Source organism: Lytechinus variegatus, chromosome 17 (genome assembly GCF_018143015.1).
Source record: "Lytechinus variegatus isolate NC3 chromosome 17, Lvar_3.0, whole genome shotgun sequence".
NCBI lineage: Eukaryota > Metazoa > Echinodermata > Echinoidea > Temnopleuroida > Toxopneustidae > Lytechinus > Lytechinus variegatus.
Window position 1 is genome coordinate 28525251 of NC_054756.1, and position 64455 is coordinate 28589705.

Genomic DNA, 64455 nt, shown 5'->3' on the forward strand with positions numbered 1-64455 from the left:
AACCTTACAACAAACTGACTAGGAGTCTCTCCTACCTCGGGATTAGAAAATCTGAACTTCTTACGGAAATCATCTGCCGTGAGTTCAAATCTCTTCAACAAAGCATCCTTCAGTGTTGCATAATTTTTTGCCTGATCAGCTGACAACCTTGAGTACACATCTAACGACTTACCACGAAGTAAAGCACTAAGACTTATGGCCCAGCTAGTCTGCGGCCAACCCTGATTTTCAGCATAGCGTTCAAATCTATTAAGATACGCATCCATACTATCCTTTCCTTCCGTGAAAGGAGGGAGTTTAGGGGAAGGGGCCAAAGAACGACGGTCACCGTCACTACTTCCTACTTCGGAACTACTCTGGATACGAGCTAATTCAAGTTTCTTATCTAATAACATTCCCTCTTGTTTTTGTAACTCTAGCTGTTGTTGCCTATCTTCCCTAGCTGCATGTCGCTCATCTCGAGCTAATTTTTCTCTCTGTTCTACAAATGACAAAAGGTCTTGACCTGTAAACCCTAACTCTCTCCCAAACTCAAACAAATTTGAATCCATGGTTGATCCTAAACTGTTAGAAATAGATATGTTAGGTTAACAGACTCTTTGTTTAGAATTTGCCTTCTCTTACCAATATCCAAATGTCACTTGCTTGTGCCAGAAGCTTGCAACCACAGTGCGAGAGTTCCCGTCTCCTCGAACCGTCACAAATGTTACTGATCTGAAATACCTAATCAGAAGGACAAAACAAATAAACACATCTCATGAACATACATGTTACACTCGCTAATTCCAACATCAATAAGCCTTGAAAATTTATAGGAATATTAGAGTTAACTATTTCCCTTCAACATGAGTAATCCTTGACTTTAACTAGGAATTTTACAGCTAAGTACCTCCCGGACAAGCCCCCAAATGTCACGAGCGAAACTGCTCTAATTAACTTATTAATCTACAGGCTACTTAACCACCCTGAATAAAAGACCAAAGGATATTCAAGATATAAATGAAGTGATCAATTTAATGTCACAAAATATAATTAGTCGTTTACATTGAATCGTTGAGAACATAAGTATAATTGCAAACAGATATTCAATAAATCATTTCATATAGAGAAGGAGTATAATCATCATTGACTGTCCCAAGTTTATGGGAAGAGATTGATCTGGAAATAGGCCTTTAAATTATGTTACCGAAAATCTTGGAAAGTTTATCGATTGCTTGATCAAACCTTCAATCGGGTAAATGCGGAGTTCGAAAACAGAAGAGATCGACAAACCACGACGACTACGAAGATTGGACGATTATGACGAGGAACAAGTATGCCGATGATCGACGACGACGACGAAGAACACGACTGACGTCATCAGCAAAGACACGTGTCCTTGAAGAACGAAGAACAAGAGTTGAGTTGAAGCTCTAACTTGGAAGAATTACGGTCGAGTCCGACGAACAGTAGCTTCGGCTGACTGAAGTGAGTCATTCCCCTCGAATGACATTGTGACTCATGACCTGGACATAGAGGGTAGGTGCTACCCTGACCTACATTGACTCCACATTGACTCTGATCTGGGCTGACCCTAGGTTGACAGCCGTCTAAAATAGGAATAGACCAAATACTTAACAGCAAAGGCCCTAACAATATTCTATTCACAAAGATATCAGCTTATCAAAATTAGCTTTCATATTTATTATCAAAGTAAATGAATAACAAGCTTCTATTAGCATGAGCTTTCTGATAGTCAAGAAAATACATAACAGTTGAGAAATCTAATACAATTATTTCTCTCTGAAACGTAGATCAATTATATAATTGACTTTAACAGACTTCAAAAATACAACTTTGTTCATTTTAGTAAGGATAATTATATTCACATTGAAGACTGGAGTAAGATGTCATTTGGTGACAAAATGAGCAGAATATATATATATGTAAATCTGTCTTTCTTTCTGAAAACAGACATGCCATATTAAGCATAAGAATTGTATTAATATTAAAACGTATGAACCAAACATTACTTACAATTCGGCATCGAGTAGAAAGGAACCTCCCTGCACTGGGTAGGGTGGCACACGCCCTTTTCCTTGGTTAGGAAACACCCCAAATTGGACCTTCTTCTCCGAAATCAAAAGTGAGAGTGAGCTGGCTTGGCTTTTCTTGCCAGCACACCAAACAGAAATATGAAACACAAAGAGTCTGTAATCCTATACACCTGTTAAACTATAGTCTACTTATTATGACAACCCAGACTGTTAAAATACCAGACAACCTATCATGCCTACAGTTTAGTTACTAAGGTATGCAGTCCACATCTGTACATGGAGTTTAATAAAAGAGTTTAACAAAACATGGACTTTAACAAAAGGGTTATCTAATTTTGAATAAGATCCTACAAATGTCAACCCACTTTCAATAATAAAAACTAAGTGAAAAAGTGCTGGAGATGTCTGATGTAAACTTTTGTTCAGATTCAGCTATGTCCTCAGATCCAGCTGGCACAAAAAGGGTAAAATTTGTGCTTACTAAGTGTTGAAAATTTCAATTTGGGTGGCAAATTTGTTTAAAAATGCTTGAATGTATCTGTTTTATCTTAATTGACTAAAAGTGCAAGGGAAATGTAGGAAAAAATGTATCGCAGAGTAAGTTTGATTTCGCCCTTTCCCCTTGACACTGTGTGAAAACGAGCATTTCTGCGAAAAAACAGATTTCTGCGAGCTTTACAAAAATGGACGATGCTTACTCAAGTGTAACATTCTGTCAAAACTTTTACTTTCATTAGATAGATGAGACCCAAACCCAAGATTATGTGTGAAAAAATTACCCACATGTTGCATATTTTTTAATTCCCAGAGCATTTTCAAAGTGTAAACTTTTTTTTGATACGCACTGTATAAATTGTTTTTATAAACACGAGTTTATGCTCTTTAGTTGAATAGGAATTGCAGGTCACAATAATTAGTTTATTTAGATTATTCTAATTTGAATTGAGACAGAATGTTTCAAAAGTTGTTGATGATCCTGGTTTATTGATCTTGTTTTGACAGCTTGTGAGCCTCGATAATGGCAATATTGATATACATAATAAATTCATTTTGATTGAAATGTACAATCCTATCTTATAGTTTAATTCTTGGGTGGTCAAACAGCCTGATTAGATTAAAAAGTCAAGTTCACATCAAACACAATGTTACAATATCAAAGAGCTGAAAGTCGACTTGAAAGTCGATGAAATTAAATCTTCACTTAAAGGACGAGATGTCTTTGTAAATTTACCCACAGGATATGGAAAAAATATAATCTTTCATGCGATTCCACTTTGCGTCGATTATCGATCTCCGCGGTGCAGTGAGTGAGTGCTGTCAAGAAATGGAAGATACTCGTTAGTACAAGATGCATCCATCCATATTGGTTAGATCACTCTGCAGTGCTGTGTCAACCGTCGAGATGTAGAACAGGAAAGAATTCAGCATAAATTCCGTCAACCATATGCAAAAGATAGCCATTTATTAAATTCTTCTGCGTGAGAGTAATTCTTTGCAATAGAACGGGTAGACTACGACAGTGTAACGTTCAATTGGGATGGAGGTTATATACAGAACGACAATAACATTTAGATATTGATTGTAGATAGTTGTTATTCTTATAATTATTATTTACAATCAATATTTAAATCATATCATTTAATAAAAATATTTTCAATCTATGAATTTTTCTTCAAAACGGCACTTCGTAACATAGCTCATCGAAGCTACGTCATATTGAAACGGTTCAACGGTCAGACCTACTGTCATAACCTTTATACGCAGTAGGTGTATTGAGGTATGCAACTAGTCTGCATGTATAATAGGGTCGCAAGTTCTAATATTAAATATGAAGGGAATTACCTTCTTGTGTATTATCTTCTCCAAGCACAGTCCCATATGCTTGTCAAGGCTCCGTGATGAAATGACAATATCAACATCATAAAAAATATCACAACGGAGTCCTCTAGGCGACATAGCACCTATCATTTGTATCACTTTATACAACATACAAATACCAGGTTGCTTTCGCTCATTTATCGGTTCAAATGACTGTATTTGCTATTTCCAGAACTGTCACACTGCTGTACGTAAACGAAGCCTCAGACCATAATGATAAAGCAGTTCACAAAATAAACTGTTCTTATTTTGCGTTTTTATTGATTATTACACGGCATAACTTTCCAGGCCACTGTCTTGACGGTTACATGCAAGCAAGGTTACATGAAATGATAGGTAATCTTCATTGATGACAATTCATTATAAGTTAAAAATCGTCCATCTCGTTGGCAGGCGCGCCGGAACACTTTCAGTTTTGGGGGGGCAAAATCCCGAAGGGGGCACAATATTTTTGACAGCGTAAGGTACCGAAGCGATCGAGGGGGAGAGGGCGTGGGACCCCCCCCCCTTAATTATTGTCTAACAATTTAAAACTTTTCTGAAAATTTAAAACATTACTCGATTTATGTGTTTCCTTTGGCATGTTTTGTATGGCTGGGAAGCACTTTTGGATGACCCCTTCAAAGTCTTCTTTTTTCTTTACATATTTTCTGGGGAAAATGTGACCATAACTATAGGAAATGATGAATATCAAATTCCAGGAAATATTCATTTGTAAATAATCATGAACTAACAAACTACGGCAGTTCATAATGTACATTATGTAACATTATTTAGAAGAAAACAATTACATTCCAACAGCGGATGTGGTTGACGGTACACCATGTGGAATTTTCGAAAAAAAAGGGGATAGAGGAAGGAGTGAAATTGATAGAAGGAAGTAGACAGTTGATAGTCGAGTAATTTTTGTTCAAACGAGCGTAGTCCTGATATGGACAGTAAACCAGAAAAGGTTGAAGAAGAGGCTTGATTAGTTGAGAGATGAGTACTCCTGCTCTGCACTCCATTCGCCGACTCAAGCTAGCATCTTCTCATTTATCCAATAAGCAACTACTCAATCCTCTATAACTCTTTAAACTTTTCAGTTTAACAGCTATTTCCAGATTCCATATGTTGCTCGAGTAACTAGCGTTCACGCGCGTTGGTGATATCGGGTCCGGGGAGCGTTTCATGAAAGGACTTGTAGGACGTTTTATCCGACAAGTCATGTTTTATCCGACAGTTCCTATGGTAACAATGCTTCTCAACCAATCAGAATACAGGAAAGTTGTCAGATCTTACAACTTGTCGGATGAAAATATTGATGAAACATCACCCCGGTCTGAGCGTTTCTGGGCGACCGCGCGTTTGTTAGCCGACACAGCCAGCATGCAATTTTTTTAGTCTGAAATGTATTCATTAATAGGCCCCCATAGCGGAGACCATTGAAAGACCACTGAAAGACTTAAAATTGGTGAGGTCTTACAGCGGTTTTCAAGATCAATGAAATTTGTCATCTCTGTGGAATGGCTCAGAAAGACCCCTCAAAAAACTCTGAAAGACTGATGGATATTTCTTGTCGTACTGGTCTTAGACTAGTCCTCTCGAGATCTTTCAATGGTCTTTCAGAGATCTTTTATGCAATAAGTGATCTTTCTGAATTCTTTCCATGGACTTTGCCTGGTCTTTCAATGGTCTTTCAATGATCTTTCAATAATCTCTCATGAGTCTTACAGTGTACAGTGATCTCCGCAAAAATCTTGAGAGACTGCCGAAAGATCAATGAAAGACTAAGAAGACCTTTAAAAGTTCATCGAAAGACCGCTGAAAGACTGCTGAAAGACCACTGAAAGACAATTTTCCTGTTAGACCGTTGTAAGACTGTTTTGAACCGTTTCAAAAAGTTTTGGAGCCCATGAAGTCCACGAAGACCACTGAAATATTGGTCAGGACTCGTGTAAGACCTCAAAGACCATTGTAGGTTCATTGGGAGACCTCTGAAAGATCAACCAAAATTCATGGTCTTTCAAATGTCTTCCAGTGGTCTTGTTCTCTGTGGAATGGGGGTTTAAAAGGTTAAATGTTATCACACTGTAATAAGATGGAAAAAGGGGCTTATCAAAAGTAAGTTTCAGAGAGGGACATGTTCGTCAAAAGACGCAAGGCTTACTAAGATGTGTAATTGCCCCGTAAGGGGCGAAATTTTTTCATTTTGACAAAAGAAATGACAATTCTTAGGCAGAAAAGTACCTTCATCGTTTACTTTTGTCCTTAAATAATATAATTTTTCTACTTTTAGTGGGGCACATTGGGGGGGGGGGGCAAAATCTCGTTTTGCCCCCCAAAAATTTTCTTTGGGGGGCAAGTGCCCCCCTGCCCCCCCGCTTCCGGCGCCCTTGCTCGTTGGGTGGGAGCTAGTTTTTGTCATTGACTTTCACTGAACAGTGGCGTGCCGTGGGTCATGGCATTGGGGTGGGGGCACCAGCAGACCTAAAACTGACATGCATATCACCAATCAAACAACGCGAGCGCGAAGCGCGAGATGGACATTTTTTATATTCAGACCTAAAAAAGAACATTTTGAGGACTTTTTAAAGGATTCCTTAAAGGAGACACCCGAAGAATCCAAAGTATTTTATAATGCCTTTTTGTGGTCATCATTGTAAAGGGGAAGTATTACTAATCAGATATATTACTTCACTTTTCAAAATAGTGATTAGAGTTTGCAGAAATCAGCTCTCAAAAATGATTTATTTTCATGCCATATTTCTGCCTTCCATCGGTCCTCTTGCGAGCTCCAGCTGAGTGACGTCACACAATGAGCGTGAGCAGCTGAGCTGACAACAGCCCATTGAAGACGATCTTTCCAATCAGCGTTTTTTTGCTCTTAGAATTGTTTTTTCCTCACAAGATTGGTCTTGTTATATAGATAAAGGATTGAATTTACTGAACAGTGAAATAAAGTGCACATTTAACGTATTTTGGTAACCGATATTTAGCTTAGAAAAAATGATTTTTTTTCAAGAAATATATTTGAATAAACAAAGCATATTTTCACTTAGAAATCACACTTGCGACAAATTAATATTATAATCAATATAAAGCATAGACATTCTTCGTCACGACTGAAAAAAAATTATGAAATTTCATTACGTAATAAAGTCAGGAACCACAAAATAACACGGCAATATCCATCGCGAAATGATTGAAATTGCAGTTGAATTGCCGAAACATGATTAGCCCACAGCGGCGAGCGGACTTTGTTTCATATATCTTAAAAGCCCACCGTAAGGAAGGGAATGGTCTGTGGCCAAACGTGTTGGCCATCGTTTTGTCGTGTGCGAGGACCCTGGTTCAAAACTCGGATTAAATTGGGTTTTTTTTTATTCCTTCTCGTCCCTACCCAGCTTTTTTTCTCTTTTTTTTTCTTGTGAAATCCTATTCAGACCTGTATTTATCAAATCTTACTTAATTGCTGCTTTTGATTTTCAAGTTCTTGATTCGATTCTACTCTTATTTGGGATGGGAGGGGTACAGGATGAGTTAAAAGTCAAGTCCACATCAACTAAAAATTATTTGAATAGAGTAATTTCCCTTGCTGTTTTTACTCAAAACAGTCACAAAACAATGATATGCAAATTAGTGTTGTCACTCACATCACATTCGTTTCTAATTTTTTTGTGGCATTTTGTTTTTTAATTCTTTGCAGATTTGAGTATAGGAATTTCTTCATCCGAACACAATAGGTTACATTTACGGAACTGTAACTCTAAATGTTATTTGGAGGAATTAAAATCCCTCCGAAAATTTTTCAGAAAATAATTAGAAAAAATTAAATATCTAATCTACATGTCATGTAAATATATCAAACAACAAAATACAAAAGAACTTAGTGCATGTGACATAATCGGTTAGTGTAATTTGCACATCGACACAGATGAGCATATCATTGTTTTATAAATTAGGCAAAATTTCTCAATGTTAGAATAGTAATTATATAAATTTGAATCAAAGTTTTTATGAAATTTCCTGCAATATCTTATTTTTCTTTAAATTCAAATGATTTTTTGATTGTGTGGACTTCTCCTTTACTCTTAATGTAGGGAATGCATAGCAATATTTATCCAGAAACAAAATTGTCTTAGAATATGCAAATCTGTAATTGGGCACATGTTCACTTTTCTTTCATCCAGGCCACTTCCTCACACCCACCAGGCTTACAGTCTTAGAACAAAAAAATGATGAACCATCACACAACAGCACACAACATTCAGTGCTTCACAATAAATATTTCACTTCTGTTCATACATGTACATGCAATAAATATTGTGGAAAACAAATAAAAGGCGTACCCATATTCAAATACCGTTTAAAAGGACAAATATATTATACCTTTCGAGAAAAATCAGCACGTTAGATATCTGATAACAAAACACAATTATGGGGCACTGCAAGAAACTTATGTTCCATTGCAAATCAAGCGTAAGTCTTAAATTCAAATTCAAGCGTAATAAGGTCGAGTTGCAACCCGGGGGGGGGGGGGGGCACTCGACCAAAAAAGCGGTGGGGGTGTGCCGCGGGCGAGACAAAAAACGGGGGCCTTGGAGCGGGCTTATTGTAAAAAGGAGGGTCATCGGAACGGGCTTCGGAACGACAAATGTTTGTGAAAACGGGGGTCCTTGGAACGGATCGCCAGCGTGAGAGCGCGTATGCATCCCTACGGAACAGTCATGCGTGCATGATGCAGCTAGCGCGGCCTCCGCCGGGGAGCTCTGCGGCCGCTTTTCACCAAAATTGCAGCTCATTCAACGCTATCGGAGCCGCGTAACGAAAAATATGCGAAGCTTTGGAGCGGATTTCTCTCTTCTTTTTTCTCGATAAGAAGAAAATGCTATGCCTTGGAGCGGCATTCTTCTTTTTCTCAACAATTCAAAAATGCTATGCCTTGGAACGGAAATTTGAGTGTAAAAATGGGGGTCCCCCTCCGCGGCACATACCCACTATGCATTATATACTGAGTGCCCCCCCCCCGGGGAGTTGCAATAGCAGTTCAACTACACATGTTTGTCTTTAATCAAAGGACTTACCCTTGATTTGGGACGTGTGATTGATTAGAAAATTTCTTGCAAAATGCCCTAATAACATTAAAATTGTTTTTTCGTTTTAAGTTGTGTGTTCTTATTTTCGACAAGCTGTATTCCTGTCCAAGTCAATTTTTTTAGTTCTCTCCAAAACTGTGCTCAAAATTGTTTCCAAGATCGATAAAGATCAATTTTCTGTTGCATCATTATCAGTCCAAAACTTGCACCGTAGCTCCTGGAAAGAGTGAAGAAAAAAATGGCTATATCCAAATCAGTAAGAGGACATGATGGAATCTCCCAGATTGAAGTAGCGAGCAGAGACCAGAAGTCACCAAAGTCAGCAAGTGTGCAGATCTGTGTGTAGAAGAGAGAAAAAAATAAAGAAATAATTTAAATAATCAAATCAAAGTATGAATTTCATTATCTTGATGATTGATGACGTGCGGTGGCATGTAATTCCCGGTCAACAACAAATAATAGTAGGTTTAGACACCTGAAAAATTCCACTCAGAACACTGGTGCTCTACCTCAACGCTCAAGTGATGTTTGTGTAGGCCCCACTCTACTTACCGCTTAGCGGTAGTGAATCACTTGAGGTACGGTACTCTGTGTCATTACAAAGAGTGCATTTATCTTCATTGTTTTATGTTGAAGGCACTACGCATTCATTATGTAGAAGCACTCTAATCAGAAAGAAACACCAGACTCTAGTTTTGGCCAGGAATCAGCATGATCAGGGTAACCACTGCTGAAAATTTGTCTTGCTTCATGACATCGGCATTATGGTGATATAATTCTGTGTATCTGGATGTATACGATACAGGGCCCTCCTGAGCATAAACGCATTGGGTACTAGACCTGTGTATAATAAAAACTTAAACATTTGGCCTTATCGTGAAAACATTCGGCCTTATCGTGAAATTTGGTGTTTGTGCGCTCGTTGTGTACAAAGTCAATGGGAGTGGATCACCGCCGTTGACGAAATAAACGGCAGTGAATGGACTGGTGACAAAAACTACGATAATGCCAAACATTCCTCTGAAACAGCATACTTTCAGCCATGGTCCATGCCAGTGCTCCTAAATAATTTAATCGCCTGAGGCTGAGTCCTGACCAGTTTATTTAGAGAAATCTGACTGAAGTCTTTGTGAAGAAAAATCTGCTGGAATTGTGCAAAAACATTATTTCTAAAATAAAGACTTTTTAATTTTAATAGTAGTCATGCCAAAATGCATGATTCTAAAATTATATCAGATCTGTATCTGACCTGAATGCATCGTCAGAACAAGTACAGACTACAGTTTCCAAACATGCTTACCTTGACTTTTGACTGGATCAAACAGCGTAACCTGCATCGGCAGCAAGTGAATGGGACCGTACAGCTTGGAGTTTTTCAATATTCAGAGCAACACAACGAAGACTGTCGAGTGGACAAAATCGGTCTTTCCAGTTCACAATTCAATAAAAAATGGACAAAGTAACACAGTTCTGGGCTCTGGTTCTCTTATAGTCTGAAGATGTCGAAATCGGATATCACAACACATGAAGAAAACGGTAAATTCGAAGAAAAATAGAGACCAGGAAGGTGCATCAGTGTATTATGCACAGAGAGATAGTGTGAAGTCGATCATGTGACGTCATTATTCTCGACTGTTTTCGATCGCGTGAATGTCTGCCTGGGGGCGGCTTGGGGGGCTGAGAAGGGTCTCTATTAATTTCATTTCTTGCATTTCCACGACATCTGTAAGACTTTTTAGTGACATATTTGTGTATAAAAAGACAAGACCTTTCCATTCATATATAATTTGTCTATAATCATCACTTTCGTGAATTTTCTTTGTGTGTATACTTTAAAGAGCATTCATATCTCACCATAGTCATTTAATGCGGGTGCCGTGCGATGGCTGATTTTTTTTTTTAGAATAAACACCTAAAACCACCTAAGCACATGAATCACTTTGGGTAGTCATTGTAATCATGAACATGATACGTATCTCACTAATCAAATATTGCGAGCGCGAAGCGCGAGCTATTTTTTTTTGAAATTCAGACCTTTAAGAGGGATATTCTAAGACCTGTTTGTTGGAACTCATTAAGACCATTCGTATTGCACTAGATAAATGTTGCCAGCGCGAAGCGCCAGCTGCAAATTGTTGATATTAAGAACAGAAAAAGGGAAATTTCAGGACTGTTTTTTTAAAGGAGTTCATGAAGAGCAGATATATTTCACCAATCTACTTCATACGAACGGCATGGACTGGAAATGTTTTATATTCAGACCTTAAAAGGGGCAATCACTTTTAAAGTAGTCATGAAAAGAAGCATATACTACATAAAATAACAACAACGTGAAGAGCGAGGAAATAATTATATTTGGTGCATATCGACTTGAAAACGGGGTATTTAAGTAACGTTTAATCCCCTTCAACAAGATTATTCATTTCATTGAACAGACATTGCGAGCACCAGGGAGTGATGAACACATAAGCCCTAAGCTAATTATGGTTCATGAAGTTATTAAACAATGTATATATATAATATAACTCAGAGTATAATATAGTACACAAAAAGTTCTTCTTCTCCCATAACGTTTCTCTTTCTTTCCCTCTCTTTTTCTTCTTATCCCTTGTTTCTTTTGCCAGTGGATGAGTTAGGGGGAGGGAAGATACGTGCCCCATTGCCCTCCCTATAGTTACACCACTGTCACTGACAATATCTTTCACTTTATTTACAGACACACCATTATTTAACATTAAACATTTTAGTACTCTTTAACAAAATTAAATTGAAATACACAGTGTCATTTCCTTGACAAAGTGATATATTTACAATGGCATATATTTATCATTAATCATCGCTGGTACGTATGTGCCAGCCTGAAAAGCGAAACATTATAAAGGCAATTATTTGCTTCATTCAAAATGTTACTTTGTTTCCCTATCTCCAAATAGTGGAGCCTCTGTGAGCTGAGCTCTGGTGAAGAGCCCTCGCACCGCAGTGCGGAATTCAGGGTAGCGAACAGTATAGATGATAGGGTTGGCGCATGAGTTGCAGAACCCTAGGGTTGCAAGAGCGCGGTTAAACGGGCTATAAGGGTATGAATCTCGAACGATTCCTAGAGCAAAAGCAAGATAGAGTGTCTTAGAAGGTCCCCAGCAGATCAGAAAGATCAAAACTACGATGAATAGTGTTTGCAGGACGCGTTTCTTGGCGATGAGATGTCGGGTTGAAGGATTGGATCTGTCAAGCTGTTTCGCTTCACCTAGTTGCAGACGTGCCTGGCGATGCAATGCATGTGCTGTAAGGACTTGAAAGGTTATTGTCAGGATGGCTGGAAAGAGGAACTCAATCAGAAAGAGGAACACACCCATGGCATGCCTGGCCCTGGCAAGCTGGAACATTTTAGGGTATATGAATCTACAATGCGCCACAGATGGGTCAACTGTCGAGATGAAAAACGAGAGCGAATTTGACATGAAAGCGGTGAACCAGAGGCAGATTATGGCAATTGAGATTCGTCTTGGAGCTAGAAGTTCTTTGCAACGGAATGGGTACACCACGGCAATATAGCGTTCAATGGGTATGAAGGTGAGTGTAAAAATAGATGCAGAAACCGACACCCACATGAACATTGATGTGTACACTACCTTGCAGTAAAAATTGCCGAGTGCAGTCGAAGGCACTCGATTTGTTGGTGGCAGAGGCACCATAAAGATCGACGTGATAAGATCGGCAACTGCCAGGGCGCCAACCAGTGTGTCCGTGGATCTACTCTTCTTTCGTCTTTGGAAAATGATTATGATGACAAGAGAGTTGCCAACGATACCAAAAAGTGCAGTTATCATCTGTAAAATGACCCACCAGGACCAGGTTATCGGTTGCCAAAGCCAGGACATCGAAGCAGGCGATACGACATTCTTATCCCCATTCTCTTCCGTGGATTCAATAAGAGAATAATCCTGAGACTCATTCGTTGAATCCTGAACCGATCCTTCAATGGTTTGCTCTGTCCAAATCCGAGTATAAGTGTCCACAGAAGTGTTTTGCATCCAATCTATCCATTCCTGCCCAACGTCACTGTCAGAAAACGTTTGTCCGACGTAGCTCTTTAAAAAGAGGAGCAGAATAAAGCAAATAATTTCTCCCATCTTTCACCTGCTTCTGCACTGATATTTATAAGAGCAAATGGTGGCAGTTCAAAGAAATTGCCTTACAGAACAGTTTATTCACCAGTTTGCAATCATCAAAGTTTGCTCTCAAGACATGACCTGAAACCTTATGAAATACGTTGCTTTGCAATAACTTCGAATGGCTTCGTCTTGGGTTTAGAGTAACTCAATGAGATGTCTTGATGACACGCACAGAGATATAATCTTGAACACGAAACCTTTACGCACTCGCTATTTCTTCCTTTCTTTTCTCAGTTATTCACTACAGAAATCAATACATCACTACTTTAAGAAGAAGGAAAAAACACGCAAAAGGATCGAAGAAACTTATATATCTATTTCCATGTCCATTCATCTATTTTAAAGGAAATAAGATTTTGACTTTTTACAACCGTTCTGATTTTCGTCATTTTATGTCTCATTCATTCTTTATCAATCAACCGCTTTATTTACTGGCCTTGTATGGTAGAACAAACGGCAATACATGTATATTGTCTCGTTTTTGCCCTTTATTTTCATTATGTTTCTTTTTCCAACTGATCATCTTATTTCATAGATAAGGGTTTTTTTTTCAAAAAGGCTGTATCATTATATTCTTAGTACGCCTTCACCCACTCAGCTACACACATTGATTTATAGTGGCATATCGACATACTAATGATCAGGATGAATATCAAATATAACCTATTTTTTAATTCAATCTCAAATTATGAGGCTATCCCGTTATTTCCGCATTATAATTGAAATATCAAGGATAAACAAAATCAAGATTATACTTCATAAAGTAACTGTTAGTAACTTTATTACATACTTTCCTATTATTACTCCTCCGGGATATTTTTTTTTCACTTTTCTTTAAAAGTTTTGTTTATTAGAACTACAGTTCTCTCTTACTCTATCTCTGTCTCTCATTTTCCCCCATTTTTGTTTCGCTCTATCTTTCCCATTTCGCCAATATATTTCATATTCTTTTCACCGGCTTTCAAATAATTATACAAATAAGGAATGAGGAAAAAAAAGAGATAAAAATGATTTCTTGATATTTTAAAAACGTTTATTGATCGAATGTACTTTTCCTAGTAGATGCGCTTAAAAATCGATTTTAATTCATACCAACTCCCTCAAATAAAAAAGACAAATTTCTCCACTTTCTCATTCCCGCTGTTATCGTGGTTATACTATCCTGCAATCGGTAATTTCAAGGTTAATTGAATATCTTGCAAGGGTTAATGTCATTGATATTGCATAAAATTCCCCTCGGAAAATGCAAAGAATTGCAAATCTTTTGAACAGTTCTCACGCCTGCCCAACCGGATGTAATTTTTTTTCATATAATTTTTTTCTACAGTACCTGCAATATTCATTAAAATCTGAATAAAATGGTGGGGTAATTTCCCTTTTAATCCATTGACAGGGCTGCATTCGAAATATATAAAGTGAAAAAAAAACCCACAACATTTTAATGACAATACAATTCATCTACGCTGAAGTTTATGTATGAAAGAGAATCGTGCTATTCCCAAAATAGTGCCTTGTGAATAATAAACGAAGGAAGAGCGATTTCCCGTTTAACCTTTTTGGTATCCTAGAATCAATATGAATGCTAACGAGTGTTTGTGGTGGAAACTTTCGTAAAATATGGTTTTACTGATTTCTGCAATAGTCTCCTTTCAGGATTACCTAATAAACAAATCAAAAAACTGCAAACCATTCAAAATTCAGCTGCGAGATTAGTAACACGAACACGCAAGTATGAAGCAATTACTCCAGTTCTCAGAGAATTACATTGGCTCCCTGTCCGTTCCCGGATTGTATTCAAGCTTCTAGTTTTTGCACACAACTGTTTTTATGAAATTGCCCCGTCCTATTTACTCGATTTACATGTAGTATCATATATCCAGCCATCCCGAAATCTTAGATCAAGCTCAAAAGCATTATTTGTTGTTCCCTCTGTCTTTACAAAGTCATATTGTGAGCGTGCTTTTACTCATGCCTCTGCTGTCCTCTGGAATGCTTTACCTAATTCAATGAGATATCAAAGTGATTTATGTACATTCAGGAGATCCCTCAAAACATATCTTTTCAATGCATAAAATACCAACTTTGAACTAATGATCCAATCTAAATATCTTGATTACTTTATTCTTACCTTTCACTATTTCTTCTTTAAACGCATAGGGACATGCTACATGTACATGTATGTGTGATGCGCTATACAAGAATTGAGCATTATTATTATTATTATTACTGCATACACGCCATCTGAATGTTCGAATCAACGCGACTCATATCGTTGGATATGTTGACAATAGAGCAAGGGGTAAGCTATATAGTGCTTCATTTTGTGGGAATAATCATTTTTTACGTGTCTTTAGCTAGCATTATCATTTGCAGTCAGGCTGGTGCCAAGAAAATAAAATGCATATCTCATTAAACACAATTAAGTATTAGTCTATTTTTCACCAGTTTGTCAGTATCAAACAGCTCTTTGTCATGTTTATTATGACTGTTTATAGCTGCCTGTCATTTGACCGGAAGTAGTTTGCTAAAATGTTGCATTTTCCTTACCGAAATCTGTAATTTGTGTATTGCCTTCTCAACTGATGCCTATCCACATATGCAGAACTTCAGATGCGGTTGAATCTTCTGATAGTTTTGAAGGTATTATATATACATCAGGGGGATGTTTCACAAAGATTTAAGCATGACTTAAGTCGCACTTTAATGCCGACGCGTACATGATATGCAACGCGCGATCTTACTGATAGATACGCATTAGCTCGCGTCCTCATGACATGACACGATCTGACCAATGCGGTCAAGCCTTTCATACCGTACGCAAGTCGGAAGTGCGACTCTAATTCATACTTAAATCTTTGTGAACCCCCCCTGATTTAGCAAGGTCCCCGTGATTCAAGGATGTTCGTACTATTTCTTATGTTCATGCGTGACAAATTCGAAAATAGTTTGAGGTGATCGTTGGTATAGCATGCTGAGAAAATGGCCTATGAGGTAATGGGTAATAACCAAAATTATTTGCTGGCGAATCAACTGGGCAAAGTAAAAAAAAGAAAAGAAGATTAAACAAAAAAATCAATGACGCTGACTTGCACTGATACTGTGGGGAGCGTAATCACCACCACCACCACCACCATCATCATCATCATCATCACCCGATGTGAATTTTTATCCCCCCAATACGAGTACGAATTCCATTGAATGATCACATGTAGTCATTTACATGCGCATTATATTATCATAAAAAAGAAAAATATAATAATTTGTAATTATATTTATGATTAAGGGTCAGCACCCGAAGAGAGTTATTGTAACAGCTCGTAAGGAAACCACTCCAGTTCTTTCTGTTTTTACTCTATTGCCGAAAAGGTGAGGATAATTTTGAAAAAAAGTAATATGTGTGTAAACATTAGACACGAAATATAGGAAGAGTCAACTTCACTTTACTGTTATTCAATTATCAAGTTTTCGTGTTTATTCGCTTTCTATTTGATATTGCTTCAACATATCGAAGCCGCTCTCCCTTTAAAAGAGGGTGAATCCCAAATGCATTATGAATTATATCACGTAAAATCACCAAACAATCGCACAAAAAATAGGTGATGTATAAGTCGATAGCATCATGGTCATAGGAAGTATTTACTTATTTATTTTTTTATTTATTTGTTGCTTTATACAATACGACATGAGTTGCAAAGTGCCAGGTGTTGCAGAATATGTATGAAGGAAATTAGTGGGTAATATTCAAGGTTTGTCTTGGTCGTCTATGTTTAGTTTTTCTGCGAAACCAACTGGAGTCTTCCGGATTTTTTTAGCGCTAACCCACGGTTATTCGTTAACAAAAAATTGTTCCATTTCGTCAACCACTGATCATAGCAATACCTTGTGAACATGATTGTAGCCCTCTATTTTTACATTCAAGAATTTGTATCTGTATTTTGTAAAAATACGAAATATCTTGGCAAAGCACGAAATATTCCTAAAGAGGAAAAAAAATATTCATTACCCGGTAATTACGAGGGGAAATCCAAATTGCTTCTACCTCTTTCATTATAATCCGTGCATTATACCTCGGTCACATTTGCTCTACGGCGACCGTACGGCGAGTCGACAGCAGCCGTGTAAACATTTTTGTACCAGCTTCATATAGGTGATTTGAATTAAAATTAATAAAACGGTTGTTTTCGACTCGCTGTGCGGCCGCCGTATATAGAGCAAATGTGACCGAGGTATTAGCATAGTAGGTTTCCCGGTATCTTTCTTGTGCAAGTGTTGGTCCTGAAAAGAACCACGCAAACCCGTGTGTGTTCCTGTCGTCTCCAGGAGAATCGGTGCATTCAAAACATTTTCAGCAGAATCCGCTTCTACTGTCTGTTTTGTGTTTTGACCAGCACCTAAAGCTCTAAATTGATTGGCAGAGTCATATCATAAAAATTTGTTGGCAGAGTTTTTATTTTTATTTTACCGGAGGCTAACGTGTTTTTAAAGTGCGCTGGGATCATTTGTTTCAAGGAACGTACATGTAGGCAGGCAGTGAAAATAGTTTATTGTCTTTTCTTTCGTCGAAGTAAACGTTTGAAGGCATCAACGAGACAGGCATTTACACCATGATTCATTGGCAATTTTCTTTTGCACAGAGTATGATATTTAACATTCAGTTGCTCTCTTATCGCTGCACTACCATACATTTTATATCAAATCATCTTATTTTTTTAAATTGTATTTTAATGTTTACATTGTGACCGTTTCTATTTACAAACGCCAATATCCTGAGTAACATCCGTGAATATCTTGGAATAAATTTGGAATAAAGCTATCAGTTTCCTTTTAATTTGTGTTTTTGAATATAGGTGATCCAAGAAGGCAGTTCATACACAGTAAAAACGCTGTTTAATTTTTTATACAACGCTGTTTACTATATGAACCTTACATTAATTGTTTAAACAAGTGTTTAAATTTTAAACAACAAAGTTTAATTTTCAATATCTAATCTTCAGTAAATTAAACATGATTGTTTAAACTGTTAAACAACTACAGTAAGGTTCATATAGTAAACAGCGTTGTATAAAATCTTAAACAGCGTTTTTACTGTGTAGTGTCCTAGCTCATGGCTATGTTTATACAAAAGAACTTTATTTAGATTTAAATCTATTAATGAAAGATGAATTATATCACGTATTTCCTCTGTCATGGCTGGAAATCCTCGATTATTTATAATAATGGAAAAGATCAGGAATATATATATATATATATATATATATATATATATATCTATATATATTGTAGAGACATGGATGAAGAGAACAATGGTAGACGTAGCTTAAATCAAGGTTCCCGAGAGCTATCTACCCTTTGGAAAAATTGGTGATGCTGAAAAAATGTCTCTGCCAGGAATCGAACCCGGGCCTCCAGCTTTGAACGCCGGTGCCTTAACCACTTGACCACAGAGACGGGTTAGTGGTTTGGGAGACCCCGATCCGATTGACCGTCAGATAGACAGATTTTCGACATTATACCAATCATGATTTCCTTTGTCGGATGAAGGTTGGTTTTGAACAATGACAAGCCGCTATGCCTCCGCTGGATCAAAGCTAATGCTTTGATACACGTATGGGAGAAAGTATACAAATGTGTAAAGTTATACATGTACAACAGCTTTGGCAACTCTTTTATTTAGATATTTTGAGGAAATGGATGAAGGCCCATATCAGTGCTTTCTATTTTTCTAAAATATTGGAAAAGATTATTTATAAAAAAGCCTATAATGCTCTTGAAAATAAGTGTCTTTTTGAATCTCAATACGGATTTCGTAGTGACCACTCAACAGAACTATTGCTCTTCTCGAATTAACAAATACCATAATTGACTCCTTTGAGCACGACTCATTGGCAATGGGGATATTTATTGACTTGTCAAAGGCGTTTGGCACATTTCAAGGGATGGTCCTGGCTGGAAATGTTTATATCCCCCAAAATAGAGTAAAATTCACCGAGCAAAATGCTGAAAATTTGATGAAGTCTGGATAACAAAGTTATTGAATTTTAAAGACGTGCATCATTCCGGTGAAACGGTTCTAGGCATGTCTTCATGACATATAATTATAATCCTTCTTGCAGTAAAGGTAAACTCTGGTAAAGTGAGTAAATCATGTGATAAGTACCCAACAAGCATGTAGTGCCTGCAGCAATACATTCAATTCAAAAGAGAAAGAAAGAAACATTTCTGGTCGGTCGCATCCCGTGTATCTGAGGCGGCACACCTCAATCACATTCATGACCCTGCGGGAAGCGGGGGTGGTGGGGGTCACGGTGTTGAAGCACCCCCAAGATATTCACAGGGGGTGCGGCGTGTATTATTCTCCATAGACAGCACCCCCTAGAATTCTGGTAGATGTGCCAATTGTAAAGAAAATGCCCAACATTTTGTGTAGAACGCTTTTTCTTTTTATTTTTTGCTTGCCATATTTACTAAAGCACCCCCTGCAAAAAAAAGTCCCAGAATAATGAAACTCAAATGACGATCAATTTAATTTGGGCATATTGACTTGAAAACGGGATATTTTAAGTCCCATGCCATCATTTTGTGCATATTTATTATTTCTTATATCTCACCCAAGACAACGTGAGCGTGATTGTTTCTTTCAAACTTAATTTCTATAATCTCTTGAGTTTTTTTTTCTTCAAATTATCCTCCGTCTTTTGTTTCATTCACTGTTCTTCCATCTTTTATCTTCTTTCTTCCTTTCTACTTCTTCAATTTTCCCATTTTTTCTTGTTTGGCTGTTAGCAAACGGCGGGGTCCCAGAAAGCGGAACCCCCGGAACCCTGCCCTCCCCCCGGCATGATTTACTCTGATGTTTACATTCTTACATTCTTCATGGTTGAATGGCTGAATGTTTTGCCTTTGACAAAATATTGTTTTCGCACTAAAGTGAACTTTGCTCTGGGAATGAAGAACATGAAAGATTGTAATATACATCAGAAAATATAAAAAGAAGCTACCTTAGTGGTACTCTGAACCTTATTTGTCTAGTCTGTAATACAAATTTAACTGCTACATGTTAAACAAATTGCAATGGATGTGTAATTTGGATGTTGATGTATCATCCGCCATGAATTTCCATTTTTTATTCTGGGCTCAATTCATTCTGCTAGCGTCGAGAGGATCAGGAATATTCGGACAGTCGCCAGGTAAACTGCTTCCTTGTTTTTGTTTCTTAAAGTGCCTTCTACGGCGTTTGGGGGTTATATGTGCCACGCCTTTGGAATAGTGCGTCCACCAACCCCCTCCATCCCGCCCCGAAAATTATCGTTCATTTATCATAACTTAATACCAAATAGAATAAACAAATGATCATTGTGAAGCTTAGAATCTCTTTCACCTGAAATAATTCATGTGGTTCCAAATTCACGTATGGGTGAGTAAAACAATTTTATAAAAGGATATCAAATCACTTAAATGGCTATATCTGACAAACAGGCCGACACAGAGCGAGAGTGAGAGACATACAGGAGCAGAAAAAAGCCGTGAAAGCAGGGTCTTGAGGTGATGCGGAAACACCAATATATTCAGGACATTTAACTAATCAATGTCTTTTGGAGGATAGTAACAAAGAACAACGTCCAGTGGTGTGAAAGTATATTCAGCATTTTTATAAAAATCAACTCTTAAATTGGTGCTTTTAAAAACGATTTTTTTTTTGTTATGAAGGTGACGTGAGACTGGTTGATGGCAGCTCTTCTCTAGAAGGAAGAATAGAAGTATATTATAATGGTGTTTGGGGGACGATATGTGACATCGGATGGGATAGCACGGACGCTGGCGTTATCTGCAAACAATTAGGTTGGTTATATTGTTAACATTAATGAAATTATCAATTGTTCTCCAAGACTTCATCTTTTCTCTGTTTGCTGACGATACCATTGTTTCAACATCACACAAAAATATACATCATCTTGTATCGTTAGCAAATATTGAATTGGATAAATCAAAAAATGGTTTGCTTGCAACAAATTATTCCTTAATCTTGAGAAGACCAAATATATGATTATTCGAACAAAAGAAAAGAATGTACCATCTAATCTTCGTGATGTTCACATTGGTGGTAATCTCCTCACACGGGTCGACAATATACAATTCCTCGGTGTGACTTTAAGCGAACATCTCTCTTGGAAATCTCATATTATTTCTATTAGTACAAAGATATCAAGAGCCATTGGTGTTCTGTCCAAGTTACGACATTATGTTCCTAAATCAATTTTGATTACTTTATTCAATAGCATCATACTACCCCATTTGAATTATTGCAATGTTGTCTGGGGCTACACCTTCAAATCACATTTAGATAAACTACGTATTTTACAAAAAAGTATTTCGCATTACTTCAAACGCTCCCTACCGCACTCATACAAAGCCTCTAGTTTCTCAACTGAACATAATTCCATTACAGGACTTGATATCATTCAATTCTCTTGTATTTATGTATAAATTTTATGTTAAAATCTTGCCTCCTCTTTTCAATGACATTTTTGTCCCAAATTTTACAATACACTCTCATTTTACTCGGCAAAGCAATCAAATTTCTCGACCCTTAGCTCGATCAACTATATCTTTCAATTCCTTTAAAACTTGTTTTCCTAAGTTGTGGAATAACCTCCCCTCTGACATATCCAGTTCAAATCTTTCTAGGTTCAAGAGACTTTAAAAACTTTCAGTAAATTATTTATTTTATCCAATTGATAGCCCCCCTTCATTTTTCCCACTTTTTTGCGGCTGTTGCATCAGTGTACTTCTCCGGGGTCATCAAACATCATTCTATTGTTTGTATGATCAGTGGCGAAACTACGGGGGCATGGGGGCACGTGCCCCCCAATCGGCTGCCCCCCAAACAAAAAAGGGGGAAGGAGAAAAAGAGGGAGAAAGGGAAAGAAACGTAGTGGGAAAGAATAAATTATTGCTCAGTATAATGTTATATTATAATAATGTTATGTTATATTACTTTAAAAAAATATAACTATATGAAACATAATTTGTTCAGGGCCTATGTCTTCTTTGCTCCTGGCGCTCGCATTGTCAGTTTAACGAGATATATATAATCGCGTTGTACTAAGAACTTCCGTTTCCAAGTCAATATACACCAAATATATTTCCTGTCACTTTGAATTATTATTGTTTTATGTAGATACATATATGCTTCCTTTTTATGACTACTTAAAGTGGTTGCCCCATTTTAAGGTCTTGATATAAAACACTTCCCGTCCGTACTTACGTTCGCATATTAATGGATTGCTGAGTAGAGGTGTTGTGGCTAAGTGGATAAGGCTCCGAACTGTAAACCACAAGGTCCGGGGTTCAAACCCCACCGCAGCACTAACGTCATTTGGCAAGGCGTTTATCTACACTCTCGACCCAGGTGTAGTAAATGGGTACCCGGTAGGAAGAAATTCATTGAATGCTCGATGCGCCCGATCAGGGTAGCCGTGCTAAAGCCGGGGTAATAGTATGCAGCGCTTAGAAACATTTGTATTAAGCGCTATATAAATGTTGCATATTATTATTACTATTATTATTATATGTCTGCTCTTCATGAATTCCTAAAATCAGTCCTTAAAATGTAAATAAATGTTGCATATTATTACTAATATTATTATTATTATATGTCTGCTCTTCATGAATTCATAAAATCAGTCCTTAAAATGTAACTTTTTCTGATCTGAATATCAAAAATTTTCAGCTTGCACTTCGCGCTCGCATCATTTAGCAAGCGAAATACGCATGGTCTCCGTGAATTCCTGCAAACAAGCCTTAAAATTCCCATCTTCAGTTCTGAATTAAGTAAATTTCCAGCTCGCGCTTCGCGCTCGCAATATTTGATAAGTGAGGTGAGTATGATAATTATAATAACAATGACTACAAAAAAGTGCTTCATGTGTTTAGATGTAATTCTAGTAACATCAGCATGCACTTGGCACTCGCATTAGATGACAATGGTGAGATATGTGTACTCTTAATGGATTCCTTAGAAAAATAGTCCTTAAAATATCCCTGTTTGGGGTCAAAATATACAAAAATTCAGCTTGCGCTTCGCGCTCGCATCATTTGGCTAGTAAAATGCGTATGGTCATCATGAATTCCAACAAACAAACCTTTCAATGCTCCTCTTAAGGTGTGAATATCCTAAATTTTCAGCTCGTGCTTCGCGCTCGCAATATTTGATTAGTGAGATGTGTATGATAATCATGAGTACAATGACCAAAAAAAGGTGCTTCATGTGTTTCGATGTAATCATAACAAATCAGCATACGCTTGGCACTCGCATTAGATGACTATGGTCATGATGGTGAGACATGTATACTCTTAAAGGATTCTCAAAATATAGTCCTTAAAATGTCCCTGCTTGGGGTTAATATATACAACATTTTCAGCTCGCGCTTCGCATTGTTTGTTTTATAGCAAGACAGGTACATATCATGATTCCAAAAATTTGCTTATAATGTCCCTTTTTAGTTCTGAATATAAAAAAAATTCAGCTCGCGTTTCGCGCTCGTATTATGTGATCAGTGAGATACATATCTGTTTAATGGCACTGTCCTTGAAATGTCACTGTTACTTAGGTCAGTATAACTGACAACTGAGCGCACGAAAAGTGACTAAAAATTATGCTGGTGCCCCCAATGCCGTGACCCACGGTACGCCACTGTGTATGATTATCTGTATTTGTAGTGTTTATGTAATTGTTTGTACCTGATGATCGTTGAATAAATAAATTGAAATTGAATTATTTATAATAATTATATCTCAATCACGGCGATGGGTACAGCATGCTAGGCGGTCTGTTAAATAATCTAACCCATCCGCTTTTACTATAACATTTACTGAAATTATAGTTATGTAATGTTTTCATACATTACTGTGTTAGGGGGCTGGAGGGTTAGAGGGGTATTACAGGCTGAAATTATATATATATACATATACAGTGTGTCCCACAAAAAAGGAAACCGATATTTATCGATGATTTATCATAACTTAATCACAAATACATACAATACATAGATTATTTTCCATTCAAGCATGAGTGATCAAAAACAATTTGAAGAGGGGATACCATGTATCTGGGTTTCGAAAAGAAAACCACATTTCTAATAAGTTTAATGTCTGCTCTTAATTTGATGCCTCAATTACAGAAAATGGTCAAGAAATAACAAAGTTCTGGTCATTTGAAATAAGGTTTAAATTTCAATAATTTCATAAAATGAAGAGGTTTTACAGGCTAGCGTTCAAACTCACTCGAACTCCGTTTTGTTGACGATCAGTCATGCATTAAGTTTGTGTTAACCATGCGATAGTTTCTGTGGGAGACCGGTGAAAACACGTTTATTTAATGAAATTATGGAAATACAAGCAATGTTTCGAGGGAACTTAACTTTTTACTTCATGACCATATTTTGTGATTAAGGTATCAAATAAAAGAGCAGATATTGAAATTTTTTGGCATGTGATTTTCTTTTTGAAATTCAGATACCCCCTGCAAAATGAGTTTTTGTATCCTTTTTTTCAAATTGTTTCTGCTCACTCATGCGTGAATTAGGAATAATATCATATAAGTAATATCAGATGAAAGAGGAGATTCTAAGTTTTACATTGGTAGGTCATTTGTCTATTGTATTTGTGATTAAGTTATTATATAAATCATTCCTAAATCTCGGTTTCTTTTTTCTGGGACGCACTATCACTGAGTATCGTATGTCAAATCAGTATAGTAGGTCATATCATTGGATGACTGAAGTGAATATCATCAAACATTGCATATTAATGAAAACATGTATACTACTATTTTGCTGAAATAAGGCAGAACTTTGATGTCATTACAAACTTAAAAAAACGCACGCAATGTCGATGAAATTGTCGGCGATTTTTTTTTATAATTCTTTCCTATATAAAAATAACATGTTTGATTCTTATTAAGAGTACTCCTTTAAATAGTAAAGTAAATGAACAAAAAGTATAAAGACAATTGTCCTACATGTAATTATATTAATATTAAATAATTTTCACTGGTTCCGTGTTTGACTGAGGTATGTTTTGGGGATTGATATTGAGGTATGTTTTTTTATAAAGATTTTCAGCACCTGTAAATGGTCTATGCATATTGCAAATGAATACAGTTCGTTAGTTAAATGTACATGTCTCCCGAAAACTCGAAATATATGTAGACTATTTTGAATCTGCTAGATAGATCTACATGTTTCAAATAGTTGAAACATTACTACAAGAATTGCAGTGACCTACTCAACATAACATTTTTCTTTCTTCAAATTTCTCGTATGACTGACATCACGAAGGTTTTCAAGTTTCCTTGGGAACGAATATCCCAAGATTCGGGCAAGGTCCGTTCACACAGACGGTCTGGTTAATGAATGTCCAATGCGAATCGTCAGATGAAAGTCTCAACGAATGTGTTACCAGTGACCAGTGGGGACAAGCTTCAGCATGTCCTCATAGTAAAGATGTGGGTGTTAGATGCTCAGGTAGGTCTACCAAGACTCGTGAAAAAAAAAGGATAACAGTTATAATGAAATCACATTTTCATCACTGATACTATTTAAATAAAGCTCGGTTTAATATTCATTATTCATTAACAGATAAATTAACAAAGAATTTATTCACTGTATAATCATCCATTTCTTATCTCATATCAAACTTAATTTCTGGTCAAACTTGTTAACGTATGGTAAATATATTTAGTTCCCAGAGAGTTGGCACTTGGCACTTCATAAAAGAGCGGTCTTCTAGTTTATTTTCTAGATTAACTTGAAAGATTTTTTTTCGTGGGGGTGATATCGTGCACAGATTCACCAAAATGATGTTTATTTTCACCAATTCTTCTAAAACTGCAGTGGTTAAAATAATGTATTAAAATACAAAATTGATAAAAAGGAATATGATTGGAACATGACTTATAACAAAAAATCCTTCATATCACAGCCACGGACCGTGAAAACAATAAGAGATTTGTATTTTAGATATTGAGTAACTTGCAAGATTGATCTTAGTAGAAATGTGAAAGAAGTTCTCGCCTTTCTCTTTCTAGGTCTAAACGTTGGGATTGCACCAAATTATCAAGGATGTTACCGTTTCGAAGATGCACTTTTATCAACAACAGCAATTTCTTTTCAGTTGAACACGATTGAAACATGTTTAGAACACTGTTCAAGCGATTCTCTGTTTGCTGGTTTATATGGAACGACATGTACCTGTGGTGATCAGATCCAACAACCTGCACAGTCTGTTGATAACATCATGTGTAAAATGCCATGTCCGGGTAATTCTGCTCAGCTTTGTGGTGATGATGAGACCAATAATGAATTTGTATCCATCTATTCTGGTAAGTATATTAATGGCGAAATAAACTTAAACTGTTAAACATGTTAAAGGGACAAGGAAGGGCGCATAGGCCAAAATACATCACCATTTTCTTGATACTGTCACCTTTTTGTTCGCTTGGTTGTGGAATTTTTGGTGTCTATGCCCCAATGATTGTATCAATATGTCACTGCTTTAACTCTGCAATATTAATGTTTCCATTTTCGTGATCAGATTGCATTAAACAAAAAAGAACAATAACTACAACATCACCATAAACAACAACAACAAAGGCACAAAGCAGTTTGAAATTAAGCGGAGTTTATTGATCATCTCCTCCGATTAAATCATGAATGAATATAATAATTTGATTGGGTATCAAATGCAGATAGATGGATAGATACATATGGGCAATTCCATGGAAAATGTTCACTTTAGAGAAAAAATGAAGTTTCAGATTTCACTCAAGCAGTCAAATTTTCTTAAAAAGTAATCTATAAAGTCTCAATTTCCAATAGAAAAATCGCAATATTGATAAAATTTTGTAGTTTTTTCCATCATCAAAAAAATAGAATAGTATATTGCAAAATGTAAAAAATGTGGCTATTTTTAAACAATTCATCTTTCCTGTCTCTACTAAAAGCAAACAAGGTCCCAGAGGTCTCTTTTAACTTTTGAATAGTTGATTAATGTTTAAATCAACAGAAAATAATCGTTAAATTTTATGCCATTCATCAATTTTACAGAGATCTGTCTTCAGATTTGTGTGATTTCTTTACCATTATCAGTGTCATGTCCGTTACGTTTTTCACTTAAAGTTTTCACAGCTTACAGGAAATTTGTCTAAATGTACTGCAGATTCAGATTCTATGTTAGAATTAAACCCCCTACCATGTGTAGCAATCATTTTTCCTTACCACTTCTCATTTTCATAAAAATGGCGTAACGGACATGACAATTCGCGTAACGGACATGACGCCTTACATATGGCAAATGGCAGCATTTACAAAAACAAAATATTAGGCTCAGTGTCACAGACTGAGGTTAGTCTCAATTGTTTGAGGATAGCTGAATGTAATATTTCTTAGAATCTGCATGTCATTCAAGCTATTTTTAGAAGTTGGTGAATGATGAAAGTTCAGCTCTTGTTCTGGTAGATTTTTCTGAGAATTCACGGTATGCCACATAATATTATGATAAGATGCAGCTAGATCTGGCAACATACTCAGATCACGATCTGCATCATTCGTGTTTGAACAAACATTTGATTATCTTAGGTTCTTGCACTGACAGTTTGGAGCATGATAAAACTCCAACTTGTGAATTCATGATCATTGATGATATTACTTCAAAGTATCTGACTTTCACCAACCTCTACATGTACTTCTTCAGTGATGGCATAGGATCACATTTAAAAGCAAGTTTGTATTCGGATATCTGTGTTTCATGATGTAGCTCTATGAATCTATGAATCTACAGTGGCACTTCTTTGCAGTATCACAAAGCAAAGGGGCCGTGGAAAGAATGTGGCACGATCAATAAATTATGTCATCATAGTATTTTGGTCAGCCATAATCACGATTTGAATGATGTATCTTCAATTGTACCAAGCAGCGCGGACAATACAACGAAATTAGATACTGCCACATTTGTCAGCAAGCAAAATTGTAAGATTTAGAACATCCAAGATTTGATGAAAGGATGAATATTCTCAGGATGATAGTTATTTTGAATGAAAAAAAATCTCAGAAGCTATTTACAAACATTCCGATTACCTTTCAACTCATACATAATCGATAATGAAAGACCGGTTTCCAGGTACTGCTATTAAATTTTAATACCATTTTTTGTAATCTTAAAACTGACATTAATACTAGTACATGTCCTTTATCATACAATACATTCCATAATATGTTCTTCTTGGATTTATACAGGTCTGGTAAATTTTGTTTTCTTCTCACAAAAAATGAGATTTGGTCTTCTCAGTGTGTCGTAGTTGTATGATGAACATTGTATTCAATATAAAATTAATAGGCTCTAGCTATTAATTTAATGATACCTGCTAATAATATCTACATATTTTTCTTTAGAGTGTTAGTAAAGGTACTTTGGTGTTACATAATTACATTCATTATTCATATTTCTTTCATTTCCAAACTAAGAAGTGCTGATTAGGTTCACTTCGTAAGGGTGTCATGTCCGTTACGCTAGTATATTATCAAATATTAGGGCATGAATAAAAAATAATCTTTTCTATCAACTTTTTCTCCTTTAATTAGGTGTGGTGGATGGTAGTAACTGGAAAATACTCATTAACTGTTGTTAACCGGTGTAAAATAAATTTTTCTAAACAGTTTTTCGTTTTATAAATATTGTACAAAAAGACCCCCTCTGAAATTGCAAATTAATAGGAGATATTACAGATTACCAGTTATGATATGTGTCTCTAACCTCTAGTCTTAACATGTAAACAATTAGACTTGTACCATATCTTGTAATAAAATAATTATATTCGCTTACAAAAAGTGGACGAAACTGTCATGTCCGTTACGCTTCGTGTGTCATGTCCGTTACGCTACATTTTGAGCTAGGAATACAGAATGCACTGCAAAACTGTTGTTAAACACCATTTTATGGATAGAGCATGATCTTAAGGTTAAATTAACACCAATGCCAGGTGCATGCAATCTAAGAATTCACAGGAATTTTGATAAGCAATAGGAGGTAAAAATGCTTCGTCCATTTCGTGTCATGTCCGTTACGCTCACAAAGAGTGCAATTTCTCCGCAACTGTTCAATGAAACGATTTGAAATTTTATGTGTATGTAACTGATACTTAAATGTGTCTGATAAGCTCAGTAACAATTATCAAAAGACTGCTAATTCTACTGTATAAACATTTGAATTACAAAAATTTGTCTGAACGTCATGTCCGTTACGCTGGAATTGATCCATATTTTATTTTCAAATGGTAAACAAACACAACAGGTGCAGAGTCTAATTGAGTTGGGATTGTGTCATAAATAAACATAGCAAGTAAAAGAAACCCAAACTAAACACATAAATAAAATCTAAAACATGATATTCATAACATGTACCAGGAAATATATAAAACTAGGTTCAGTTTATACAAAATAATTAGAGTTTATATAATCAAAAGCATAGATAAAATCATACAGATATACTTTCGGTATGCACCAATAACATGAAAAACTATCAGTTGGGTATCTCGGTGGCCTGTCCGGTCATTCTCTTAGACATCATGATATCAATATTTGCTCTTCTGTATTCTTTCAGTGCTACCCACTTTAATTTCATCAGATTTGCTTTGGCAGCTGAATGCAATGGACATGTATTGGCTTCCCTATAATTTGAGGATGATGAAGAACAGTTTGATTGATTCATCCGCAATTACCCCATACATCATCACAGTGGTTAAAATGTGACATAATCAAATAATTATAAACAAAATATCAAATCATCTTCATCAACGAAAATCCTTATGTCGATTCTAATCAATAGACAATAACCTAAAATCAAACAATATGAATATTTAGCTAAATCTGATTATTAGCAAATAAACAGACTGAAGTTTTCCGTAGGAAGCTTCCGCCAATTTTCCTACAATTTATTTGATGAGTATCTGTTGTGGCATCTTATTAAATTAGATCTTTAATATCAAATTGTTCTGCATTTAGACGAACTTGGATAACTTATAATCCTGCCAATTCTACTAGGAATAGCTGAAGCAGGAACAAATAATGTGTGGGTGCGCGTTGGTGTGTGTGTGTGTGTGTAAGTTCTTTCAATTAAATACATATAGGTACACAAAATCATAAAGGCTAAATAAATTGCATATAGTAAATTATTTTTTTGAGGACCTATTACAAAATGTCAAAGTACTTTGTTCTTTTACATTTACCTAATTACTATCATCGGATCATCAAGGATGGATGATTCCTTAACCAACACGTTGTATGAATGTGATAACGATGATGAACAAGATAAAATAGAAGAATTTGATGGTTATTGTTTTTTATTCCATTCCTAATTATTTTCCAGTATCAATAGGGGAATGGAATGGATGATTCCTTAACCAACACGTATGAATGTGATAACGATGATGAACAAGATAAAATAGAAGAATTTGATGGTTATTTATTTGACTCCATTCCTAATTCTTTTCCAGTATCAATTGGGGATGACTACCTAGCATCGCCATGGTTTCCCGGTGATTACGTCATATCTAGTTCATCCCAACCAGCCAACCTCGTCTCCAGAATCAATGTGACTGCATCATCAGGAGGAATCCTGCTTCAGGTTCTAGCTCTAGACCTCGCACCAGGAGACACGCTGACTGTGGAGGTTGGAGGTATGACCATTAACCCTACAGAACCAGGTGACACTGTGCTGTCCGGGTTATCAACCACACCGACAACTATAACTGCAACATTGATGAGGGCTGCGAACTCGCCTGGGGCATCGGGGTACCTTATCACCTCTGCCGGTACGTTAGACTTTTTTTTCGTGGCTATACTTTGATAAACGAGCAAAGGTAGCAATACAAAGTCCGATGATGTAAGACATTTTTGGACACTATACATTAACGATTTTGAAATGCCATATTTTGTCAATTGTTGGGGCTTAATAGCAGCAGATTGATCAAAATTATATATTATCTTATGATTCATAATACACTATAATTGGAAATAGATGGTATATATCTCACAGGCATACTATTCGTGTCTTGTCGTGCAAATGCATTCTCTTTAAAATCAAACAAAGACAACCGTCATAATCTAATTAAGCATGATCCAGTTTAGTTTGATTGTTTTTTCTGTTCTATTTGAATCGCTTTTACTAGGGTGGACTTGCCTTTTAAAACAGACACGAACCAATAGCGCCATGTAGAGTCCTCAGCCACTCATACCTGGCCAGTGTCCTGACCCATAATGCTAGTGTAGTCTAGTAATGTAGACCCACTTGATTGATAACACGCTAATTAACTATTCAATACATTTATACCGAAATAATTATGTTACCAAGTAGCAAAACAATCACTTCTCCTCTCAAAACTTTTTTAGTTTCTCTCTACAAATACAATTATAGGTTTTATTTATTTTCTGTAGTATTAGTAGATATCTGTAAACGTGCATTTTATGACACAGTCAACTAAAGACCACATACAGTTCACTCCCACTTTACTATACATGTAAACACCACAATCACCACCATTATCATACAGAACCTCCTTTAACAACAACGACTCCGATTCCTTCAACTATGGCCACAATACCCGCATCTCATACCACTGTGACATCAAAAGCTGACCCTTCAGTTGTAACCACACCGTCCACCATGTCCACAGCATCAGGTGTTACAACATCCGTAGCAACCTATCAAGGAATGGATGAGACCACGTCAGTTGCGTCAGTCACCCAACCGCCAGGGACTACATCTTCTGCGGTTCCTGTACCAACAACTACAACCACTGATGCTACAAATGCAAACGTCTGTAAGTGAAAAATTCATCGTACATGTCAGACAGCGCCCAGACATTGGTCTTTTTGATAAAGCTATACTTGCCTATATGAATAAAAGAAGCGATCACACAATCAATACATATTTTATATTCCAATGATTTAAGATATTTTTGGACATCACGTTGAGCATGTGGAAAGGCCAAAGAGTGGCCATTCTTGAATTATCTATAAAATATACATCTACAGAATGTTTTAATTGCCTTATCTGTTACGTATGTAACAGAAACGTAGTCGAATAACTTCCCGAATGCAAATATAGATTTTGGTGAAATAGTAAAACAAACATTATGACGACTTAGCAAGAAATGAGTTAGTCCCTTTTGTTTGTAAAATGGTCACAAAAAAGAAGAGAATATAAGTGCAAAAACTCAGTCATTTTAATAGTACGCATCTGGAGCCATCTTCCCGCCAATTTTCCTCAAAATGGCGGGAACTAATCTAAAACTGCGTCGTATGTCAAATCGGTTGGTGGATTTGTGTTCAGCAGCCAGAAATGGCGATATAATTCATCTGTCTTTATTCTTTCTTCCATTTGCCAATCCCTAGATGTAAGTTACTTTGTCTAGTCAAACAAAGCGGACAGGGAGTTAATGGGCAAAATTGTTTAATGATTTCAAGGCCAGGTCCAGCTCATTTTCATTGAATTATAATTGATATCGATAAGTGTTGGTTCTGTTGAAACCATTTTCGTTCTTTCTTTTTTTTTTCTCTCTCTATCTTTCTTTCTCTCCTATACCTCTTCGGTTTCAACGCTCTCAGTCGAGACAACTAGTACACAACAAATGTCACCGGGCTCGACCAACCAAGACAACCCTACAGAGAATGTTGATACGAATGGATATTCGACTTTTTCTCCCGAAAAATCAACTCTGTCTTTAATTAACAAATGCAATCAGACACCAGAAGTACAGTACATGTATGTCCAAGGTAAGAATTCATGAATCTAATCTCATACTAAATGGCACTCTTATGAGAGTCATGATGACAACGTGTTGGGTGTGGACTGTTGGGAATTTCTCTGACATTAAAAGGGACCATTGAATTCAAAGAGATGCTACGACCTGAAAATTTTGTCCCATGATTGTGAATAAAAATAGTAAAATCAAATGAACCATAGATTATTATGAAAGAAATGATACTAGGCCATGAGGAAAGTGATGCATTACACTTTATTTGATAACATTTTCGTTGAACAGTCATGGCAGTATCCATAATCATCGTGAAGTGTATGCAATGAATGAACTGCTTGTGTCATCTCAAAAGCAATTTGTTCATTTTATCCATTAATAGGTAAACGGCAGGGCAGCGCTCTTGTATTCCTTAACAGAATTATGTTTAATATCTAATTGGTGGTGATTTTTTACCTAAAGCTAAGAAAACATGAATGCTTGTAAGCAAGCAACCAGAGGACCGTCGCGACGGCTTAAAGTCCTCTCCGAATGACATGGTACTGAGGATCAATGCCTTACCAAAGGGCATTAGCGCACCAAGTGGGAATCGAACCCGGGTCACCAGAATACGAATCCACCGCACTACTGACTGAGATATCGCGCCTCCAATACACAATAATAATAATAATAATGATATTAATGAGGATAATAATAATATTAATATGATAAAAATGATAATAATAATAATAATGATAATGATAATAATAATGTAAAGCATTTAGAGTGCGCCTTCTATCTAGTTTCCTATTCAGAGGCGCAGAGTGAGCTATTACATACAGGGGGGGGGGGGGACTTTTATTTTTAAAATGATGAGAATAGGCGTCTTGAAGTTGGCTTTGAATGACTCTATAGACTTGACATAGCGTACACTGTTAAAAAACCCTGATTTTACAGAAAAATAAAAGAAGATTTTGCAGAAAGCAATACCAGAATCATTCTTTAAATTCATGAAACAGGAATTTTTCTGCAATTTAACAGAACAGGTCTGTAACAGAACAGGTCTGTTAGAAAAAGGGAAAAGAGTGTTTTATTTAAGGAAATTTGTAAGATTACACACACCAAATACCAATATCCTGTAAGATTACGCAATCTGGTAAGATTACAGGTGTTCTCGAGACTCTGCTGCAGGAACTTCTTCGAGTTTAAGGATAAATTTTCTAACAGTGTATTGTTGACGAGAGTGCATTCCACAAAGTTGGAGCACTATCAGCAAAAGCTTTTTCACAAAATGAACATTTGATTCTACGAGTTGTCAACAATCCGGTCCCTGAAGATTTTAAATTTCTAGAGAGTACATATTCCGAGATAAGATCGTTAGAATAAAGAGAAGCACAACCACTAAAGACAATTCCACCCCAACAAAAACTTGATTTGAATAAAAAGAGAAAAATCCAACAAGCATAACACTGAAAATTTCATCAAAATCGGATGTAAAATAAGAAAGTTATGACATTTTAAAGTTTCGCTTCATTTCACAAAACAGTTATGTGCACATCTCGGTCGGTATGCAAATGAGGAACTGATGACATCACTCACTCACTATTTCTTTTGTATTTTACTATATGAAATATGAAATATTTTGATTTTCTCGTCATTGTCATGTGAAATAAAGTTTCATTCCTCCCTGAACACGTGGAATTCCATTATTTTAACATTTTGTGCTTCAGGCAAGGAGGTCCTAATCATCAAATTCATAAAAATTGAAATATTGTATAATTCAAACAATAAAAAACAAAAGAAATAGTGAGTGAGTGACATCATCGACTCTCTCATTTGGATGTAACTGGATCGTTCATATAACTATTTTGTTAAAAATAAGCGAAACTTTGAAATGTCATAACTTTCTCATTTTACATCCGATTTTGATGAAATTTTCAGCATTGTGCTTGTCTGATGTTTTTTCTATTGATTCAAATCAACATTTTTCCGAGGTGGACTTGACCTTTAACAATTTCCCATGTAAGCAACAAAATCTTGAATTTTATTCTCTCTACAGGCAACCAGTGAAGTTCTTTAAGAACAGGGGTGATATATTTAGAAGTTTTATCAATTATTCGGGCGGCTGCATTTTGCACTCTGTCAAGCTTGAGGATCGGATCATTGGCTTTGTCTAAATTAGAAATAATGTATGAATGTATAACAGATGAAGTTACATTTGTGGACATGGATTTAACATTTTAAACATTATTAAAATTTTAAACGATGACCTTTAACATAAATAAAGTATATAATGCACATTTAACATGTAGGCCTAATGTTAAAATGTTAGACCAAGTCTAATTCCCTGGTATTATTGTATGTCATGGGCAAAGTAATAAAGAAATTGATTTAAATCGAATTCATTTACATTGTTTCATTTGGTACATGGGTAGTAACTGTTATGACATCTCCGTGTTCCTTTTTCCAGGAGAGCGAATTTTTCTTATTATCGTGGTGGCAATTCTATTGGTGTATGCCGTGGTTGTTACTATTGTTACGATCGTCCTTATTCGGCAGAGGTAATTTTACATTTACATGTATACTATGAAATATTTGAAATTGAGCTAAGCAGTTTGATTTAGCACAACTTTTGAAAATTGAAACATACGGCGTGTTTCTACAGAGACTCGTTAAGCGGTATTACCCGCGTCAGTAGCCAGGATTCCGAAAAACTTCGCTATTGAAACAAACGCGATGACGTGCAATATGAGTTAATGGAATTATTCGCTTTGTAGACAAAGGTTGGCTTCAGGGCGATACGGTTTTCTATGCCGGAAAAGAGAAACCGTTTATAACGAATCTTTATAGAAACACACCGTTTGATTTTAATCGCTCAGTTTATTTCAGCATGGATAAGTTAGTCCAGCAATGATGCCTTCGACATAATTGTGCAATAACAAAACCATAATTCGTTAAGATGGTAATACAATAACAATACGAATTTTAGATTGAAAGAAAAAGAATCTTATTTAGAAGGCAATATTTTCCCATTCCAATTTTGAGTTCGTCCAAAACTATAATTTATAGGTTGACATTCAAGCGTGTTACGACACTGCAAGAAAACAATGGGAATTTAACGAATTTTTAATTGTGATCTCCCTTTTTTATTACAGGAAAATAATCAATTATACACTAAACAAAACAAAAATAAACGATGATCTCACATCTCTTGAAGATTTAGATGTGCAATCCAAAGTTATGATAGTCCTGTATAAAATCCAGATGAAATCCAAGTTGGTTGGCGAAGATTCCTTAAATCAAAGTTCACATTGATGGCGATGATGAAATTGATGTTGAAGCACGATCAATAACAAGAGTCCCTGTAACGAGTTGAAATGTCTGTGTAGACGATGCTGATGATTAAGAGTCAATTTTAGCAATCTATGGGTTGAAATGCGTTCATTAAAACCGGTTGATGATCTCGCCGAGAACTGATAATTCCTCTCTCAAAATAACTGCAAGCAGTTCATTGATGGCATGCAAATAATTCCAAAGAACATACATGGTGTATTCCAATGGAAATAAACTATGCTCTGACATAAAGTCTGGTGTGAAACTCTGAGTTCTGATCTGATATCATGATGTACTTGAAGAAATTGACAGCTTTACATATATATATATATATATATATATATATATATATATAAATAAATATTCACTATTCTAGAAGCTTCAAGTATTGTTTAATCCTTTCTAGAATAGTCCACTTCTAGAAGACTCTCGAATGACCTCAGTGAAACTAACAATGTAAACAACGTAGCTTATCCTATTGTCCCTTTCTCTGCAGGCAGGCTCTATCGTCTCTCTCTGTACTTTCTATCGCATTAAATATAGTGCCTATAAAGCTTAACTGACACATTCTGGAGTATTCTTAATCATTCTATGCTATGTATATCCTTAAAGAGGAAGCAACTAAATAAATGAATATGATTGTTTTTGCAATTCTACTTATATAACAAGCGTACCAGGAAGTTTAATAAAACAATGACTGCTGGAATTGAATAATACTATCTTATTATTGGATTGTTTTTTTTCATTAAAAATATTGTAAGGATTGAACTATTTCAGAATCATGTTCTCCGATTAATAACCCATCCTTCACATCTATCTTCAAGTATCTATCGATGAGTTGATATCTCTAAAATCTGTTACGTTTATGTTCAATTAGAAAATAGTATGTTTCCTGAAGTTTTTAATAATTAATTTCTATGAATGATTGTATATTTATACTACATTTCTAGAAAAGTTCATGATATCCACCTTCCGCTTAATCGTATATTCCATTAACATTTTTTTTGTTCTATACAATAAATCACTTCTATGGAAATACGTCCCCGATTTCCGTAAGAATAGGACAATATCTCATTTCATAGAATACACAAGCAATACCTTTGTCATCAAATAAAAAATGATCCTCAAAATGTATTTTCTGGTCTTCTACATTCCCTTAGTTTGTTTATATATTTCTGAATCTTGTAATCAGATTTCCACTTCGATATATTTTTACTTCAATCCAGTTTCTATATTTGTAATTATGTTGTTTCTTTGTATATCATTTTTGATGTATAAAACATCTGTTGTGGAAATAAATGAATAAAAATACAAGTATTTACAACATTTTTTTTGAATATCTTGATCCAGTCTTGTTTTATCATCGCTTCATCACTCAGATTTGAAATAATATGTAATCATGAAAACGGGAATATTGCGGTTTGTTTTCTACTGATTCTATAGTATATTCTCTGATAAAACATAATTATGCACTTGGTGATTTAAGTCAAATTTTGTCTTTTTGGCCGCTTATTTCATTTAGGACTATTCTTCGTCCCCCTAATATAAATAAACCAAAGATCCCATGAATCCTATATGGATATCAGTTCTTCAGGTAATTGCAATAATGTGCTAATGGAACCCATTCCGACATTTTTACAAAGAAAATGAAGAACGTAATGACAGCATAAGTGTTAGTAGTTATATTCAAAGGAATGTCTAGTAATGGAGACACTTGTTCTCTGTAACAGCTACGTAGCTTTAATATCCAATTCATACAAAATACTACATTTTTACTTTGTTAATATAGACGCAAAGGAGTCACTTTGGAGATTGAAGGTACAGCACCCGATCCATACATAGAGCTACAATTCAGACGTGACGGAGACAGGGCATATCAAAAGATGGCTATTAACTCAAAGACTTTGCCCAAGACCCCAGAAGATATATCTTTACCGCAAGAACCAACTGATGCGGTTTACGAGAATCAGGTTGCAGCTATGTACCATCAATTCAAAACCAATGAAGGCGGAACTTATGAAACGGTCTCCTGAGTCTCCTCCCTAATTCAAGGAGATTAAAGACCTACAAGGGATGTTTTTTCTACCATATTTTAGTTTGAAATACACTTGGTCATGGAGGTAGGGAACCTGTTCGATGGGATGAATTACTTTTTCTACAAGGCAAAATAAATTGGAGAATATTGCGTTATATGACGGGACTCGAGCAAATTTTTATAACCGCGAATCACGGATCTCATGGCATAAAAGGTATAGTTTAATGGTCTACAAATTATGAATCATATTAGTAGAATTCGCGAATCAATTTTAGAAATAAATTATTGATCCGACTACAACCGTTTCGTCCACTTCCCTTTCCGTCTCATTCATCATGGTTTAATCCTACATTCATGATTTAACCACCAGGGCCATGATGGTTAAAGGTATTGTTTAACTTTGTGAGCAGCCGATTAAAAAAAAATCTCAAACCAAGATGAAACATGTGTACAAGTGCATGTATTATAACTAATAAACTCTGAAAACAGCCATTATTGAGAATGAAAAACTAAAACTACAAGGAAAACCCCGATTTTGTAAATGTAAATAGGTGTCTAATAGACGCCTAAATAATACACATAAGTGTATAGGATGAAATTAAGATGGTGTTTCCGGTCGCTTTATATTAGAATTTTTGAAGCACTAAATAATTATTTTCGAACGCAATTTTTTTCTGGGCTTCATTTTTGTAACATATCACAGACACAGGTGACGAGTGTGACCTTCTAGGTCAGATTTTTTAAAAGTAAAACCAATGTTAACCAATCACTTTAATCTGTGGAATTTACCCTTTTACCATAATTAAGATTGCAAAACCCATACGTTGTATGCGCAGATCTTACCATATTGAAGTGGAAATTATCTTTGCAAAATAGTGAATCTACGGAAAATCGTTATTGTGAGGGAAATAATGTCTTGTCTTTCCGTTAATGCCCACAATCAAAATAATGTGCTAAGTATTAAAAAAATCACATGAAGTAATAGCTTTAATCACATCTTAATAAATATTACTAAATTAACTACTACTATTTTGTTTTAATGGGGCAAGAACTCGACCTTCATTTCAATATGCGAAGAATGTGCATTTTGCAAATATACCATTTTCCCCATGCAATAGTCGACGGACTATCTAAGGGGTAGATCAATTGCTTGTATAGACCCAGTGAATTGATGAATGTTCCATTGCAAATAATAATAACTTATGTGATGGTATGATAAAATCAGGTTTCATGCACTGTAACTGAATATCCTCACAAGGAATGGAAATTTGAGTGTGGGTGTGGGGAATGGGGTGAGGGTGTGTGTGTGCGTGAATTTTGTATGGGTGTGCGTGCGCCGTTATAAGAAAGGTATTAGACAATACTATGATTATTAATATTTCAGACTATTAGAAGAGGACGAGTGATTTAAAATGACTTGATTTTTATTACTGAAAATTGGTTGGAGTATATATATGTAATGAAACACGCATAACAACATCGCTTATCAAATGGAACAGCACTGCGGCAATCAGTTAGTTTGCCGAATACCAATCGAACTTAGATTTCAAGGTCAAGTCCACCTGACCTGGATAAAATCTTGATCTAAATCAATACAGAAAAATAAACCAAGCATAAAGCTGAAAGTTTCGCTTATTTTTCACAAAACATGGAGCTATATATGTACAACTCAGTGATATGTTAATGAGAGAGATAACTAAATGTACTAGAATATATATCACGTCTTAGCCATTTGACCTAAAAAACCCAAATAACATATCATTGGTCATGAATGAAAAGCACCCGAAAAGAAACACCCCAAAAAGATAATAAACAAAAATAAAATGAATTACGAAACTAATTTCAGTTTCTAAGATTACGAAATTAATATACATCTGATCAACAAAATAATATTGAAAATGAAACAATGTCCCACGGATGTCTAGTTCCGAGACTAGGGATTTATTTATATATTCATTTCCTTTTTCGCAGGGGGTGATAACCTCATTGAAAGTACTAGGAAAGGGAGACATCGATTTTTCCAGAATGATTTGAAAAATATATAATATGCATTTGAAATATATGATTTAAAAAAGGCATTGAAATGCATTACCCAACAATGAAAATGGACATAAAAAAATAAAGTGACGTATAATATTGCCTCTATGATCAAAGGTAAAATATTGATGCACAGTCATTGACAGTTATAACACTAGAAATCCTGAAAATTATTATGTTGAAAATGTAAAAATGCTGCATCTTCCTTTTCTTTTAAATTCAAAGGACCTTGCATTTGGAATTGTCTTCCCCGTAAGATCAAACAGATTTCATATTTAAATTTCTTTAAATCCAAGCTGAAAAACTTTCTATTCAACCAACCAACATCTTAATTTTATTTATCCTTTCATATTTCCTTATTATCATATATTTATTTAATCAGTACAAGTCTTTAATTTACATTTTGCTGTCCATAGAGAATGCCTCGACAGAACATTTTGCTTTGTTCTTTTTATGCATGTACTGTAAATATCCTTGTACAATCATAGGCTTTTAAAAAATCTTACTTGCATCTTACTATGTATCTTTGTTTCTTTATGCATTTTTGTTATTGTTTTATACGCTCAATGTATTTTAATGGACTTAAATAAATAAATGGAAAAAAAACATAAAAATTTCCTTGTTTTGTTTGGGTAGGTGATTTTTGATATTTTTTTCCAATGTCGCCCCGCCCCCGTTTTGAATCGACGCCCCTGCATGTGAGTTCCATGTGAAACGGCTTGAAATTAGATGAGGAATTGATTCGCACGGTTTCTGGACTGAGGACTTTTCCTGGACCCCGGTTGAAGGATAAAATGACAATTTATATCCACAAAAGTAGGTCCTTACACACTCACGCAGAACTATGCAATACTTTGCACACTCACGCGCACATACACCCAGGCACAAATAAACATTAAGGAGGACCGCATCAAATTTTATTTTGTCTCGATCGATTCCGCTCTGATCATGCATGCGTATACTCTTAAAAATACTCGGTAAAAGTGTTCCATGAGGGTAATTATGTGTCCAACCAACATTTAGCATTTCTTTTGGGCATTTTTATTTATCCAACGTGATGAAAATATTGCTCATTCTAAAGTAATTGCTGATTTTTATTACTATTTTGTTTTATCTTACTGGACAATTTGCTTCCCGCATTGGGTAAAATACTGCCCCAATTGGTGGGACACATAATTACCCTCGTGGTGGTAAAACATTTACCCAATATTTCTTTTACATTGTAGGCCTGAAATACATTGATTTCATTAAAATTATTGCATAAAAATATGTCAGTTGAACTGTGATTACCCTTTTTTTTCCTTGACTGAGTTTTTTAAAAGAAAATCTATTTTGTATACGGAAAGGGAGGAGGTCCCAGGGACAACCATCTATATGAAATACTGCATTCGCCGCTGAAAGTATCCTCTACGAGGTCATACGAAAGAGAAACCAAAGAACCAATGCATACAGAAAACAACAGCAATGCGATCAATCCTTGATCAAATGATCTACTTGCGTTATTTATATTACCTCCACTTGACCATATAAAGCATAATCATTATGATCATCGGTCCGACTATTCCAGAGATACACACTGCAATCAGGAAAATGATATGAAACTGTCGCATGGTACAGATTATTGAAAGTGGCCATTTTCAGACTCAAAACAGTTAATGTTTGAAACCGATTGCTGATTGGGGTGTAAACCTGAAAAGACTTTGGTAAGATGGATACGGTACGTGTAGGAATCAACCTACTCATACTTGGTTGGCTTTTCCAAAGCGGTCTTTCCGATGATCACGTTGCAGGCCAGTGGAGTAGACCCTTGGGTGAGTTGCTTCGTATCTTGTTCATAAATAAATACGTTGGTAGAGTTATTACAGGCCGATGAATGTGTGTAAATGTTACCCATCAAATTCCTGAAAAATCCTTAAGCATGATCAGTGGCACAATGACCTAAAATAATTGAGGGGTCCAGATATGGCGTATTCGGAAAATACATTTAAAAAAATGCGAGCGATCGAAGGAAAAGAGCAAGAATTTCGATATTTTATTACGGAAATCCAAATTTGTGATAGATTTTGACAAAAAATTGTGATGGATTCTTACCCGTCTCTCTCTCCTTCCCAGACAGTTTTCGCATTTACGACGGGAAAGTTCTCTACAATGCATCGATTCCTTTGCGGAAAATCCAAGTAAAACCACAACGGAGAGCTAAGAATCTTTTGTAGAAAGTTGGTTGACTGTCTGCGGCAGCAGACCAGCCGAAGATTAGCACTGGACAAATTGCAAATAGGTCGTTGCCCAGAGTCAAGAGATTCCGATGCTGTGTCCCGGTCCATAAAATTTCGACAAAGGTCTCTCAGCTCTCCATTGTGATTTTAATTGCATGTTCAAAGAAATCGATGCGTATTAGAGAGTTTCCCCGTAGCAGATGTGAAAAGTGAGGTCTGTCTCGACTCATTCGACGGGAATTGGATAAGCACTCACTGTCTCTCTGTTATTTCTCGAAAAACCATTATGCACAATTCATACAGTGGGTCAGATGCATAAAAAAGTAGCAATTGCTGGCAACGAGCAAAGCAAATTATCATGCTTCAGCAATTGCTCATGCAGGACCTAGCCTGTGGAATTCCCTCCCAGACTTCAGTGACCACCTTCAAGGGCAACCTGAAAACATACTTGTATAAAAGTGTTTTTTTTATAGACATTGACTTATTGTTCAGACATGTATTACATGTATATGTAAATAGTTTTTGTTGTTCAGCTCTGAAGCGCCTTGAGCATCTAATCAAGATGGAAAGTGCGCTATATAAATCTTATGTATTATTATTATTGCTTTATTTCATATTCATAACCCTTTGCTAGTGCTTGAACCCTTTTCTTGCCTTCAGAAAGCAATTGCTCGCGGTTTGCACAATAGCAACGTCAAGCTGTAGCGCGCTGGTGCTAACACTTCTCACAGAAAAGGCAGGACTCGTACGCTAAGGTATGGCAGAGCAAATTACTGCTTCTTTCATTTGCATGTTTTCCTCAGAAGTGGTGTCAAACTTATTTGGTTTTAAAAACAACTTATATATTTGGCATTGGATTTGCACTTACTAGCAAGAAAACATGTACATGTTGGCTACGCTACACCTCGGGGTTCTCTCTCGGGTGCATAAACATGATTAAAAAATCGCGAACGCCCTGATCAAGCAAACGTTCAAGCTGCTCTGACGGAGCTTGATAAAACGCACAAGCCAAATGTTCGCTTTATGCATAGGATTTTCAGCAATAGCTAAATCCTCAAGAAAATGCTAGCAGTCAGTTAGTGATTGCCTGAACTTACTAGCAAAAGCATTTGCTCGCTTATTTTTATGCATATGGAATCAAGCAAAAGCCTAGAAAAGGCAATTGCTACTTTTTATGCATCTGACCCATTAAACCAGAGACATTTAAGGATTCTGCGTTACACTAAAACAAACGTACACATTATCTCAAGAACGGTGAACAGGAGCTCTTGGTACGCTACATAGGTCCTCACGCCAGGCCATACATACTGCAACTGCCATCATGAATGGAACGATGGACATTCGTTCCATGCGCTGCATCCGTTTCTCTACGTGCACGCACGTGAATTTCATGACAATATTAAGAAAATAATAATAATTATATTGCACCTTTGTCACTTCCCTTCCGTCTTCTTTTATTGGTCTAGAAAAACCCCTTTCCGTGCCCCCATCTATACGCCAGTGAGCATGATAGTACTTCATTTTATAGGAGTACTAATAAACATTTCCAAAAAAGCTGCCTAAAAAAATTGTGAAACAAACAATTTTTTCATATTTCACTTTTTCACAAAGTCATATGCAATACTTTATTTTATGAAAAAAATTCGAAACAAATCTTGGTTAATAGCTTTGAAAAAATTACAAACCATGGCAAGCATCACCATCAACATCTTGACTATCTCAATCGACAATGTTTAACGACTGTCTAAATATTACTGAAAAATAATCGATTAATACAACAGGAAAAAAATCACTATAATAGTCTATTGGAATCGACTTGAAGGACGCCTTATTTGAAACGCAGTTTCTTGAAAGCCGTTTCATGTGGGAGGGGATTGTTACACACTTGCAAGAACAACTACCCCTTTGCTTGCGCATGCGCCATTTCTTTTAATTGTGCTTTCTTACCCATAAACAGGTTGACCGCACTCTATCTCTTAAATGGATATGGACTCGCGCGCTCTTTTGTCTCTGGTGGAAGTCCTACAATACGAAGACTTTATAATTCGGTGTACAATTAAACGCTTCATCCCCAAGGCTTGCAATTATTGCTGGTAATAGCTATTTAATTGTTTATGTATTTGATTTAGATCATATTAATAAGACGTGCTGTAGGGTTTATAGCTGTGGCCAACCATCGGTGAACACAGGTAACAGACACAGACATGACGGAAGACAGACGGTTCCCGGATTCGTACAGCCCTGTGAGATTTGCTGTGACTGTAAGCGCATGGGGCTGGGGAATTACCAATGCGATTTATGCTTACATTACAATCAACAATTCTCTGCTGTAAGCATTTTATTTTCACCAGAAACAATACATTCTGATGATTAAAAAAAAGGTTTAAACAATTTTTTAAACAGATTAAACAACTTTTTTTTACAGTCCTTATGTTTTCATGGTGCTTTTTTAACATAGAGCAACATGACCAATAACATTCTTTTTCATTTTAATCTCTTTCTTCTTCTTTCTTTACACTTGACGAGATTGTGAGGTACTTATTTTCTTTCGAAGTCGATGTTGACTTACATTTATCAACTTTATATGGTAGCATTGCGGGGTATCAAATGTCATGCAATGCCAAGCGGACTTCGAAAAAAAAGTTACAAGCCCTCGGTCGTCGTCCTGCCTCCATGGGTCATTATTCCATTCATATCAGTAATAAGTCGATTTATGGAAGAAACGTTCGAAATCCTACATTCTGTATATTATTCACAAGATACGTGAATTATCAAAATCAACCAAAAATTAGACTGTTTTTGTATTTACTTTTTCCATGTACAGACTTGTACCAAAACTCTTCATGCTTGGTATGGCAGAGCACAGTTCGTCGATCCTGACAACTGCAGTTATTTGTCCATTTTCCAGTCGACAGAGAGCGCTTCCGATATGGAAGAAAGCGCGTCGATTATGTCAGAAAGCACTTCGGTCATGACAGAGAGCTCTGCCACTATGTCAAGAAGCACTTCAGTTATGACAGATAGGTCTGAGGCTATGTCAAGTAGCATTTCGGTTTTTACAGGAATCCCTTCAATAAAGACAGAATCATCGATGTCATCGGGTTTCAAGACAACTTTGTCATCAACACAAATGACGTCCTACTTAACGAGTTCCGAAAGGGAGGAATCTTCGACACCCGTTGCCCAACATCAACTGCGTAAGTGATTCCTGATGAATCAGTAGCGTAGCCAAAAACTTTGAGGGGCCAAACATGGGGCATTGGGGCAAAATTTCTGAAAAAGCAGGGAGTGATTAAAAATTTCATAATATATTTTGACACAATATTCTGAATATAGTTTCATATTTTACCCGCTTTCTGTTCCTCGTCTTTCCTTTGTCTTTTTTTTCTTGTTTGAGAATTTTTTAATTTCTTAATTCATTCATTTCTTTCATTCTTTGATTTTTTTTTCTTTCTTTTTTTTTCTTTCTTTCTTTCTTTCTTTGATTTTTCTTTCTTTCTTTCTTTCCTTCTTTATTGATAGTATTCATACATAGCGCTTTACATTGAAATTATCATTTTACAAACGTGTTATCATATAGTTATCTATCATTGTCACCCCTATCTCTCTTTATTTTTGACACTCTTGTTTCTCAGGTACCCTCTCTATAGCCATACCACTATTGTGCATAACAATTATTATACTCGTCATGTCTATGTCTTTTTTCAAACGAAGGTAAGTTGGATTATGCACTTTGATTCATTCATGAAATTATATAAAGCATAACGTTAAAATAATTTTCAAAGCCAATACGAACGAGCAGCTAAATTAACACCACCTCTTAGACCCGGTTCCTTACTCAAAATGCAACGCTATATAAACATTATGCGCAGTGTAGTCTTATAATAAAAATCCACTTGATTGAACACTGTAATTTCCTTCTGAATACATTTATACCGCAGTAAATATTCAGGCAAGTAGCAAATTTATAATCATTTTTATTTAAAATCATATTTATAACCTATTACGGTTCTCATGTAGCCCTCGCTCGTGGCTGCTACTGTTTCAAGCAGTTACCTACTTATTAATGCTGGCCCCTTCATTTTTACCCACTTTACTACTTTACATGCTTCATTTATTAAGTTTTCAGTCTTATACATTATTTATATTTTCGATTGTCACACAAAAATGTACTCATTTATTTCATTGTTACTGTATCAGGTTTTTTTTTTCATTTGTTTTCGAACAGTAAAATTTTGATTTATCAGCTAATTTGACACTCGATTCATTCATAACTTGTTTCTGGGAATAATATTTACAATAATTTCCCTCACCATTAAATTATTAGAAAATAATACAGCAAACTGAGGAAAGTTACACTGTAAAGAGCATTTGAATTTTTTTCGGTTCCCAATAATTTAGGCACAGAGATAGAACTAAGGTAAGCTGGGATTTAAAATGCTTGCCAATAGGTCATTGCAATTTGCATTACGCAGAAGAAGAAGACGGCCTCCCCCTGATAATGGAGTCAGATGTCGGCAACTACCACACCCCAATCAAACACCATCGAATGTCGCAAACGTGGCAAACTGCGTCACCCTTGAGACCAATGACGAATCGGCTTACCACTTACTTCATGGCGGCAGGGAGCTTGGAGACTACCACACCTACGAACTTGCTGATCTTACCCCACAAGGAGGCAACAGTAGCCAACACCAGGATACACCCCAGAGGCCGAACAATACCAAGCCATTTCAAATCTTCGATCAGTCAGGAAGTAACCATCTCCGAGAGGAACCTGCTTCCAGGATGAAGAGCAATTGCCATGGTCTTTCGGGAGAAAGCCAAAGCCAACGGCACTCTACCTCGCATACCGGCATGGCAGACGAGACAGCAAATCCGTCACTATCTCCTGATGAAGAATACGACAGACTGAAGCGCCCTCTGGCTCTCGACCTACATACGGTCGCAGGGAACGTCTATGGCAAACTGGATGACCCAAAGAGGTCTGATCGAAAAGTCGATGGCCCTGATTCTCCGGATTACTTTGTCTTGGAAAAACAAGATGAAAATCAAACCGACTCTCTGGAATATTTCGTCTTGGAAAAACAAGAAAATGAAATTAAAGTTGACGTAGATAGGGATGATCATGTATATTTTGTTCTTAAGTAAAATTACATTGTCTTTGGCAGAAACAGAGTGCTTTCTTTTCGATTATACAAAATTCCAGGACGGCATTGTTTTTCTAGATTCTTAGAAAAAGGGGCAAATTTGAACCATTTTGTCCTGTTTTTGGAACCCTCGAGAAAAAAGGGTTTCCCAACAGGGTATTACTTGCTAAAGAGCTTTAAATAATGATATAACGAATCCAAAAGGTGCCAAAACGCACCGCCAAAACCAGTGTTTAAGGTGATTTAGATCCTTGTAGGGGACATTTTAAGGTTCCAAATACGGGACAGCATAGAACCCTATAAGATTATTTTTTTATATTGCACGATACTACAAAACGTTTATAAGTTATTATAAACAATCATTAGAATGTCAATAAACGGTTACACAGTCCCTTGTATATACATCTTTCTTTGTATTAACAGCTTATTGATAACCAGGTATAGATGATTTGTTTTCTTTATTCGATGAGTGCTATGCTATGCTACCATGACTTCGACATCTGCAATCTTTATTTTTCATTTTCATTTCATTTCATTTCATTTATTTCAAATTCTCATTAAAAAACATACAACATACAAATCAAAGAATACACTACATGTATATACAGATAAGGATACAAAAATAGAACAACAACAGAATAAATGAGAATATGAGGGAGCCAGCATAGGCCAAAGGCCTTTCTAAGGCTGGGCTCCCTAGACCATAATAAAATCATAATAATTGTAGATGGGAGAGAGAGAGAGAGAAAGAGAGAGAGAATCTAAAGTTAATTCATTGAGAAATTTGTATGTGTATAGTTAAAGGGCAAGACCAGCCAAACAAAAAATTAGTTGGTTTGATATGCAAATGAGAACACTGATGACATCATCCAGCACTATTTCTTTTGTATTCGTTATATGAAATACGTAGTATTCTAATTTTCTCATTGTCATGTGAAGCGAAATTTCATTCATCCCTGAACATGTGGAATTACCACTACTTCAGCATTTTTCGGTTCAAATAAGAGATTCCTCATTGTCAAATCTGCAAAAATTGAAATATTTGTATAATTCAAATTATAAAAAGAGAAAGGAAGCAGTCACCTTTTTTTTACACCAGATATTGATTAAATTTTAAGTACAAAGATTTTTGTTTTTTTTCTCTATAGATTCAAATCAAATTGCTTATTTTCTCAATTTGCTCAATTTCTTATTGAACAGTGGTAGAATTGGTAGACGAGCATATTTTGTTAGCATAATTGCATTTCATACTGCTGTCTACTATACAGTGCGTATCAAAAAAAGTTTACACTTTGAAAAGATCCTGTAAAATGATACATTTGTAATATCCTGAAGATTGTTCCACATTTTAACATTGGTACAGGTCCATTAAAGCAAATAACGATATAACTGTCGAAAAATATTTCCGCTTGAGTGAGCACCACTTACTTTTGAAAAGTTAGTGAAAAATGATTTGCGCAGAAATTTGAAATAGTTATGCGAATAAAAGTAGACCTTAATCATGAAGAACACAAGGAATTTAGCTAGTAAAAGTGATTTTAAGATATCTTCTGCATTGTTTGACTTGTTTCCTTGCCCAAAACACTTCGAAGAGTGCATTTTGCCCCACCCCACTCCCCACACACCGAGGCCATCGTGACGATATTTGCTTTACACTCAGTTGGGATTTACATGGAATGGCTTAAGCTTGATTTTTTATTTTGTTAGTCATTGCTAAGCTTGGGAAAAGTGTAGAGAAACAAGTATTAAATGAAAAATGAAATGTAAACCAACTTTCAATAATAAAAACTTAGTGAAAAAATGCTGGAGATGTCTGATACAAACTTTTGTTCAGATTCAGTTATGTCCTCAGATCCAGCTGGCACAAATAGGGTAAAGGTTGTGCTTATTGAGTGTTGAAATTTCAATTTGGGTGGCAAAATTGTTATAAAATGCTTGAATGTATCTGTTTTATTCCAATTGACTAAAAGTGCAAGGGAAATGTATGATAAATCTTTCGTAGTGTCAGTTTGATTTCGTCCTTTCGACTTGGCACAGAATGAAAACGAGCATTTCTGCGCAAACAGATTTCTGCGAGCTTTACAGAAATGGACAGTGCTCACTCAAGTGTAACATTCTGACAAAACTTTTACTTTCATTGGATAGATGAGACCCAAATCCAAGATTATATGTGAAAAAATTTCCCACGTGTTTTTTTTTTTATAATTCCCAGGACTTTTTCAAAGTGTAAACTTTTTTTTTGATACGCACTGTATTGGTAAAATTATTCACAAAAACAAGTCGATTAACAAAAAGAGAAAACAGAAAAAGCACGAAAATAATTACCGAAACTAGATGCATAACACGGAAGTTATGGCACTTTTTTACTTTCGCTTATGGGTATCCAGATGGTGTTATGTCATAATGGGGAAACTGAATCCAACTCGAGCGATGATAGACCATTCGAATTAACGTAATAATTTCGATCGATTAAAGTGGTTTCGCCGGTCTGGCTGCGGCATTGACGAGGAAGTCGCACAAAAACTATTGCACGTTCATGATTCTTTACAATATTTTTGTTGATTATGATATATAAAATATTTCTTTTGTGTGTGAATTTTAGTTTTCATTGAAATAAATCATTCGGAATCACAATATCGAAAAACAAATATTGCATGTTTATGATCGTTTGAAATATATTCTTTGTTAAAAATGATACTGATATATTTTACAATTAAGTTTTCATTGAAGTAAATCGTCAGGTATCACAATATCAATAAACGATTTACTGGTTAAAACATAAAATCATGGAACACAAGGAAAGGGAAAAAGGTTTAAAAAATATAAAGGAAAAAATCATGAAGGCTAAGGGGTCGGACGTACACATTTTATGGAATTGCCCATAGGGCGAACCTACATGTATCATTACACCCCTCTTTCATCTCGTTTCTCATTTTATTAAAACCCTAATAGTAGACTTGTTAACTGCAAAAAAAGGGGGTGAACGCTGCATTTTTTAGTACAAATGTCCCACTTGGCACAAATGTTCCTTGAGTCAAAAGAAAAAGATTCATCCAAAGAGACAAGCTGTATCTATGCAAATAAGCAAGTAATTTGCACAAATTTGCATATTATGTCTATTTAGTAAAAACAAGTATTTCAGAATATAACCAGATTTGCCCTTAAAATGGAAATAAAGACGTAGGGTAAGACAGGGAAGAAAATTGTCATAAAATAATTGGGATAACCTTGTTTATTATTACCTAATTTACATAAATTATGCAAATTATAATTTAAAACATAGTATTTTTTCATGAATCCTGAACTGTTTTTTAAAAAAGACAGCATCTAATACACGATGTCAACATTCTACATGAAAGATTATATATTAGCGAAAACATCGATATGCTTCATGGCAGTATTAGAGTCTTAATTTGCTTAGCAAGAGGGCAAATATGTCAAAATGTATGACGTGATATTGCACTAAACCGAGACCAAAACAACCTCTATGTCACAGTCAATGGTATGTCATTCACAATCCCAACACAATAGCTTCCATCGGCTTCTCGTATCGCTTTTGTTGGTGTGTCCGCCACACCGTAATCTATGATACATACGGGCAAAATGCATTCCGGTATCGGTAAAACATCTATTAATTTTGTTTTATTTGTTTCTAATTTGTTTCTCTTGGAAAATTTACAGGAGACATTGCTTTGCAGGTTACTGCTTTAATGAAGCTCTGGCACATGAATCATGACGAATTTACCCCACCTCAATCCATATTTTAGCTTTGGTTTGTTAAAGTATATATCTTTTGGAGACCCCAAAGTGGCAAAACTGCATTCCCCGCGGCATTCCCTCTACTTGACAAAACCAGTTTGACTTGTATTATCGACTTGGAAAATAGTAGACTTGTTAAGAGGTTGAACGCTGCATTTTTGAGTACAAATGTCCCACTTGGCACAAATGTTCCTTGAGTCAAAAGAAAAAGATTCATCCAAAGAGACACGCTGTCTCTATGCAAATAAGCAAGTAATTTGCATAAATTTGCATATTAGGTCGATATAGTAAAAACAAGTATTTCAGAATATATATTTAACCAGAACTGCCCTAAAATTGGAAATAAAGACTAAGGGTAAGACAGGGAAGAAAATTGACATAAAATAATTGGGATATCCTTGTTTATTATTACCTAATTTACATAAATTATGCAAATTATAATTTAAAACAGAGTATTTTTTCATGAATCCTGAACTGTTTTTAAAAAAACAGCAACTAATACACAATGTCAACATTCTACATGAAAGAGAATATATTAGCGAAAACATCGATATGCTTCATGACAGTATTAGTGTCTTAATTTGCTTAGAAAGAGGGCAAATATGTCAAAATGTATGACGTGATATTGCACTAAAACGAGACCAAAACAACCTCTATGTCACAGTCACACTCACGAATCGGACAATAAAGCGATCAATGGTATGTCATTCGAAATAACACAATCTCAACACAATAGCTTCCATCGGCTACTCGTATCGCTTTTGTTGGTGTATCTGCCACACCGTAATCTACGGGATATACGGGCAAAATGCATTTCGGTATCGGTAAAAAAATATTAATTTTGTTTTGTTTCTCTTGGAAAATTTACAGGAGACATTGCTTTGCAGTTTACTGCTTTTATGAAACTCTGGCACATGAATCATGACGAATGTATCCTACCTCAATCCATATTTTAACTTTATCAAAATATATATCTTTTGGAGACCCCGAAGTGGAAAACTGCTTTCCCCCGGCATTCCCGCCACTTAACAAAACCAGTTTAACTTGTATAATTGACTTGGAAAAGACAGATGTATGAGACATCAGTCAACACGTTTCCTGAAGAAAGTTTTTTTTTGTTTATTTAAGCCTACGCCCACGGGAGCCCTCCGAATCTATTCAATCCCCTCCCCGTATTTCGACTTTAAATTTAAAAAATTATCGTGTTTTAAAACCATCGGCCAGGTAAATTGCGTTATTTGGTATAATAAAGCAACTTTTATATCTATATTTTTATATTTACATTCATCATTACTGATATTATTATAATTATTATTAATATTATTATTATTGTTCTGTCGTTTGTAATAATGCTCTAGCACAGTAAATTATATAACCCAACAGGAGAATGTCTGCATGGATACACTTTCCCTTTTTGGTTTCATGTATTAAAAATAGTTTATTGTCTTTAGAACTCTTAAAAGATTACTTTTGCTTGTATTGAAATCTTGGAATAGATTGAGGAGAAAATACTCTACAATTGACATGAAGAAGAGCTGTGGTACATTGAAGAACAGCCACACAGCCCTTTATTTATTCCACTCTGTTGAATTCAAATATTTTTAGAGCCCAATCGGAAGAAAGATGCATTTCTTCTACACACAGTAAAGCCTCTTTGCGTTCTCCTCTAGAAAAGAAAAGAACATATAGAAGATGGTTATATATCTCATAAAATAAGTTCGTGTATGTGACGGTGGTCTGTCGAAGTTGCCCAACCGTTTATTTTGTTTTGACAATATGTATTTAGAATATCGTCTAAATGAAGCCCTCATCTGGAAAAGGGCACTTATTAAAGGCAGAATGTACATTATATAGAGGGGGCCCTGGTAATTGGAAGCGGGGGCTGAAGCTTGTTGAATTTCTTGGGACCTAAAATTTTACATTAAACCTTTTTTGCTTTTCAAATTTTACTTGGATATACTTGGATGTTGAGACGTAAAGCAATATGCTTATGTGCCCATCAAGAATTGACATCAAGAAATTTAACAAGCAAATAAACAAAAAGGATTGCACTAACACACGCAGCACCCCCCCCCCTTTCCGGAAAATCTTGCGGGGGGGCTTCAGCCCCCGCTTCCAAGTACCAGGGCCTCCTCTATATAATGTAGATGCTGCCTTTAATAAGTGCCCTTTTCCAGATGAGGGCTTCATTTAGACGATATTCTAAATATATATTGTCAAAACAAAATAAAGGGTTGGGCAACTTTGACGGGCCTCCGTCATGTACACGAACTTATTTTATGCGATATAAAACGCCTTCCATGTTTTTTTTTTCAAGAGAAGAAAGTAAAGAGGCTTTACTGTGTGTAGTAGAAATGTATCTTTCTTCCGAATGGGCTCTAAAAATATTTAGATTTAACATAGAGTGGAATAAATAAAGGGGTTTGAGTATTTTAGAGCTTACGTGTGGCTTTTCTTCAATATACCGCAGCTCTTCTACATGTCAATTGTAGAGTATTTTCTCCTTAATCTATTCCAAGATATCAATACAAACAAAAGTAATCTTTTAAGAGTTCTAAAGACAAACTATTAAAACCAAAAGGGGAAAGGGTATCCTAGGCATGCTCCTGTTGGGTTATAGCCTTTACTGTGCTAGAGCATTATTACAAACTGCAGAACAATAATGATAATAATAATAATAACAACTATAAATATAATAATAATGATAATAATAATATTAATATAGATGAATATGAAATATAGATATAACAGTTGCTTTATTATACCAAAAACGCAATTTGCCTTACCGGTGGCTTTAAAACACGATATTTTTTTATTTAGTGTCGAAATACAGAGAGGGGACGGGGTAAATTAGGAGGGATCCCGTGGACGGAGGCAGTGGCGTACCGTGGGTCATGGCATGGGGGGGGCACCAGCAAAAATTTTGAGTCACTAGTGAGCGCGCGAAGCGCGCCCAGTTGCCAGGTATACTGACCTAATAGAGTCACTTTAAGGACAGTGTCATTAAACGGATATGTATTTCATTGGTCAAATAATGCGAGCGCGAAGTGCGAGCTGAAATTTTTTGATATTCAGACCTTAAAAAGGACACTATAATTAATCTTTTGTAATCATGATACGTACCTGTCTCACTAAATAATGCGAGCGCGAAGCGCGAGCTGAAATTTTTTTAAATATTGACCCCAAACAGGAAGATTTTAAGGACTATATTTTAGGAATCCATTAAGAGTATACACATCTCACCATAGTCATCTAATGCGAGTGCCAATAAGCGCTTGCTGAATTTGTTAGAATTACATCTAAACATGCACATAATGCACTTGTAATCATGATTAAAATACCCATCTCACTAATCAAATCTTGCGAGCGCGAAGCGCGAGCTGAAAATTTAGGAAATTCAGACCCGAAGAGGGGCATTGTTTGTAGGAATTCACGAAGACCATACGTAGTTCACTTACCATATGATGCGAGCGCGAAGCGCGAGCTGAAAATTTTTGATATTCAGATCAGAAAAAGGGACATTTTAAGGACTGACTCTAGGAATTCATGGAGAGCAGACATATTTCACCAATCCACTACTGCGAAGGAAATGTTTTATATCAAGACCTTAAAATGGGGCACTCACTTTGAGTAGTCATGAAAAAGAAGCATACTATTGTACATAAAACAATAATAACCCGAAGTGCGAGGAAATATATTAGGCAGTATGTTGTATATTGACTTGAAAACGGGAGGATTTAGTATAACAGGGTTATATGTCTCGTTAAACAGACAATGCGAGCACCAGGAACAATGAAGACATAGGCCCTGAGCAAATTATGGTTCGTAAAGTAATGAAAAAAATGTTTCTTATGTAATATAACATTACATAATTACGATATGATATGACATTATACATATAATGAACAATAATATCTTTTTTCCCACTACGTTTATTTTCCTTTCTCCCTCTTTTTCTCCTTTTCACCGTTTTTTTTTTTTGGTCAGCCGATTGGGGGGGGGGGGGCACGTGCCCCCCACCCCCCCCCCGTAGTTACGCCACTGGACGTAGGCTTAAATAATAATAAAAAAATATCTTCTGGAAACATGTTAACTGATGTCTCATACATCTCTCTTTTCCAAGTCGATAATACAAGTCAAACAGGTTTTGTAAAGTAGCGGGAATGCCGCGGGGGAATGCAGTTTTGCCACTTCGGGGTCTCCAAAAGAAATAAATTTTAACAAAGTTAAAATGTGGATTGAGGTGGGGTACATTCGTCGTGATTCATGTGCCAGAGCTTCATTAAAGCAGTAATCTGCAAAGCAATGTCATCCTGTAAATTTTCCAAGAGAAACAAAACAAAATTAATAGTGTTTTACCGATACCGAAATGCATTTTGCCCGTATACATGGTATATCCCGTAGATTACGGTGTGGCAGATACACCAACAAAAGCGATACGAGTAGCTGATGGAAGCTATTGTGTTGAGATTGCGTTATCTCGAATGACATACCATTGATCGCTTTATTGTCCGATTCGTGAGTGTGACTGTGACATAGAGGTTGTTTTGGTCTCGTTTTAGCGCAATATCACGTCATACATTTTGACATATTTGCCCTCTTTCTAAGCAAATTAAGACACTAATACTGTCATGAAGCATATCGATGTTTTCGCTAATATATTCTCTTTCATGTAGAATGTTGACATTGTGTATTAATTGCTGTTATTTATAAAACAGTTAAGGATTCATAAAAAAATACTCTGTTTTAAATTATAATTTGCATAATTTATGCAAATTAGGTAATAATAAACAAGGATATCTCAATCATTTTATGTCAATTTTCTTCCCTGTCTTACCCTTAGTCTTTTATTTCCAATTTTAGGGCGGTTCTGGTTAAATATATATTCTGAAATACTTGTTTTACTATATCGACCTAATATGCAAATTTATGCAAATTTCTTGCTTATTTGCATAGATACAGCGTGTCTCTTTGGATGAATCCTTTTCTTTTGACTCAAGGAACATTTGTGCCAAGTGGGACATTTGTACTCAAAAATGCAGCGTTCACCCCTTTTTTTGCAGTTAACAAGTCTACTAAAAGACAGATGTATGAGACATCAGTTAACATGTTTCTTGAATATATTTTTTTTGTTTATTTAAGCCTATGTCCACGGGAGCCCTCCGAATTCACCCCATCCCCTCTCTGTATACTAAATAAAAAAAAATATCGTGTTTTAAAGCCACCAGCAAGGCAAATTGCGTTTTTGGTATAATAAAGCAACTTTTATATCTATATTTCATATTAATCTATATAAATATTATTATTATCAATAATATTATCTTTATTATTATAATTGTTGTTGTTATTATTATTGTTATTATTGTTCTACAGTTTGTAATAATGCTCTAGCACAGTAAAGGGTTATATAGGGTTAGCCTAGGATACCCTTTCCCATTTTGGTTTTATGTATTAAAAAATGGTTTATTGTCTTTAGAACTCTTAAAAGATTACTTTTGTTTGTATTGATAACTTGGAATAGATTGAGGAGAAAATACTCTAAAATTGACATGTAGAAGAGCTGTGGTACATTGAAGAAAAGCCACACGTAAGCTCTAGAATACTCAAACCCCTTTATTGATTCCACTCTGTGTTAAATTTGAATATGTTTAGAGCCCATTTGGAAGAAAGATGCATTTCTACTACACACTTTAAAGCCTCTTTAGTCTTTACTTTCTCCTCTTGAAAAAAAAACGTAGAATACTCCCAAGGGAGTGGAGGATGTGCACACATTGTGTGCGGGAATGACTGATTGAATCCGATGACCGAGGTAATAATATATCTGTAAAGCGCTTAGAAACGTCGTTCCGATGGATTAAGCGCTATATAAAAGCGGATTATTATTATTCTTATTATTAAGGCATTGTTTTATATCACATAAAATAAGTTCGTGTACATGACGGTGGTCTGTCGAAGTTGCCCAACCCTTTATTTTGTTTTGATAATATATATTTAGAATATTGTCTAAATGAAGCCCTCATCTGGAAAAGGACACTTATTAAAGGCAGCATCTGCATTATATAGAGGAGGCCCTGGTACTTGGAAGCGGGGGCTGAAGCACCCGCAAGATTTTCCGGAAGGGGGGGGGGGGGCGGGTGTGCTGCGTGTGTTACTCTCCAAAGACAGCACCCCCTCAAATTCCGGCAGATGTGATAAAACGAAAAAAAAAAGAAACGTTACCAAAAAACTTATTTTTTTTAGTGCAATCCTTTTTGTTTATTTGCTTGTTAAGTTTCTTGATGTAAATTTGAAAAACAAATAGGGTTCAATGTAAAATTTTGGTCCCAAGAAATTTAACAGGCTTCAGCCCCCTCTTCACAGTGCCAGGGCCTCCTCTATATATTGTAGATGCTGCCTTTAATAAGTGCCCTTTTCCAGATGAGGGCTTCATTTAGACGATATTCTAAATATATATTGTCAAAACAAAATAAACGGTTGGGCAACTTCGACAGACCACCGTCACGTACACGAACTTATTTTATGAGATATAAAACAATGCCTTTTTTGTTGGTTTTTTTTCAAGAGGAGAACGCAAAGAGGCTTTAATGTGTGTAGTAGAAATGCATCTTTCTTCCGATTGGGCTCTAAAAATATTTAAATTCAACCTAGAGTGGAATCAATAAAGGGCTGTGTGGCTGTTCTTCAATGTGCCACAGCTCCTCTACATGTCAGTTATAGAGTAATTTCTCCTCAATCTATTCCAAGATATCAATACAAACAAAAGTAATCTTTTAAGAGTTCTAAAGATATTAATTTGTCAATACTCCACACCAACAAGTCAAACTAATATTTAACTGTAGATAAACGTATTTACAACTAGCATTTAATTATCAAGAAATTTGTCTAATATTATATATTCTAAATAATGTCACTACAGTGTCCTATGACCTGTGCACCTGTCATGTTCCTCTTTTCATTTTCAGTTTTATTTGCACCACCCTTTTCTTCTCTCTCTTTCCTCTGCCTCCCTTTTCCACTCTTATAATTTCTATTAAAAATGTTATCATTATTATCGTTATCATTCCAATTGTTATCCAAATCATTTTCCACTTTTTGTTGTCGCTTATATGCTCTATTTTGGTATTTTGTAGATTATGTATTTTGATTTCGTTTTCCACCCGTCTCTTGTATATAGGTTATGTTAATTAGTATTGGAACTATGTTTGGGGTCTTGCCTTTTTACAAGCACTGATTTTCTTGGCAAGTCCCTGCGTTCAGATAATTTTATCTTCAATATTTGTTATGAAATGTTATATAACTGTATGTATTATTTTGAGTATGTATTATTTTGAACATGTATTTACACTGTACTTGGATTATATCTTTTGTTTGAACGGAAATGAATAAATAAATCAAATCAATATATCAAGACAATAAACTATTTCTAATACATAAAACAAAAAAGGGAAAGGGTATCCTAGACATGCTCCGGTTGGGTTATAGCCTTTACTGCGCTAGAGCACTATTACAAACGGGAGAATAATGATTATAGTAATATAAATAATGATGAATGTAAATATAAAACTATAGATATAAAAGTTGCTTTATTGTATCAAATAACGCAATTTGCCTTGCCGATGGCTTTAAAACACGATATTTTTTTTAATTTAAAGTCGAAATACGGGGAGGGGATGGGGTAAATTCGGAGGGCTCCCGTGGGCGTAGGCTTAAATAAAAAAAAAATTCTTCAGGAAACATGTTGACTGATGTCTCATACATCATTATAATACATCATTATTATTATAATTATTATAATTATTACACATCTGTCTTTTCAAGTCGATTATACAAGTTTTGCCACTTCGGGGTCTCCAAAAGATATATGTTTTGATAAAGTTAAAATATGGATTCAGGGATACATTCGTCATGATTCATGTGCCAGAGTTTCATTAAAGCAGTAACCTGCAAAGCAATGTCTCCTGTAAATTTTCCAAGAGAAACAAAGTAGAAAAAAATAAAACAAAATTAATAGTGTTTTACCGATATACCGAAATGCATTTTGCCTGTATGTATCATAGATTACGGTGTGGCAGACACACCAACAAAAGCGATACGAGAAGCCGATGGAAGCTATTGTGTTGGGATTGTGTTATCTCGAATGACATACCATTGATCGCTTTATTGTCCGATTCGTGAGTGTGACTGTGACATAGAGGTTGTTTTGGTCTCGTTTTAGCGCAATATCACGTCATACATTTTGACATATATGCCCTCTTGCTAAGCAAATTAAGACTCTAATACTGCCATGCAAGGGCGCCGGAAGCGGGGGGGCACTTGCCCCCCAAAGAAAATTTTGGGGGGGCAAAACGAGATTTTGCCCCCCCAATTTTCCCCCTAAAAGTAGAAAAATTATATTATTTAAGGACAAAAGTAAACGATGAAGGCACTTTTCTGCCTAAGAATTGTCATTTCTTTTGTCAAAAATGAAAAAAATTTCGCCCCTGACGGGGCAATTACACATCATAGTAAGCCTTGCGTCTTTTGACGAACATGTCCCTCTGTGAAACATACCTTTGATAAGCCCCTTTTCCATCTTATTACAGTGTGATAAACAAGACCGCTAAAAGACCTTTGAAAGACCATGAATTTTGGTTGATCTTTCAGAGGTCTCTCAATGAACCTACAATGGTCTTTGAGGTCTTACGCGAGTCCTGACCAATCTTTCAGTGGTCTTCGTGGTCTTCATGGGCTCCAAAACTTCTTGAAACGGTTCAAAACAGTCTTACAACGGTCTTACAGGAAAATTGTCTTTCGGTGGTCTTTCAGCAGTCTTTCAGCAGTCTCTCAAGATTTTTGCGGAGATCACTGACTGTAAGACTCACGAGAGATCATTGAAAGACCATTGAAAGACCAGGCAAAGTCCATGGAAAGAATTCTGAAAGATCACTTATTGCATAAAAAATCTCTGAAAGACCATTGAAAGATCTCGAGAGGACTAGTCTGAGACCAGTACGACAAGAAATATCCAACAGTCTTTCAGAGTTCTTTGAGGGGTCTTTCTGAGCCATTCCACAGAGACGACAAATTTCATTGATCTTGAAGACCGCTGTAAGACCTCACCAATCTTTCAATGGTCTCCGTTCTGTGGAATGGGGGCCTATTAGTATTAATGAATACATTTCAGACTAAAACCGAATCGCAAATTTGCATGCTGGCTGTGTCGGCTAACAAACGCGCGGTCGCCCAGAAACGCTCAGACCGGGGTGGTGTTTCATAAATATTTTCGTCCGACAAGTTGTAAGATCTGACAACTTTCCTGTATTCTGATTGGTTGAGAAGCATTGTTACCATAGTAACTGTCGGATAAAACGTCCTACAAGTCCTTTCATGAAACGCTCCCGGACCTGGGGAGTGTTTCATCCGACAAGTTGTCAGATCTGACATCTTTCTCTGATGTTGATTGGCTGAGAGGTACTGTTACTCTGGTAACTGTCGGATGAAATGGGACTTTTCGGATAAAACGTCCGACAAGTCCTTTCATGAAACGCCCCCCCCCCCCCCCCGATATCACCAACGCGCATGAACGCTAGTTACTCGAGCAACATATGGAATCTGAAAATAGCTGTAAAACCGAAAAGTTTAAAGAGTTATAGAGGATTGAGTAGTTGCTTATTGGATAAATGAGAAGATGCTAGCTTGATTCGGCGAATGGAGTGCAGAGCAGGAGTACTCATCTATCAACTAATCAAGCCTCTTCTTCAACCTTTTCTGGTTTGCTGTCTTTATCAGGACTACGCTCATTTGAACAAAACTTTACTCGACTTTCACTGTCTACTTCCTCCTATCAATTTCACTTCTTCCTCTATCCACTTTTTTTTTCGAAAACTCCACAAGGTGTACCGTCAACCACATCCGCTGTTGGAATGTAATTGTTTTCTTCTAAATAATGTTACATAATGTACATTATGAACCGCCGTAGTTTGTTAGTTCATGATTATTTACCAATGAATATTTCCAGGAATTTGATATTCATCATTTCCTAGTTATGGTCACATTTTCCCCAGAAAATATGTAAAGAAAAAAGAAGATTTTGAAGGGGTCATCCAAAAGTGCTTCCCAGCCATACAAAACATGTCAAAGGAAACACATAAATCGAGTAATGTTTTAAATTTTCAGAAAAGTTTTAAATTGTTAGACAATAATTGAGCAGGTCATAATTCTTTTTCCTCCAGTTACAAAATATGAAACGTTTTGCCTATGTATGTATGATCAGGGACTCTCTCTCCAATGCTGAGGTCAGAAATGATTTAAATAGAATGGGTATTTAAGCGCTTATCGTCGTCTGCCACGTCAGAACAGCCGCCATTTTGAATTTAAAAAGACATTCATTAGAATGTATTTTGTTTCTGTTGTTACGCTTCTTCTGCTTCTTCTTCTTCTTCTTCTCGCGTCGTCCGTGTATGTAAATGTACATAAATAAATATTTCTGAAAGGATATTGCATGAAAAATGTAATTTCTGGTATTTTTAGTCAATATAAGCGTATTACGTAATTTAATTGATCAGACACGAAAACCACATTCCGAATTAAGCGATCGTTTTGCGCGTAGATTTCATAGGTTCTCATAAACTCTGAGTATAGTCTTTCGTAGTGAATTCTATGTTTAATTCTCAAGAAATTTATTTTTGAATTCTCTTTGAAACATAACTTTTAAACTCCATTTTTACACAAAGTCCTTACCGTGGGGGGGGGGGGGGGGGGTCCCACGCCCTCTACCGCTCGATCGCTTCGGTATCTCACGCTGTCAAAAATATTGTGCCCCCTTCGGGATTTTGCCCCCCCAAAACTGAAAGTGTTCCGGCGCGCCTGCTGCCATGAAACAAATCGATGTTTTCGCTAATATATTCTCTTTCATGTGGAATGTTGACATTGTGCATTAGTTGCTGGTTTTTAAAAACAGTTCGGGATTCATGAAAAAATACTATGTTTTAAATTATAATTTGCATAATTCATGTAAATTAGGTAATAATGAACAAGGACATTCCAATTATTTTATGACAATTTTCTTCCCTGTCTTACCCTAGGTCTTTATTTCCATTTTTAGGGCAAATCTGGTTAAATGTATATTCTGAAATACTTGTTTTTACTAAATAGACATAATATGCAAATTTATGCAAATTACTTGCTTATTTGCATAGATACAGCGTGTCTCTTTGGATGAATCTTTTTCTTTTGACTCAAGGAACATTTGTGCCAAGTGGGACATTTGTACTAAAAAATGCAGCTTTCAATCTCTTAACAAGTCTACTATAAACTCAACAGCGGCACAACTGGGAGGGCGGGAGGGGGGCGTGCTCCTTACTTAAAGTGATCCTACCACCCCAAGTGGAAGGAATAGCAGGAAGAAAAAAAGTCCTACATTTTTATTTAGGGAAGCTGGGTAATTAAAACTGTTTCACATATTTCTTTTTAATTCAAAACAAAAAATAAATAAACAAAACAGAAAACAAAACATACACGTCGCCTTCCACCGAGTGAAAATTGCATTTTGTAACAATGCTGCAATCATATTTCCCCTACGGCGAGTCGAAAACCCCCGTTTTATTCATTTTTTATTCAATCACCTATAAGTAACTGCTACAAAAAAAAATGAAATAGCCGTTTTCTACTCGCTGTCCGCCCGGCCGCCATGGGGAAGTGTGATTGCGCCAATAGGTTCTTTTACCCTTCGGTCAGTACATACCCTCTAACGTCATCTCCCGCAAACCTCTTCTCAATCTCACCCAATTTTTCATTCCTCCTCCCAAGCTTCCCGTAATCTTCTCATCATTCCTTTCATTCCTTTAATTCATCTTCATCTCCCCTTTCAAACCTCTGTAAATTAACCCCCTTCTTCAAGAATAATGTTCACTACAACCCCAATCTCATTTCATTTCAAACGTTTGCACACTTTTGACACAGGATTATTCAGGAGAACCTGGAATTTGTAGGTATGTCTGGAAAGCTTGAACCTTAGGTAAAAAAATATGTATCAAATGTGAAATTTCCTAGCTTATGGATAAATCGTGTTCACACTCGATACCTCTGAAATGTCGAATAAATAAACAAAAACAAGTAAAGAATGCGATACAGAAAAACATTTAATATCGAAGAGAAAAAGTTAAGGAACATGATTTCACAAACAGGTTAGGCCCCAAAAGACCAAAACATGGTCAATAGTTTTGTTCACCTGTAACGATCTATTTGGGCGACCAAACGCTTTACATGGGAAAACATTTATTTGCATGTTCGAAACGAAAGATCGATTCAGTTTATTTTTATTGTATTTTCTTATGTATGACATAGCAACACATCTTCCTCACTGCATAGCCATTAAAATGATGTTCTCGATATTTGTTTGGAAGCCCCCCGTTATGGTTGTCGTGGGTATTCCGGGGTCTGATACATCCAAAGATTTGAGGGGGGGGGGGCAAGGAAAAGGTAGCGAGTCAGAAGAAAAGAGGAAGTGCACAAATCAGAAACAAGAGGGGGAAAGACAGCAAGATAGGGAAAGGGAAAATGAGGATAATCAGAAAAAAATGAAGAGAGGATGAAGGGGGGGGGGTAGATATTAAAACAAAAGAATAGGAGGGTGTGAGGTAGATGTAAAGATGGAGAGACTGAGGAAGGTTGAAAATAAAAGATGATATTATGTATGGGTGTATTAATATTTAGGTATGATATTCATGTGTGTGTATATTATTTATCTCGCATCTAATAATTCATCCAAGATTGGTATTTTTTTGTTCCTGTTTTTTTCTTTGTTTTTGTTTTGAATACCTCGTTGTTTCATTTTTATGCTTATGTTGTATTATTATCTTTTAATACGTTTCTTTGTTTTTGATGATGATCCTTCAATGTCAGGATTTTTTATCAATAAACTTTTGGATTGAATTGAAAAAGAGAAGAAAAAGGAGGGAAATAAAGGAGGGGGGCTGGGGAGTTGAGGTAATG

General features: G+C 36.0%; 3 protein-coding genes across 5 annotated transcripts; 2 read left to right on the plus strand and 1 right to left on the minus strand.

Moving 5' to 3' along the window:
* Positions 1-11898: 11898 nt before the first annotated feature.
* Positions 11899-13023, minus strand: LOC121430613 (galanin receptor type 1-like). Its single transcript, XM_041627931.1, has one exon. It carries the CDS (start codon positions 13021-13023, stop codon positions 11899-11901), a length of 1125 nt encoding a protein of 374 aa, XP_041483865.1.
* A 7852-nt stretch (positions 13024-20875) lies between these two features.
* On the plus strand, positions 20876-35023 carry LOC121430615 (probable GPI-anchored adhesin-like protein PGA18). The gene is made up of 7 exons (XM_041627932.1): positions 20876-21003; positions 25503-25688; positions 26252-26545; positions 30713-31030; positions 31769-32038; positions 32826-32993; positions 35013-35023. Exons 2-7 carry the CDS (start codon positions 25574-25576, stop codon positions 35021-35023), a joined length of 1176 nt encoding a protein of 391 aa, XP_041483866.1. The 5' UTR covers positions 20876-21003; positions 25503-25573.
* A 6865-nt stretch (positions 35024-41888) lies between these two features.
* On the plus strand, positions 41889-48792 carry LOC121430973. Of its 3 annotated transcripts, XM_041628412.1 has the most exons (5): positions 41889-42169; positions 44704-44903; positions 45399-45771; positions 46210-46288; positions 47050-48792. In XM_041628412.1, the coding sequence occupies exons 1-5, from the start codon at positions 42067-42069 to the stop codon at positions 47723-47725; spliced, it is 1431 nt and encodes a 476-aa protein (XP_041484346.1). In that variant the 5' UTR covers positions 41889-42066; the 3' UTR covers positions 47726-48792. The 3 variants fall into 3 exon arrangements, with proteins under 3 accessions (XP_041484346.1, XP_041484348.1, XP_041484347.1); XM_041628414.1 differs by lacking the exon at positions 44704-44903 and having other exon boundaries at positions 42088-42169; XM_041628413.1 differs by lacking the exon at positions 41889-42169 and having other exon boundaries at positions 44711-44835.
* The last annotated feature ends 15663 nt before the right edge of the window (positions 48793-64455 follow it).

Bases quoted from the DNA above. Each gene is read 5' to 3' on its own strand.
- LOC121430973 (XM_041628412.1), top strand. From the start codon at position 42,067: ATGGATACGGTACGTGTAGGAATCAACCTACTCATACTTGGTTGGCTT. The intron at 42,170-44,703 runs GTGAGTTGCTTC...TATTTGATTTAG, and splicing joins CCAGTGGAGTAGACCCTTGG to ATCATATTAATAAGACGTGC. The intron at 46,289-47,049 runs GTAAGTTGGATT...TGCATTACGCAG, and splicing joins ATGTCTTTTTTCAAACGAAG to AAGAAGAAGACGGCCTCCCC.
- LOC121430615 (XM_041627932.1), top strand. From the start codon at position 25,574: ATGAATGTCCAATGCGAATCGTCAGATGAAAGTCTCAACGAATGTGTT. The intron at 25,689-26,251 runs GTAGGTCTACCA...TTCTCTTTCTAG, and splicing joins TGTGGGTGTTAGATGCTCAG to GTCTAAACGTTGGGATTGCA. The intron at 31,031-31,768 runs GTACGTTAGACT...ATTATCATACAG, and splicing joins GTACCTTATCACCTCTGCCG to AACCTCCTTTAACAACAACG.
- LOC121430613 (XM_041627931.1), bottom strand. From the start codon at position 13,023: ATGCAAAACACTTCTGTGGACACTTATACTCGGATTTGGACAGAGCAA.